Genomic DNA, 63290 nt, shown 5'->3' with positions numbered 1-63290 from the left:
GGGTCTATGAGAATGCAGGGTTGACTCCTCATTCTTTTAGAGAGATTTAATCCTCATTGAAGGTCGACACCCTGCTCACCAAAGTTGACTCTTCTTCAGTTTCTTTCTCAGTGTGACTTTACCTGAATGTTGACACCTGATGAGTTGAGGGTCGACTCTTCTTATTTGGGAAATAGATTTTGGCCTAGTGGTATTTCAACTTATTTAATCTTCTTCTACTACCTTGTGATGCTTGTGTTGAGTAGTTGGATTACTCTGAGACGTGTGTTGTCTCACCCTTCGATTGATGTTATTTTTAAGCGCTCAACGATAGGTGAATATGATAGTGGAGGACATGTGGATAGCTTGTGGACATTCATGAGTATAGAACTGAGACTGCTTATGTAGTTTTTGAGAACTTTTTAAACCCTTATGTTTTGCATAAATATACAAATTGTCCTGTAAATTTGGATCATAGTTTGAAAACTTGTGTTCGAAAATAAATTTTAAAGAAGGATAAGGTCTCAAACTCTGAATCCTACGGAGAGGGATGTCTTGATAAAGGGTTCTGAACTCTGGTGCAAATATCACAGGGACTATTTAAGATTTTATTAATGAAATGAATGAATGAACACCCCTTGAATGATCCAATGATGCCTATAGTGTCGAGGGAGTGGTGTCCTCTTGGTTGTAAACATAAACATAACAAAAATTGTGTATGAGCATGACATGTAATGTAAAAACAACTAAATAAAGAGATGAATAAAGTACTCATACAACATAGGTAAGCATAGTGATTCATATTTGAGGGTCGACTCATGTTTAATTATGTTAGTAGTTTAGTTGGGCCGAGGCTCGATCCCTAAGTTAGGTGGGTCAACTCTTCTATGGTTCAGTTTGGTGTTTTTGTTGGGCGTATGGTCAATTCCTGAGTTGGGAGAGTCGACTCTCCTTCTATGTTGTATTATACTCTTTTCTAAGGGTCTATGAGAATGCAGGGTTGACTCCTCCTTATTCTTTTAGAGAGATTTAATCCTCATTGAAAGTCGACACCCTGTTCACCAAAGTCGACTCTTCTTGAGTTTCTTTCTCAGTGTGACTTTACTTGAATGTCAACACCTGATGAGTTGAAGGTCGACTCTTTTTGTTTGGGAAATAGATTTTGGCCTAGTGGTATTTCAACTTATTTAATCTTCTGCTACTACCTTGTGATGCTTGTGTTGAGTAGTTGGATTACTCTGAGACGTGTGTTGTCTCACCCTTCGATTGATGTTATTTTTAAGCGCTCAACGGTAGGCGAATATGATAGTGGAGGACCTGTGGATAGCTTGTGGACATTTAAATTTGGATCATAGTTTGAAAACTTGTGTTCGAAAATAAATTTTAAAGAACTAACATTCTTATGTTATGTTTTCAAAAAAAAAAATTAAGAAAAAAGAAATAAGTGAAAATTTTACGCTAAATATTTCAATAATGGCTCCCGGTGTTTGCATTATCTGAATTCAATGGATAGTGCCGGATTTCAGGATCCAAACCATAGACATTCAAATACTTTCAAAAGCTGGCTGAACTGTGATATTGTCATGGAGACAGGATCATGTCAGGGCCCAAGTGTGTCAGTTGCCCTTCAAGATGAATTGGTGGGGAGTTCATCCTTGGTAGTTGGTTGACGGGTCGGATCTTCACTGCACTTCGGTGAGTCTATATTCAAATCCAGCTTTAAGGAGCTGGTTTTGGGTCTGAACCAGGGTCTAACATGACTTACCATAGAAAAAATGATATCTGGACCCCATTACATTGCATAAACCGAACCTGATCCTTACCCAATAAAATTGTAATTTTTATATTCTTGCATAGGCTGGGTTTGTATTGGGTGCCTGACCTGACCCAAACTTGAATTTCTGACTATGGGCATAAAAACTGCTGCCCGAATAATATTCAGGTCGACACAACCCCGACCTGAGCAATATGCTGTCCGGGTTAAGGTTTTTGCTAGGTAGCAACCAGACCTGAGTGTTTTATATGCATTTTTAGTAAAAGTAAATTTATGAAATTATATGGATCTGGGTTTGGGATTTCATTAGCAAAACCTGAACCTGAACTTAATAATTTGTTATTTGGGCTAGTTTCGGTACAACCTAATGGATCAGGTATCCGACCGTTGACTGCCCTACTATTACATTGAAAATTTAAAGAGATTAATTTGAAACTAAGGTCGGACCCGGGTCTGCTATGAAATTTCATGAATCATACCTGGCTCCATGTATTAATTGAATTCTACAAGTCTGAACACAATACTTTATCGGATCTCCTTATTTATTGCCAAACTGAAAATTTTTAAGATTTGGTACACCCTAATCCTGTGAGTGTCACCTTTTTTTTTTGTTTTTGTTTTTTATTTTTTTCCCAATATTCCAAGGGAAAAACCCCACCACCAACCTCAGGTTGGTAAAACCCTTAAGGTCCTCATGCCCACCGGAGAGTACAATCAGTTTCGACCTTGCGGCAAGGGATGCAACCCATGGGTTTCAAACTTGTGCCCATATCTGCAGCGTTAGAAATGAACGGATGTCACTCATTAGTCATGACTAAGGGTCAGGGATGTAAACGGTTCAGATTCGGATCCGATATAGCCAATACCATATTTGACTAGGGGTGGCAAAATCTGACACCACCGGCCAACCCGCTTCTTAGGCGGGTTCGGGTTTGGCTTAAATGGGTTAGTGTCATAAATGGGTCGACCCGCCTAACCCGTTTATTAAACGAATCAGGTTCATGTTTGGGGTATGCCAACCCGCCAACCCGGCTGACCCATTTAATAAACGGGTTAGGCGGGCGGGTCAACCCGTTTACCCGAACCCAACCCGCCAACCCGACCCGCTAACCCGCCAACCCGCCAACCCGCCAACCCGTTTACCCGACCTGACCCATTTATTAAACGGGTTAACCGTGTCATGTCGGGTTACCCGTTTAATAAATGGGTCGGGGTTCGTGTTTGCCACAGCCGACCCGTTTAATAAACAGGTCGGGTTCATGTTGAGGTATGCTGACCTGCCAACCCGCCGACATAACCCCCCAACCCGACCTGATTGCCACCCCTATATTTGACTAATCCCATGTTGGTTAAACAGATTCAAATTTAGATTCAGATTCAGATGGTTAAGTTCCCGTACCAGATCTGATTTTTTACATGTAAATTGATTTGGGTATACATCAAATTCGGATATTTGTTGGTTTTAGTTGCAAAAAATCAAAACCATATCAGATTATAGTCAGATATGGTTTTGGCTTATCAATAACCAAATGCAACCAAAACAGAATTGAATTCAGTTTGATGTGGAATAAAATCCAATCAGTCGACATCCCTATTAAGGGTGCGTTTGAATTCATTGGATCTTGGATCTGAAGCCATATAAGATCCATGTATTAGAGTGATCACCTTGACTAATTAATTAAGTCAGAGATCTGTATACCTAAGGGGGTTTGCAAAACCTAATATCTTTAGTGTGCCCCACTAGGGGGTGCAAAGGGGGCATATATGGTCCGGATTATGGTACTTTAAGTCTGGATCCAAATGCTTGTTACCAACTTTGAGTGATCTAAATTTTAAATGATAATGATGATGTGGATACTATGTTGGGGGAGGGCTTAACTTTTAAACCCGTGACAGCCCAAAACCCGCTAGTCATTAAAAGGTCAAACCCCGAAAAATATTTTTGAAAACAAAAAAAAAAAGGAGGGAGGCAGGGAAGAGCGTTGGCTTCCCTCGCAAGCTTTTCCCTCTGGCTTCCCTCGCAATCTTTCCCTAAATTTCCCAAAATACCCTAATCGTGAAATGGCTCAGACTTTTTTATTTAAATTACCTCAAATGATTCACGAAATAACGAAACTACCATCATTTTGATTTAGCACCAAACTGTGGAGGATTACGTTCACGTAAAGTGAAATGAGAGTGGAGGGGTTTTACGTCCATTAAAATTCGAACCGTCTTATGCAAGACTCATTTTTTTTTTAAATTCGAACTTTCCCGCCATCTCTCTCTCTCTATCTCTCTATAAATTTGGTTTCCCTTCTTCGTCTTCCCCAACACTCTCTCTCTCTGTAAACTTGTTGCCCTTCTTCGTCTTCACTCTTTGTTCTAGAAGAAACCCAATTTCTGTAACCTCATCCCTTCTTGTCTTCCTGGCTCTGCAACTCTCTCTCTAATCTCTGTCTCTGAACTACCACCACCGAGCACGAAGAAGAAGAGGAAGGAGGGGAGATGCCGGGGAGGATAGAGGAGCCGCTGCTGCAGCCGAACCCGGAGCGCTTCTGCATGTTTCCGATCAAGTATCCCCAGATATGGGAGATGTACAAGAAGGCCGAGGCCTCCTTCTGGACGGCGGAGGAGGTGGACCTCTCCCAGGACCTCCGCCACTGGGACGAATCTCTCACCCCCGACGAGCGCCACTTCATCACCCACGTCCTCGCCTTCTTCGCCGCCTCCGATGGCATCGTCCTAGAGAACCTAGCCGGCCGCTTCATGAAGGAGGTCCAGGCCGCCGAGGCGCGTGCCTTCTACGGCTTCCAGATCGCCATCGAGAACATCCACTCCGAGATGTACTCGCTCCTCCTCCAGACCTACGTCCGAGACTCCGCCGAGCGCTACCGCCTCTTCCGTGCCATCGACACCGTCCCCTGCGTTGCCAAGAAGGCGAATTGGGCCCTCCGGTGGATCGAGGGCACGGAGTCTTTCGCCGAGCGCATCGTCGCCTTCGCCGCTGTCGAGGGCATCTTCTTCTCCGGCAGCTTCTGCGCCATTTTCTGGCTCAAGAAGCGCGGGCTCATGCCGGGACTCACTTTCTCCAACGAGCTCATCTCCCGGGACGAGGGGCTGCACACCGACTTCGCCTGCCTGCTCTACGGCCTCCTCAGCCACCCTCTCGACGAGGCGAGGGTCCATCAGATCGTGCGCGACGCCGTCGAGATCGAATGCGAGTTTGTTTCCGATGCTCTGCCGGTGGCGCTGGTGGGGATGAACGCGGTGCTCATGTCGCAGTACATCGAGTTCGTGGCGGACCGGCTTCTGCTGGCGCTCGGGTGCTCGAAAGCTTACAACGCTCAGAACCCGTTCGATTGGATGGAGCTCATCTCGCTGCAGGGAAAGACCAACTTCTTCGAGAAGAGGGTGGGCGATTACCAGAAGGCGTCAGTGATGGGCAGCGTTAACGGGGACGGGGGATCCTCTCATGTGTTCAAGTTAGATGAAGATTTCTGAGGTGGAGGGATTTGGGGGATCCTTTCGTCGTCCTGGTCCTCCTCTTCTACTCTCAATCTACCTCTCTCCCTAGCGCCTCTGTTTTTCCTCTGTTTTTTTTTTCGCTTCCTACTGTACTCTCTGTACTCTGTGAATGTGTGTTCTTTTCCTTTTTCATAAAATATATGCAAATTTCTTCTTACTTTCTGTGCCTTCTGATCTTTAGAGAGAGAGAGAGAGAGAGCACGGAGCGATTTTCTGTGTTGTGTGGCCAAGTTCTTTACAAAGTACTCGGGCCGATCACTGGATCTGTTCTGGAGTGGGAGAGTTGATAGAATAACTAATATTGTACTATCCAAGCACATCAAATCGTAAGCACAGACGGAACGGTTTCACATAGGAATGTGGTAACTAAATTTCCTGAATTTCATGCCCTGCAGATAAGGGGTCTCAACGGATCGGGTTTGGTTCGGACTCAGATGGAACTACACCATAGTGACAAAGGTTAAAAACAGAAAACCCCAGAGATTTTTTCACAAATCTTGCATTTTTTTTGCCAAAATCTCAGCAATAAAAAAATTTAAAAATATAACAAAATAAATTTTATGAGAAAATATAAATAAAACACATTTAAAAATAAAAATCTCTGGGGTTTTCTTGATAAAAATATGCTAAAACCGTAAATACTATGATATTTGTTATGGTTTGAAAATTTCGTGAGAAATTGCTGTTTTAAACTTTCAGGCAATTTCTCATGATATTGCAGTGAGATTTTTATAAATCCTTCGATATTTGTTACAAAGAACTAGACATGGATAAGATTTTCGAGTATGGAGTTGAGTCCGGACCCATGTCTAACCAGGTCAACTATAAGAAAAACCATACCTGGACCTGATAAGAACTACATGAACTAAACCCAAACTATACTTGGTAAAACCATATTTTTTATCATTTTTATGTTGAAAAATTGCGGGTCTTAATTAAAACTTGGGTTGGATCCGAGTCTGGTGTAAAATTTCACAAACTATACCTGGGTCCATGTATTAATCTGACCTTTGGGTCCGAACCCAAGTCTTAATCAGGTCATATTTATCTTCATATCCGGACCTAGTTTGGTTAGAGTCAGTAAAGCAGGCCAGTTGACACCCCTAGCTGCAGATGTTGTGGGCAAGACTCGTTGAACCTGATCTTGAGCCGAGCCTAAACGGGTTGAACCTGATCTTGAACAAGGGTTGAGATTAGGTACAAATAAACAAGCAGTCCAGTTTGAATAAGATTGAATCAATAGTTATATAGCAATTAGATTTTATATATGTATTACTTTGTTCATAATATGACCATAAAAAAAAAAGTGAAGTAATATATATATATATAATTTAATTTCTTTATATATATTTGGATTGCTTGTTCAAGCTTGTCTCATTTACGTATACTGCACCTGAACGTGAGGTCTCACCCCCTCTCTCTAACTTTCCTTCTTCTATAAAGAAACATCCAAAACGGATCTCCAAAAACCCATATGCAAAACGAATGGCATATGGGTCCCATGGTGTAACCATATAATTGCAAGCCACATGATCACAATTTCACAAGGCATCACAACACAACCCTTCAAGATGGGGCGACAAATCGAGAGCAGATCAAGTGATCTGCCTCACCGTTAAGGGTGTCAATGGGTCGGATTTGGTTTGGACCCAGGTGAAACCAGACTCAAACCATATTTGAGATGATGGTACAGGGTTTGGACCCGAGTCTAATAGGACCCACCATAAGAGGAACCATACCCGGATCCTATAATGATTACATGAACAAAACCTGATAAAATAATATTTTTTTTTATTATTTTTACATTGAAAAATTGGAGATCTTAATCGAAACTCGAGTTGGGCTTGGGACTGGTATACAATTTCACAAACCATACCGGACTCCATGTATTAATCAGAACCTTTGGGTCTGACATAAATTCTAATCGGGTCTTCTCATTTATCACCAAACCCTAACCCTATAGGGTTTGGTACTGGTGGGGTCTGGGTCAAACACAACCCGTTGACACCACTACTCACCGTCCACAAGGACCACTAGGTCCTAGTGGGATGAAGCAATGGACAGTGAAGATGTTAAATCACTTTGTGATCTGCTCTCCCGCAGATCAGGTGCAATCACATTGTACACTTTGAGTGTGCCGCTGTACCTAAATTCTAATCGGGTCTTCTCATTTATCACCAAACCCTGACCCTATACGGTTTGGTACTGGTCGGGTCTGGGTCAAACACAACCTGTTGACACCACTACTCACCGTCCACAAGGACCACTAGGTCCTAGTGGGATGAAGCAATGGACAGTGAAGATGTTAAATCACTTTCTTAACAGATCCTCGCAGATCAGGTGTAATCACCTTGTGTTGAGACGTTGCAGGTTCAAAACCCGATGGTATACTTGTATAACTGGTAGTACTAGGGGTCAGACTAACCCCAGCTTGGCTGTCCAAAAAAAAAGATTTGAGTTGGAACTTGGTCATGCACTCTCGTGGCTAGAGCATGTAAGTCTGGGTGGTCGTGTCCCCACTCGAGGTTTACCTCAAAAGAAAGCGAGCCCATTAAGTGACCCAGTCCTTGGCGAGGGGAGCCCATTAAGTGACCCAGTCCTTGGCAAGGGTTCCTTGTCATCAGAAAAAAATGGTCATGGACTTGGTTAGTTGGTTTAGTTCACCAAGACTTTAAGACCTGTTCGATACTATATGAGCCCTTCAAACATGGCCGGGTTTTTCAAGTCCTAAGGAATTCTATTCACAGTGTTAGCCATTGTTTGATAGGATGAGACTTCCTAAAAATGGGTGAGTGTTCTAAACTATACAACCCGCGAGGTGCTGGACTCATTTGGTAGAGGCAACTAGTGCATGCTACCAAGCTGAGTGCCCTTTACTGCACCACAGAAGCTGGATGCAGGGGCCCAGTCCTGCCTCCCCCAAACAGTTAATTTTTTTTTTTTTTAAAAGCCCAGTCCTAGCCCTGCCCTGATTCCATATGAAATAGATTTTTATCCATTTTTTAGCCCAGCCCTGACTGCAGCAAATAGTTTGATTTGTCCATATGAAATAGATTTTTATTAATAATTGTAGCCATTTTTATTTTATCTCAAAAAAAAAAAATTCGGGGGCGCTGCCCCCGAACCCCCAACTATCACACAAATAATTTTTTTTTGCTACGCCCCTGTTTGCCCCCCCCCCCCACATGAATCCTAGCTACGCCCCTGGCTGGATGTATTCTTTGGTGGGCAAGGGGGACCTGGGGTTTTATGCCAATCAGGAATGCAAACTGAATGGATTCGGAACCGCTAAGTACGTGGGGGAGTCGGATCTGGATTATGTCGGAACAACCAAAAATCACAAAACCTTCATCTTGGATCCGACCCATTTGCATCCCTAATGCCAATAACTTTGGCATTAGGATCGAGGGGAAACAAGGCCCCACCCCACCTCGTCCAGTTTGGCCCGGGGATTGAGGACATGAAACAAGGATGGAGGTTGAAATCCAAACCTGTGCGGGGATAGAGGTCACGATTTTGAGATAGGGCAGGGGTGGAGACCTTGTACCCCACCCCCACCCCCCACCCTAGTCCACTGCCATCCCTAGTATTTTGCATGTATATATTAAGTAAATGTGTGTATTTTAAAACTTAAATGTTTTCTAAATTATACGTCGGGTTTGGGGATCCCATTTTCTTGACATGATAAAACCTGAACCCCATTGCTTGGTGTTTGGCTGGGTTCTCATGCACAATGCTGTTTGAAATCTCACTGGTGTTTGAAAGCCAGGTTTTGAGAGATCTCATCTAACCTCATTTGTGTTTGAAAGCGAGTTTTTCGCAGTAGCATTGAAGAGAAAATGAGAATGGTGATGAGAGTAGAGAAGAGAGTGAAGATGGTTTTTTGTTTGAATTGATAGGCCTATGATGACAAAACAAACAAACAAAAGAAAATAGAATACATGAAATGGTCATTATACACTCAAACTTCTAACAATGGATGTCAGAGAAGTTGTCTACAGAGCTAATAGTATCCAGTATGAAATTGAGGTGGAGGCTCCAGAGGGCAGATCAAGTGCAATCACATTGCACACTTCATTGTGCCGCTGCATGTTATCCTCCTTTCATTTTCTGTTGGCCCCCACAACTGATAAGTTGTATCCCATAGATGGGTACAACAGCACACTCAAAGTGTTTGCACCGGATCCACCGCTCGAGGCTCAGTGGCACTGCCTTCTGAAACCAAGACATCAGAATTTGGTTACTGAAATTTTTACCATCTTAGTCTCTCTCTCTCTCTCTCTCTCCACTGCTACTGAGCTAATCTAAACTTACTACTACATGGGTGAAATCCCTAGCTTCACCACAAACAAAGAAACAAAAACAGTGAAAAAAAAAGAAAAGAAAGCCCAATACTAAACATTGGCAATGGCTGGTTTTATTATTGTTTCTATGTGCCGGAGGGATGAGTGATGCTGTGGGCTCCTTTATGTGATGTTTGGAAATGTGTATTCAAGAATCTGTATGATTAAAGGCAATGTTGTCAGTATCTGTGAGAATGGGCCTGAATCGGCCGATTGATATCATATCAGCAGAAAAGCGATACAATACGATACTAACCTGAACCTGTTATTTTTTAATAAATATAAAAATACTTAAAATTACTTTTTAATATTATTTTAATAGTTTTAGCAGATGTCACATTCTGATTGGCACAGAATATTTTTTAATCGATTCAGAACGATTCACTTGAGAATCGGTATCGGCTGATTCAGGTTATCTGAATTTTAGAGCTTTTTCCTCTCTCTCTCTCTCTCTCAATACCAAAATGAAGGCAATTAAGATTTAAGCTAGCTTCTTTTGGATTTTTTTGAAAGATAGAAGGCGAGCATTTTTGTCCACATCAGGCAGTTTTTTACCACTTTTAGGATGTGGAAGTTTCAAGATGCAAGGAGATGGCCATTGGGCAGTTTTCTCCCCTTTAGAAAGACTTCCCAAGTCTGTCATGGTCTGATAGGTTCGCTGCTTGGAGGCTTTACTTGGTATTTCTCTAAGTTTGACAGTGGAATGCGAGTTTCTTAGCATCGGACAAGGGTAAGTATGAGATCTACATGTTTGGTTTAGTCAGCCCATGGATCATGTTATTTCGACAGTGACCTAAAACGTCAAAGAAGTGCTCTCAAGGAAGAAACAGAGGTGAAATATTTTAATAGGAAACATCATGAATCCTGTTAGAAGGATAATGTGCCTACAAGCAAATACTGCATTTTCAATTGTTGGGAACACAAAAATTTGATCCTTGATTGGATGGTTAAGTGAAAATGGTAATACACAATTCTAGTTCTTCACACAGATTGAGAATCACTTCCATTCTTGGAAATTCTTAAGAAAACCTACCAGGTTCTAGAAAAAAAAAAGTGAATATGAGCATCACTTATGCATCTTTCATGACCCAGTTGCACAAGAAGCCTTCAAAATTTATAGCCCACGCTAACCCCAACAAAATCTGGATATTGGTTGTTTATTTATGAAAGAAAATGGAGATACAAGAGCAAGCATGCTGATTATGCAATGTAATTCATACCCACAGAGAAGCATGGATGCTCAGACAGACAATTTCATGTTACTGATGTGTGATGTGCGCTTGCGGGCGTGTGCTTGCGTGCACATGTGTGCATGTGTTCACAAAATCAAGTACCCATAATCAAACACAGCCATTAGTTTTAAGTCAGAAATAAATAATATTTAACAACCTTAAAGCAAGGCAGCACCTAGCAATTGAAAGCACCAAAAGAGTCCTAGGAAATGTTCCACTTTTTCTATGGCTAATACAACATGGTGAGAGTACAAACACACATGAACCAACACTCCCCACCTTCAGGCTTTGATAGTCACACTGCACAAACATGAACCAGGTGGCCTGAGGGAAGATGTCCTCCACTCTGAGCCAGGTGCAGCATCTGGATCATACATCAATGTCTGATACCCAGGTCCCTCCTCCATGGGGAAGAGCAGCAACTTGCCCTCGAGTATTCCAAACCGAAATCCAACACAAGAACTTCCTGTCACAGGCACAGGAACCATTTTCCACGAGTTGTCAGCCGGATCAAAGATGGCCAACTTCCTCTGGTTCTTCCACTCCATGCAAAAGAGCCGCTTCCTGAGTACAGCATGTGCGGTCACCATGACACACCCACTCTTCATCTCGCACCACAAGTGGCACTTGGGATTGTAGACATCCACAAACCTCGAATTACCAATTGTAAAACTTGATCGCCCACCCATAACATAGAGTTTACCTTCAAATCCACAAGCGAAACAGCCCCACCTTGGACGACGCATGCTCTCTATCAAAGTCCACTCATTCTTATCTGGATCATACACTTCTGCACTAGAAAGGTTTTCCCCATCGGCACCGTATCCACCAACTACATAAACTACACCATCAACTTCAGCGCATGCAAAATCATAGCGAGCGACATTCATCTTTGCAAGTGTACTCCATCTGCATTCACAAGAATGACAAATGAGAATCTACACAAAGTGCATATTTTAAAATATGCTACAACCATGAAATATTTTAAGTTTGTAACCAACAATATTCTGTCAGCTAAGAATGTATGGAGACATCGAGGTTGCAACTATCTCCAGAAAAAAAATAATTGGAGTAAACATGAATGCTAAAGGACATAATAATTCTATCAACAGAAGTAGATGGTGCCCCAAATCACTTCCTTCCGTGAATAACACAAAGCTTCTAACATGCATAGGTTGTGGCTCAGGAAGGCTAAACCTAGCAACAAGAACCAGATGCGAGCATCCAGAACCCACTAGGTTTAAGTCCAATGATCGTGTTGCAGAGCTGCCTTATGGTATGCAATGATTAAGCAGTTCACTGAGCAACATGGACGTGGGAAACAAAAACAAAACATCTAGAACTTATTATCATGCTTATGTCAAAATAAATTACAGCAGAGAATTAGATATATCATTCATGAAGAATAAAGACTGATTTCAAAAACAGAACTGTTGCTATGGGATTTTGATCTCAATCCTAGCCTTATTTTGTGCAAGTGATATAATTGACCCAAGCAACTAGGGTTGATTAGTTAACATGCATTATCACAATTACTCAATCGAGCCAGTACAAGAATATGAGCATGATATGGAAATTTACAATTGTGTGACAATAAGTTGTAGAATTTTAAGCTTGTGAAAAAGAAGAATTGGAGGACATGTACAGACCTGTTAAGCCGGGAGTCATACTGATAAACATCAGCAGTGACAGTCTCGGGTCCTCCATCCACAACATAACCCGCCATAATCAAGAGCTTTGAATCAAGTGTTACTACTCCAAATGCAGCCTTCATAGGACCAGGCATTGGAGGAAGAGGCTGATGCTCACTCCCTGGATAACTCAAAATCTCCCAATGGCTCCCTTTCCCTTCTTTGTTGCTACAGAGGACATAGATCCATTCCTCTAACTTGTTGGCATGCCTTCTTACAATGGTAAACTCCTTACTCTGAACCAAAGATCTCCATTTCTTGCACACACGGCCAACCACTGGGAGGTAACGACGGGGAACAAGCCCAAGACAGTACTCGGCAACATCGTCGGGTAAACCAGGCAAAACAGGCTCATAGACCGCTGATGCCTGAGTGCGAGATATAGTTATCTCAAATGAACATGGGTCATTCTGCGTTAGTGGTTCCAAGCACATTACAGGCCTCACCAATATTTTCTTCCCACCCATTCCACAAGTGTCTGTTAGAACAGGTGGATGAATGACTTCTATCATCTTGAGAAGCCAGTCAAAAGGGAACCAAATTAAATGGGTCTAAAGAAACTTGCAATTAATATCTGTGAAATGATCCCCCATCCAAGAGATGAAGAAATTCAAGTCGTCAGAATAAAAACAGTGTTCACAAGGTTTCATGGTATCCATCACCCATGTGAATTCTGCAAGACCAAGGCCTCGAAAATTTGGCAAAGTGAATGATATTCCGGGAAGTTAATGATAGAATTCCTGGCTTCTTAGAATCTGGTTCAAATGCCATCCCAGAGATTCTGACCTTATAGCAGTTCCTTCCAATTGATTGGTAAACTGCGTGATCAAGCTTCAAGCAGAGTGAACCGTGTCTTTTCCCAAACATTTCACCGTTGTCTAACACAGAATGCAACCAAAAGAAACAAAAATGATGACCAAATAATAGGATTATGGATTTCTAATCAAACAGCCTCACTAAAAGCATATATTAAAAGAACTTCATGCAAATCTTTTAGAAAAAATGACAAGCAGGAAATACTGATATCTTACCAATCAAGCACCTAAAACAACAAAATTAGCCCCCAGAAACGTCCATGACGCCAATCTATGCACAGTCAACTGTAGTCAAAGAGAATACTCAATAAATTACAAATCATAGAAAGGAAAGTTTTAGAAGAGCCTTGGATATAAAGAACATGTACGAGTATCATGATATAAGAGAAGGATACCAGAGATTAGAGAAAAGAAAAAGATTGTCGTAGTCAGGATTCCATGATTCAATCAGAAAAATAAAGTAGATGTAAATTGCATATAAAAAACATGAAGCTAATGTCTGTTCCTTTTTCCACAGTGAAATTACAATAAGGGACAAAATACAAGTAATATTAAGCAAAGGTGGTGCAGCAAGGTATGTGCTATAAAAGTACCACGCAAGAAACACATATATATTCCACGAATTTATCTATCAAATAGCATTAGACTGCAGACGTAAAGCCAATAAAATAACAGAGGAAGATGACCAGCAGAAGATCCACAGAAAAAAGAAAAAAGCCTGGTTTACCCTTTCCATCCATAAATTCAGATAACAAAAAGAACAAATCCCCAAAGAATACTTATACCAAATATCAAATTGAAAGAAAGGAAACTAGAAAAAGGCTATTCTCTTCATAATCCTCTCAGAAATCGGACCACATGCCATGCACTTCAACAATCAAAATGCATTGTCCTGTAGATCTACAGGCCGACAAATAATCTAACCAAAAGAATTCCCATCTTTAACCATTAGAGAGAAAAGAAACGCAGCATCACCCATCATGGACCCCAAACAAAAAGTTGATTCTCTCTCTCTCTCTCTCTCTCTCTCTCTCTCTCTCTCGGCATGTAAAACAAAAAATTATGAAAAATTAAGAATTTCCATTTCTAGCATCATCTCTCTCTCTCTAACACCTATCACCATACAAAAAAACAACGAAAAAAAAACTACCAATGCCCATTTCTAGCATCATGTCAAACACTGTGCACAAGAATTAACCCATTATTCGAGAGCTCCAAGTTCAACCAACCAGAACATAAAAAGATTTATAAGCTAAACAAACTCTCCAGATCTGTTCAACATTCAGCCATCTTCTGACTGACATCAAAAAGTTCAAAACAAAAACGCTACCAAATAAAAAACCCAATCCCTAAAATCCATAAAAGACAACAGAAAACACTTATCAACCACAGAAAACAAGGGAAAGAAAAGCAAAAAAATCCAGAAATCCTGAACAGGATTACCTCCAAAGAACCCCAAAACAAAAGAGAGATTCCTCCTCTGTTGATGAAAAAATACTGCAACAGAGGTTGTCAAGAGCCAATGAAATGGCTGAAGAGAGAGACAGAGGGAATGCAGAGAGAGAAACTGTAAGGAAGCTTAGAGAAACTGCAAGGAATTTTTTAGAGAGAGAAAGTGAGGAAGGTAGGGAGGGTGGGTGGGGAAGGAGGGTTGGAATTTAAAGGCATTAAATTATAAAGGATAATGACGAGAGCAATCCAACACGTCGGCTGTCCGTTAACGGGTTCTTTAAATTACCAAAAGACCCATCCGTACTTTAAAAAAAAAAAGATAGAAATGGGTTTGCCACTCCAAAAATGACCTGTAAGGGCATTGGAATTTGTAGTTTTTTTATAGATTTGTAAGGGTTTTTATGTCTTTTTAGGAGTCAAAGTCAACGCGGACGTGAAAATCAGGTGGGTCTCGAGTCTCACTCGGCCAGGGATGGATCTACCATTCTGCGTTGGCTTGAGAAATAGTCTTTTCCGTCCTTGTGAATTCAATTAATGGCAGCTATATCCTCTTCTTTTTCATAATGACTTGTGTGCCCCTAAAAGCTAAATTGGGGTTGACCTTGGGCTTGGACATGAGTCCTTGAGCCGGTGCCAAGTCTTCACAAACACATGGTTTGGTCCTTTTGATGATGAATTTAAATCTAGTTTTTCTTTTTTCTTTTTTTTAAATAGTGAACATTCTAATTATTTAGATTGACCAGTCAGAGAGTTATTGAGCTTACATAGCGTCAATAAGGCTCGATGATGACCTTGATGATCGTGGACTTGGAGCAACCTACTATCTAGACTGGAGCCCAGTTGGTCTCGTACGGTCAAGATTTCCACTACAAATATTGAAATAGTTCAACAATGTGGGTTCACTAGGTTTCACTCTTAGTGAGGAATTGGTGCCTTGATAATGTGTAGGGATATGTGTGGTATATCGAGAATTGTCAAGGATGAAAATGATATTTTCTATTTTCTAATATAATTTATGGGGAATAAAAATTCCCAATGCATGGGAAGATGGTGGGTGTTTGCATACTCTGCTCGTCGTTTGGTGGATATTTTTAATTTGTTTATATTTTGGGAAATTTGTGATGAGGATAATTTACTATCTTTAGGCAAATACACGTATACAATCACAGCCATCTTATCTTTTATTAGCTTTTTTGCGTTGTCACGAAAAGAAAAGAATTTTACTATTTTTAGTAAGCTTTTGTTTATCTATGCTTTAATATTTTGTTTGTAAATATTTTTGCCACATAATCTATTGATTTTGCAGTTCTATAAATTATCTTTTTTGCTAAATGCCTCTTCTTGAAAAAAATATCAAATATTCTAAAAAGTTCCAACTTAGCTTTTGTCTAACAGTGACAAAATAAAAAATAAATTTACAAAAGTGGCCTACCTTATCATTTATTTGCAGGAAGCCACCTATAATTTGGGGTGGACAACCGACCTGGCAGCTCGATGGGCCAAGCCGACCTGGCCCTTCATGGGCTGGGTTTGGGACATGATTTTAGGCCCAGGTCTGTTAGATACCAGGCCGAAACCCGGCCCGTTATATACGTGGACTGGGCTCGGGTCAGCCCGATGGGCCTGAGTTATTTATTAATTTTTTAATAATATTTTTTTTTTACAAATTAACTATTACATAGTAACTTGGATGACTATTATTATTTACCTAATTAGTTGCATGAGAACTTGTTATTTGTTAATTATTATTATTTACTTAATTAGTTGTACTAATTAGAAATTAGTTGCATGGGAACTTGTTATTCTCTCCTTAACCCATAATTTTGGTCAAGCATTTATGCATTTTAAGATTGAGGCAGGCCGGACCTGGCCCGTTTCACTGGGTAGGGCCATGGGCTTCTCTTCAAACCTGAGCTAGTTAAAAACAGGGCCAAAATCCGGCCTGATGCCCACCCCTACCTATAATTACTCATGTTTTTTTTTGCTAGGCCAAATGAAAACTCAACCATCACTAACCACACATTAGCAGGCCTTTGGTTCCTGTCCATGGAGGAGTACACTTAGCTTCAGCCCTCTTGCAAGGGAGGTCTACATGGGTTTCGAATTTGTGAAGTCTCATCAACTTGGTGACATTCACATGTCGCAGCTACCAGATAAACCAAGAAAATGTGCATGCCATTTTTGTGCAGAACATGGCTACTTTAAACAATACTCCACTATATTCTATTGTGGAGATGGAAACCTACTCAACAGAAAACCTTCCAAACCTACTCAATAAGAAATATTTATCTAATTTTTATTTTTTTAAAAATTTGACCTTACAGATGTGACTTATGGGTTTGTTTTTATAGAAATCAGTTCTTGAAGCATTTGATTATGATTCATGGATATGTTTTTACAAGGTTTTAAAAATCAACAGCCTGCAATTTCATAAATTTTCGAGGCTCCAAATACCATTTTTTCTTACAAAATGAATGGTTCAAGTGTTGATTTCTAGTAAATCAATCATGCTGAACACATCTGTAAGATCAGAATTTTAAAAAAATGCCAAAAAATTTGATAAATGTTTCTTATTGGGTAGGTTTTCATTTTCCTATTCTATTGTCCATTTATTTATCCAATAAACTTTTTTATTTTATTTTAATTTATTTATTTAAGTTTTGACTAAATGAATGGGAACAAAAGAAAGGCGTGTGGTCTACTCTAGCGCCATAGGCTTTGTTTTCAAGGGGGGAGGCGGTAGTTGGCCATATGCATTGCTTGCTATGCGCATTTGAAATGTTTTCTGTTACGACAATGAAGCCGTACATGATACTTCAAGTACAAGGTTTTGATGATGAGCAAGTGAATCAACTGCATTTCAGCTAAGGCAATGGAGAAATATGACAAGCATTGAAGAACTCGATGCAGGATCTTTGAAGACTTATGTGCAAATGTAAAATTTTGTTTAATATCTTATATTCTTCTAAGAGCCTTACTTAAAGTGCATATTTCGGTTGCATTTCACCTAAAAAGTCTTTAAAAAAACTTTTCTAAAAGAACCCTTCATGAAAATCTTTTTAGAAAACTCTTTTATTAATTTTTCGTGTTTATTAGTCGACCAATAGACTCACCAGTTGACTAATTCTTTCGCGCCAAATTTTCTAAACAAAATATCATTTTTGTCAAATTAGTCGACTAATGACTTTATCAGTCGATCGGACATAACATGTATTTTAAGAAAAGTTTAGCAGCAGTCGACTGAAAGGTTTTTCAGTCTACTCATGATATTATCAGTCGACTAATTTTTTCTCTAGTCGACTAAGTTTCAAAAATTTAGATTTTCAAACGGCTCGCTAAACAGATCAGTCGACTGACGATAACTGTCAGTCTACTAATAGCTAATTATCAGTCGACTAACTATTGTTCCAATCGACTAATTTTATCATTTTTCCTGAAACTTTTAAAAATGCGTGTCTTTTCATTTTTCAAACATTTTGATCATTCAAAATGGACTGTTTTGACACCCTTTCATACCCTCAACGTATGAAATGTTTCAACTATAAATATGAGTGCATTTTACACTAAAAAACACCGCAATTCAATCAATTTGAATCAATTACTTTTTGCTTTTCACTCATATTCATTTTCTCACTCACGTGATATTTTTCACTTTAGTTTTTCACTCAAATTCCTTTAAGAGACAGTGAATTCGTGAGTAGAGTATTTCAACAACCTCAAAAGCCAATTGCATTCATAAGAAGGGCTCATAGGTTGTTTGTAAGTTGTTACTTATTTCATTTTTCTGTAAAAAGAATGACTCCTTGGTTTAAAGGAGTTGTTTGCTTTCAGTAGGTGTGTTACTAAAAGTGAGACCGGATTTGGTCTGTATGATCTTCTAGTTACACAAGGTTGATAGTGAAAATCTCAAGCTGGTTTTGCTTGAGGACTGGATGTAGGTCGGGAAAGACCGAACCAGGATAAATTATTATGTTCTTTGTGTGATTGCTTTGCGAATTGCAAAATCCGTCAAAATTCCATAGACGATATTTAAAAGCACTATTCACCCCCCCTCTAGTGCTCGTTGCCTCGATCCTACTGCACTTTCATTTTCATGATGTGGTGGGTTACAGGGGTATCAACGGGTCAATACTAATCTAAGAATGACAAAAGACTGAACCAGGGTCCACCTGGTGGGTCCAATATGTTTTGTGGGTAAGTCTTAGTAGTACGGGTGGAAGCCGACCCAGACCGCATGCATTGGTTTGGATCAAGATTTTATGCCTGAGCTCGCTCAATTTGTGAAAAAATACTCCTCAAATAAAATTGATATTAAATGATCTCGCATGTCCTGAGGCACTCAAGCAATGAGTGAAAACTGATTGAAAATCGAGCACAACTATTGCCATAATATTTTTGTTTATGTAATATGAAAGTATGAATTTTGGGCATGCTCTTATTTGCAAGATATTTAATCTTTTGCATTGTTCTTATGAGATAATTGATGTTCGGTCTTATACAACTCATAGAGACATAAATGTTTCATATGTGATTTTTATGTTGTATTTTGTGCAATTCATCATTGTTTCATTTGATCTAATTTTTTAATTTTTTTGCTAATTTTATTATAAATTCTTATTAAAAATTTACGATATGGTGTTACATTGGGCCTGACTGATACATGTATCAATACTATACTTACAACCTTGTGTTATATACGTGGGTCGAGATTGGATCGACCCGCAGGATACTGGGATATCCCAACGAGCTTGAGCTATTGATTAATTATTAATAATATAATAATTAAAATAATTAATTAATTGCATAGTAACCTAGTAACTATTATTATTTACCTAATTAGTTGCATTAATTTTATGAAAACTAGAAGGATAATTAGTTGGGTAAGAGAACTTGTTAATTATTTATTATTTACTTAATTAATTGGGTTTGGGTCGGGCTGAGCCTGCCCTAGTCAGCTTCACATTGGCCCATTGGGCTAATGGATTGGGTCATGGGCCGCTCTTCAAACTCGAGCCCATTAAGAACTGGGCTGCACTTAAAGCTCGACTGGCCGGCTCGATGCCCACCCCTAGTTAGCAGGACTTGATCCACAAGGTCTGCTGACATGGCAGCAAGCAAGAGCGGAAGGCGGTGATAATCCCCCATTCCAAGCTTGAACTGCAGTGTTTGTGCTTGTGCGCAAGCCAAAGCTAGGTGTACTTCCTATAATTGGGGAGGACCACGAGGGTTCATGACCTGGTTTTCCTTTTGCTTAGCCTAAAAAAACAAAGAGAAAGTGTTAGCATGATGCAAATCTCAGTTATAGACCTGGACCCATGATGTACCGGATCATCAAATCAGTAAAGATGAGTTGGATTCAAATCCAACTCACCAAACCCGATTCGAGATGCGATAACTTACAGATTCAATGACATGCAGGACTATTCGAGTCCAATTGGATCTTCGAGAAACAAAATCCATTATGATTGTTGTATTTCAATTTCTGAGATTTTTGCTTCTACCTTTTTAGAAATTGCATTTTTATTTTCGATTTCATTTTGTCAAACTAAGGAATTATATTAGATATTTCTTTTTATTTCTTTTTATTTTTTAGGTGTCAGATTCTACAGATTCGAATAGTTCTAGTATCCTGTAAAATCTTTTTGTGGCATTATAAGGTGTACGAGGTAAATGGGTAGTTTTATTTTTATTTTTTTTATAATTTTGATGTTGAATCCAAAGTAATATGTGTGTAAAGATCCAGTTTAAGTATTGAATCTTATAACAAGATCCAATACCACCACCTGGATCCATATTGGTGCCCTAGAGCTGGACCAATATGGACTTGGGTCAATGATATTCAAGCTTCCTATGATCAGTCATATCAGCTCATCCTCATTAGCGTGATTGAGGTGCCGCACAGCTGATCCAATTAATTCAAAAGGGTGTTGTGTTATTGGGCCAACTTGAAGTACAATGAAAGCTGGGGCTTATTTGAAAAGAACTCCCTCATTAGCCTCAAGGGAGGTTGCCTCTCACTTGGTCAATGAGGAGTCTTGCTCTTTTTTTAGCCCCTTAAATCCCAACAAAAAAACTGGTGAGGGGTCTTTTGCTAATCTTGGGAAAAAAATTTGAAGAAAATATGAAAATGGTGTAGAGAGGTGTTTGAGCTGGACTTGGAGGAGCCGAGTGGAATGACCTCCGTCTTCGTGAGATCGTGCTAGGTGTGAATGAAGTACACCATTGCTCTTCAGAGAACATCTTTGTGGTGGATCGTGACCCAAGGGGGTTGCGTGTGACTTGATAGCAGTTTTTAGGCTCTATTGCTTGTCTTGTGACCATTGGAGTTGAAGGGAGTGCGTATAGCTTGAACCAAATCTTTTTTCAACTCTCTCAATTTGGCTAAACCCCAATTGTTTTATGAAACTAGTGTTGTGTGTTGTTGAAGTTTCTTGAATATGTAATCTCACTGTTAGAAGTTGGATTGTGTTTGCACCTTATCTGAAACTTGTTTGTCTTTCAAAGAAAGACGTGCTTCTTTGTTTGCTATGAGTTTCTGTATTTTAGATCCTGGTAATTGGACTTTATCTCCCTAGATATAAGTTCATTTTGTGTGTGCTTAGATTCGTTGTAAAGATAACATCCAATTCTACAACTTTCGTGTTTATTATTTTTCCTGAATCTACATCAAGACATAGTTAAAAAGACTTTGTTGTCTGAATGTGATATGCATGATTGACTGTTTATTTCATTTCCTGACAAAGTGTAGTGTTTAGCTTGTATCTTGGTCAAGGATTCTCTGATTACTAATATTTTTTATGTTCCGAAAAGATCACAACCAAAGGGACAACTTTCATGTTTTAGACATTTCATAATTCGGCTGTATCTCGGTTAGTTTAGAATAGAAAATACATCCACTTATTTTGAGCATAACTCACTGAGTTTTTGTCCAAAAATTCCAGTCTTTGGTTTGTTAGAAAGATATGACAATTTTGCACAACTTTCATGTTTTGAGTTTTTTCAAACTCAGCCGTCTGAGGGTCTGAAAATCCTCTCAAAGGCGACTGCATGTCCTGTCCATGAAGTTTCGGACAAAATTCCTTCAAATACGACAATTGTCCTGTGTGTTCACCTCTGTCCCGGGTCTATTGGGACTCTTCTTCCAGCTCCCGTGACTGAAAGTTTGCTAAGCCCTTAACAGAACCAAACTGTCCTGTACGAACCCCGCAAGTTGGACTCATCCACTGCAATATAGGCTTCCATGCATTGAGATCCATTTGGATCTCAGATTGTGGATTGACTTCGTCGCCCACTTTGCATCAACCTGGGTTTAGTATTTGAAACTGATCTGATTGTGTATAAATTTGGGGCAAGATGGGAGTTCAGGGCTGTCAATGGGTTGGGTCCATATTGTTTCCAAACATAGGCATAAAACTACTGAACCATAAATTATTGGAACGGGTTGGATTCGAACCATGATTTTTATCAGATATCCTACCATGTAATTTTTAACTAAAAAATGCATATTCTAAACTCTCTTTAAATTATACGGGTTTGGGTTTGGGCTCCCATTTTTTCCAACCCAAAATAATCCAAATCTGATTGTATGTTTTATAGGCATTTTCAACGTATTCTAATGGGTGCGATATCTGATCCATTGATAGCCTACATGGAATCTTACCGGAGTCCATTGTCACATCATGATCCATAACTATCAGGTTCGACCCTGACCCAGATCAACCCCTGTGTTACTGTTTTCATCACTATCTAGTGAACAGGATGACCCAATCCATTAGGCTTGTTAGTTTGAACAGGTTAGGATTCAAGATATACGTGGTTCTGGGTATTCCATATAGGATCCAGTTCCGGTATAAAGGAATATTGAGTCCATCAACATGAATAGGAACAGTTATAAGGGGGGGGAAATAAAAAGAAAAATTCCTTATGGATCATCCATAAAGTGAGGAATAGCTAGCTGCTAGCATATGCAGAACAGGTCCCTAATGTGAATAGGAAATTGGAATGTTCTGGATCCAATCCGAGATCAAACCAGGATCCAACACCATTTTACATTTATTTGAATAAAGATTAAAAAACAAAGGAAGATGCAATATCAAACAAAATAAGCTTACACCAGATCCAAATGTCATTCAGGCTGGGAGCAGATTTTATTATTCTCGTTCTTCCTCGCCTATTTACAATTGAATTGGTCAAATGATATAATTAATTAATCAAATTATTGGTTAAGGATCATGAGATCCACAAATAACTTGACCCAACAAGATCTAATTATTTTATCCAAAATCATTAACTAATTTAAGTTTCGCTTGAAACTGATTGATTGGCTTCCATAAACTGTTGCGTTCTCATCATCCTTTGTAAAATCAAGTCCACCACATAGACACTCATAAACTGCTCCTCCATAGTTCTTTGCCGATAACCCTAATTTTGGTTTAATAGTACATCACAATAGGGAACGATTACACTTGTTCAATTTATCACTCTCAACCATAGTGAAAAATATCGCGAGATTTATGGAAAATCTCACGATAATATCACAAGAAATTGCCTGAAAGTTTAAAACGAAAATTTCTCACGAGATTTTCAAAATATCATGAGATTTATGAAAAAACATAAATACCGCTATTTAAACGCGATATTTATGTTTTAAATTGCTATTTATAACAAAAAAAGCATGCATTTTTATTTTTAAATAATTTTTATTAATAATTTTCTTATAAAAATAAATTGTAGATTTTTTAATTTATTTTTTTATTGCCGAGATTTTGTCGAAAAAATGTAAGATTTATGAAATTTTTTCAATTTCTCACGATTTTTTTGAAAAATGAGAAATTGCGGATAAAAAAGTTTGTCACTATGCTCTCAACTTTGATTCCATGAGGTGGGCTCTGAAAAGTTTTAGAATAAGCAGAAGGAATTCTCTTAGAGCTCGTAGGGCTTTGAACCCAAATACATTACCCACAATCAAAGTAAACATGTTAGTAAGGGAACCTTCTTTAAAAAAAGGTTCATCCGTTACATTTGGGTCAATTAGATAGCCGAACCAAGTGGGGTCGCAGAATAAGAAGAAAAGACAACACAGGAAGAGGGGGTTACCTGTGAGGTGACCGGCGAGGGGGAGCCCAGGGACGGATGGGGTGTCGGGCGAGGGAGGTGGAAGCAGGGACCCGGGGAGGTGCTCGTCGGATTGAGCCTACCGGCGAGACGGGGCTCCGGCGAGGGCTCGAGGCAGGGTGGGCTCGAGAGTGAGGGGGTTCAGGCAAACAGGGAGAGAGAAAGGCAGCGGGGATTCAGAGGGTACCTAGGGGTTGCCCACGGGTGTCCCCGGCGGCGGATTTTGGCAGGAAAGGGGTGGTCTACACAGATGCGTACGCTCTAAAGCGAAGCGTGTTTCGACTTGAGGTGTGCGCTTCACATGAGTGAAGCGTGCGTTTCAAGCCTGAAACGCCTCAATGCAACGCCGCAATACCTTGAGTGTGCGCTTCGCCTATGAGGCGTAGGCTTCAGGTATTGAGGCGTACGCCTCTCACAACACTGGCCTCAACCATAATAAAGCAATAGCAGCCCCCCACACCCAAGCGGGATTCGATTCATGGGCCTTCAGCTTGACACAGGACCCAACTGACCGCATGGGTAACCTAACCACCGCCATGGTGTTTGCTGCTAACGTTAATAAATTCTTGAAAATTTTACTGTCAAGCTGTAAGCTGCAGAAATCCCTTTGTGAGTATGAAATCAAGAATCACTGTTTAAGATTTTAGGAGGAATAAACTAAGACTATCTCCATTCAAACGTTCAGGTAAACACCAGGATTTTTGACTTCATGGTTTGTCAAGAACTGTTAGACGACTGGCAGTCTAGGATCAAATCCCACTGGTGCTACCCCCCTATGTAAGCCGAAGCTTGGCAACTCCCTGAGGTCGAGGGTAAGCCCTCTAAGTTTTACGCAGACATGAACAGTGACCGGAGTATGTCAGGCTGAGCCAGCGCAGCTAGGTTTCTGCGCCTGGGGCGGTTTTTCTGAGTAAAACTAAAAAAAAAAAAGAATAGCGAACTTCAGATCATGTTTAGATATGTGGTCCTATTTATTTCACATTTTCTGTGAAAAAACAGTCAAGGAATATCATTCGTCAAATCAATCTTGCACTAAACAATTAGATATGTTCCAACCTGTTGCTTCCTATCCCCCAAATAAAGCATACTGTGAAAATTTTAGTACAAATGCTTTCTAAAATATCTTAATGAGTAATGCACATAAAGAATATTGGTTACTGCGTTCTGCCTAAAGTTTACATATACGAAGCTTTATAAACAAGTTTCTTGTGTCCTAGAAAATCATTAACTATTAATAATTATTCTCTACTTAATGTTATAATGGGTTAAATTTGATATGAATGTATTAGAAACTTATAATATAACTTCAGATATTCACCAAGTTCTTATAACAGTATATCATCATTTGTATTATCTTTATTTGGATGATTTCTGTCATGGTAACAGGCAATGATTTGCAACTTGAAAAGAAATAAAGAGGCATACAAAAAGCATTTTTTATATAATATTTATACAGATAAACCATCTCCAGCATCAGAGATCTAATCGTGACCGTACTTACGATCACTGTTTTGACAACATAAAACTCTGTGAGCTTACCCTTTGTCACCCAAGGAATAGTCATGCTCGGCTTGTGTAAAGAGTGACACCCATGGGATTTGAACTTAGATCTCCTTCTAGAAGCTTAGACCCCATACCACTAGGCTAAGCCCCTTTGGGGGCATTTATACAAAAAGCTTGTTATATGTCAGTTCAAATAATTAAAAGGTAACCATAAATACAAAATTATGTTTAGTTTTTTAGTCAAACAATGTGCACCGTCCTTTTCAAAAGTGAATACTTATCCATCCTGCTGTTACAGTTCTTTTCCTGTTTTAGTAATTATTCTTTCAAAATGTGAAAATCTTTTTTTTTTCTTTTGATAGAGCAATTCAACAACTTTTTCTCTTTTTCAAAATGTGAAAATCTTAATTTGGTTTTTATGTGTAACCAAATTAAGCCACCTGATTGGCTGCACAACTAGGGATGGCAGTGGACCCGGAGAAAGCGGGGCCCCGCCCCGCCTCGCCCCGTTTGGACCGGGGATGAAGGGTACGAAACGGGGATGGAGGCGGGGACGAAGGTTAAAATCCATCCCCGTCTGGGGCTGGAGGCGGGGATGGACGTGCACTTTTCCCCGCCCCGCCCCACCTCATCCCCGTTTGAACCGGGGATGGAGGACATGAAACGGGGATGAAGGCGGGGGTGGAGGATAAAATCCATCCCCGCCAGGGAGGCGGGGCGGGGCGGGGGTGGAGGATAAAATCTTGAGGCGGGGCGGGGGTGGAGACCTTGTCCCCCGCCCCGCCCCGCCCCACTGCCATCCCTATGCACAACAAAACAAAATCTACTTGATTGGTCTAAACCAAATGAGAAACTATCTAAGTGGGCAAATGCGAGTACTTTTTATAAAAAATTATAACTCGAAGAAATGGCACCCAACACGAAAATCTGATCGTGCTAGCTCAGCCTGCTATACTTATGATCGTGCAGGTAGCATAAAACTCTGAGGCTAGGACCCCTGCCCCTGGAACCTATGCCATACATTGGCATGCGCATTGGGGGCAATGCCCATGAGAATCGAACCTTGACTGCCAGTCTAGCAACCAAGGCCCCCAACCCCCATCAGGGCGCAAAGGAGAGTACTTACAAGAGTTTTATTTGAGCGCAGATTACGTGCAATCTCATTGCATACCAAAAGTGTACTGCTGCACCTGACTACCCTTTATCTTTAGGTATAGCCTGTCATCTGTGGGACCCAACTGTGAGATGGAGGGCTATCCTAGCCCAGTCCTGATTCCAGTCCTTATTCTATATGAAATAGATTTTTTTTTTTTAAAGCCCAGTCCTGATTCCATATGAAATAGATTTTTATCCATTTTTGTAGCCCAGCCCAGTCCTAGCCCAGCCCTGACTGCAGCAAATAGTTTGATTCGTCCATATAAAATAGATTTTTATTAATAATTGTAGCCATTTTTTATTTTATCTCAAAAAAAAAATTCTTGAGTCCAAAATTGTCTCAACTATAGTAGAAAAGGACATTCATGAGACAAACATTTTATGGCCAATTACATAAGATAATATGGGTAGAGGTCATCACACCCTTTAAGATGGTATTCACATGACCAGTTTTCGGCCAAAAAATGGTAGAGTATTTAGAGCTGCCTATACACGAGTGCACAAAATCAGCTCAGTTTCATTTTGAAGAAATAAACTAAAAGGCATATCCAAAATATATTAGAGTGATATTCTTTCCAAGAACCACCCATGATTAAATCATATCCAAGCCCAATTAGTGATTAGATCCTATCTTGGGGCAGGGTGGTCTTTACCCATTCTGACCCAGACTACATGTTGGTTATTTCCAAATGGGCCTGACTTGATTTTGGTAGAATAGGGTCACGCTTATTTAAAGATGTGAACTTTTATCTCTCAAATGTTTTTTTTTTTTTTTGATAAAAAAAAACGCTTGCCTAGAACTAGGTCACTTAATGAGCCCGCCACCTTGCTAGGTAAAACTTCGGGTTGAGAAAACGACCAACCAGTGAGGTAAATCATTGTTTATGTGCTAGTGCACTCAGGAAAAACCACCTAATTCACGAGTCCATTGGTATAAAATCTTCATGTCCTTTTTGCTTGTCATAGAGTACACCCAGCTTCAGCCTCACAGCAAGAAATGTGCACACATGGGTTTCGAACTCATGGCGTCCCTTTAGCTTGGTGATGCTCACAGGTCATTTCTACCAAAGTAAGCAGAGCCTTCCAGGCCCCCGTCTTGATAAACTGAGGAGGTTATTTTTTTGGCTTTTGCGTTCTATTCGCCGCAGTGTAATCAAAGCCCACCACCCATTAAAGAAAGTGTTCACATTATATGCAGCATCCGATGCATGGTGGGCATGCAGCAACCTGCCTGACAGCCACCCATCTTGGCACTTCTCGAGATGTCTGTGGTGTGCAGCAGAATGTTGAGATGGGTGGTCATCAATAGATGACCTCTAATACACTAATTAAGTGTGAGAAAAGCAGGGGACATGCCAGCTTGAGTGAGACAGCAATATAAGCTGAATCTCTTCTTTCACTTGTAGAACAAAAAATATATATATATATACATGTCCACCTTGAGTGAGACAGCAATATAAGTTGAATCTCTTCTTTGACTTGTAGAACAATATATATATATATATATATATATATATATATATATATATATATATATATATATATATATATATATATATATATATGATAAGAAATTGTTCATGCTTTCCTTGAGTAACAGAAAGGAAATAAGAATGGCAGTGGACCGGGGCGGAGGCAGAAGACAAGGTCTTTACATCTGCCCCATCTCAAATTCCTGCCCTCCATCATCCCACATGGGTTTTGATTTTAACCTCTATCCCCGTTTCATGTCCATCCTCGGTTCAAACGGGGCAGGCCCTGTTTCCCTCGGTCCATTGTCATCCCTAAAGAAGGATTAGGGACGGGACAGGACGGGGCAAGGAAGGGATAGATACAGGACAGAGCGGGGGAAAGCTTAAGTCCATCTCTGCCTTCATTCCTGCACGGGTTTTGATTTTAACCTCCATCCCCCGTTCAAACAGGGAGGGGCCCGTTCCTCCCCCCCCCCCCCCCCCGGTCCACTGCCATCCCTAAAAGAAAAGGTAGGTGAGATCCATGCCTCTAGCAGCAATTTATATCTGCATAGTGCCCTAAGAATGACTGCCCTACCCAGCCATCCAACCATGGTGTAATGCTTTAAAGGCTTGAGAGAGAGGGAGAGAGATTACAACAAACCCAGCCAACCACACATCATGCAATAGTAGTAGTAGCAGCAAGAACTGACAAATCATTTTATCATTTCAATGCTTCTTTGTAGCAGAAAGAGAAAGATCTCGACTTTTGAGTGGTATCTGTTTGTTTTCTTCTATTTTTTTTCCTTGAGAATTCTAAACTTTTAAGTGGTATCTCTTGGGACCTACTTTGTGCAAACAAGTCCACAACCCAATATTAGATTCCTTTCAACACGTCAACCAGTCTCAAACAAACTTCCCATAACCTACATAATAAATGAAAAATGAGAAGAAAAACATAAAAAAGAAACGTCCACAAAACTAAAACAACTAAACGAAACCAGTATGCCAACATGAAGAAAACGAATGGTTGGAATTTGAAATATGATGCAAGGCACAGAAACTTGCACACTTGTCACACCCAAAATAGACATAAGAAAACAATGAGAGAGAAAGAAAAGTTTAGGATAGGGAAGAATACTTCAGCAGCAGCAGCAGTGGATGGCAGTTGATTGATTCGAAAGTGCAGGTCGATATCAAGAATGAGATGGTGGTGAAGTCACTGAGATGCTTTCTACAATTCTTTTAATTTCCTAGACTAAAATAATAATGCATCTTAATCATCATGATGCACAAGACCACAAAGTAAACCAAGCAAACATCTTCCAAAGGGGATAGAAGAAAAAAGGATCTGAAAGACTACAACTCAACAAAGGCTGGGGGAAGGCAAAATTTGACATCGTTTCTAAGTTGGAAAGGTCACATTCTTGATAAACCAGATAAGCTTGAATGGGCTCAACAAGAATCAAAATGGATAAACATTGAAGATTATATGTGTGATCACTTGGTATATGTGTTCTGGGTGGAAGCAGATGAATGAAGTCCATCCCTTTCTACAGTGACAAGCAAATGAATCAAGTCCATAAATCCTTTCAACCTGTCACCTGAGTACCGGTGTGGAGAGTACAACACGGCAATCAAAAAAATGTGCGCCCTACTTATGATTGCCAACCCGGTAGCGTAAAATTCCATGGGCACACCCCTTGTCCCTAGGGAGTTGCCTTGCTTCAGATGAATGTAAAGGGTGTGACGCCCATGGGAATGGAACCTTGACCGCCCCATCTAGCAGCCTAGCCTCCCTCCACCCTTCCCAACTGCACCAAACCCCTTTGGGACTAGAAAATTTTCCCGTCTTCAATAATACACATAGACAAGATGAAGAAATTTTAACGACTGCTGCTCAACGAACTTGATACCACCCACTAATCATCTCAATCCAGTCAACCAAGCTTGGCTAAATACCAGTATCTATTGAGATTACAAGGAAAAATGGACAATGTTCCCAACTACCTGTAGCTATATTGTCCGATGACATACACCTCATAATCCCAAGCAATGGTACTTTTTCCCCCAAATTGGTTTGGTTACACTCACCACCTATGTCATCCATGTCTTCATACCCCTCCTTTGGATTTCATTGATGCAAGTTGTTTTAATCAAATTGGACTCCAAAGATGACATAATTCATTTAGTAAAGGTCGATATTTCAATTGCTAAAATCTGACTTCTATGCAGGATTTTTTATTGTTTCAAAAATCAATGGTAGACAAAATACTTGAATTTGTGATTAAAAAAAACATATTTTTGGTAGAAAACATACTATTCAAAGTTCGACTCTTATTAAATCTAACATGCTGAATTCATCTATAAGGTCAGATTTGATCAAAACAACCTACATCATAAGATTTAAGAGGGGTATGAAGATGGAGGATGACATAAGGGATGAGTTGAGCATTTTAAACTAAAGAGCAGATCCAAGGAAGCAATGTTCGGTGTCGGCCCTGTATCGTTTGGCTAATGGTTCAGGTGAATTCGGTCCATGCTCAAGTGAATCGTTCTGAATCTGCCAAAAAAATAATTAAAAAATATTATGTGCCAATCAAAACATGACACGTGTTAAATCCATTACAATAATAATAAAATACTACTTAAACATAATTTAAGTATTCTTTTACATTTATTAAAAAATAGCCAATTCAGGGGAAAAGAGTTCATTTTCTGCCTATCAGCACCCATACTGACAACATTGTGCTCAGGGCCCAAAAAATTGGCAAAATACCTTGGCCACCCAACTGCTGCCATGTGTCTTAAAACCTATCTCCTGCAGTACGGTCATGAGTAGGGGTGGCAAAACCTGACACGACCCGCTAACCCGCCTCTTAGGAGGGTTCGGGTTTGGAAAAAACGAACCCGTTTAATAAACAGGTTGACCCGCCTAACCCGTTTATTAAACAGGTCAGGTTCGTGTTAGAGGTATGCCAACCCGCCTGACCCATTTAATAAACGGGTTAGGCGGGTGGGTCAACCCGCCAACTCGTCTGCCAACCCAACTTGCCAACCTGAGAACCCGTTTACCCGACCCAACCCATTTATTAAATGGGTTGGCGGGTCGTGTCGGGTTACTTGTTTATTAAACGGGCCGGGTTCGTGTTTGCAAAAGCCGACCCGTTTAATAAATGGGTCGGGTTCGGGTTGAGGTATGCTGACACGCCAACCCGACCCGATTGCCACCCCCTAGTCGCGAGCTCATCCTTGGGAGCCAGAATAGTGGTCAAGTGACCACTGTCTTGGTGGCTAACTAATTTGCTAATTACTCTGCCCAAGCACTGGATCAGGCCTCCTAAAGACGCCAAATAATACAAAATTCCAGAAACTTGGAGAAAACACTAGCGATTTCAATCAATCACACTCGCAAACACAATTGAGATTCCTCGTCATAAAAAATAATAATAACAATAACTGCATTAATAATAAGGCAGATTTTTTGAACAAATTTGTAGTTTTGTGAAATATCTAAACGTAAATTATGAATAGTAACTTTCTCTTAAAGATAAGGTCATGTCAAGTTCAACACAGATCCAGGCATTATCTAAGGGCCTGTTTACAATCTCGGCATTCATGGTAGCTGGGGAAGGAAGTATGGAATCCACAAATCTTGTGAATTTGGTATTTCTCACCTGCTTGTTTAGGAGCACTATCAAAATTCCGGCAAGCACTTGACAAATCCGTTTTGAAATTGTTTGGAAGGATGTGTAGATTTAATAGTTGTCGCTACATATACCAGTTTCCAAACATACATGAGAGGTTGAGGCTCAGACTTAGTTTTGACTAGGTTCACCTGTCACCCAATGGTCTGGACTTGTTAAAAATGCTTGCACCAAGTCCATGCAAATCAGATGTCATTACATGAAAATATAGTTTTTTTCCTCCATAACGTCTATCCATCATCCTGAACTACCATGTTCATCGCATGAAAATATATTTTTAAGTTCAGCATAGCGTCGTACTCATCATCCTGAACTCTCCATGTTCATCACAAAAAAAAAACTTTGAAGAATGAACAGCATCCAAGAGAACGCCCTTTAACCTTCCACGAGTTTGGGCCTTATCGCACCCCCCACCAGCAGTGCCTTTGAAAGGTGTATGAAAATAGGGGAGCATTTAGTGAGTTAATAGTAGGTGGTGAGGGTGTTGGGAGGCAGCCAACACAGTTGGGAGTGGAGCCGGCATAAGATTTGCCGACTACCACAGTCAAAACGTGAAACTGGCATCAGTAAATGCCATGCCAGTTCCATGAATTCCTTCTTTTCCCTCCATCCCAAACGGAGGGAAAACCTGTGGATTCCGCAGATCCACTTCAGCACCTAGATTCCAAACAGGCCCTAATTTGCTTTTCCTCCTGGTCACACCCCCCCCCCCAAAAAAAAACTACGAGTCACGGCAGTAGAAGAAAAACTCATTAATGCAAAACCAAGTTTTCATCCTACAAAACTTAGCTCATTCAATTATTTATTCATAAGTTATAACCAAATTTCACATAACTTTTAACTTCCCTGATCATGAAGGTAAATCTACTGTAAAGATACACTCTGACACGTGAAATCCCGCAAAAGGAAAAACAAAAAAAATAGGAATGTTAGAAAGGTGGTTGTCAGTAAGAGCTTACATGATTAATTCTTTGGATAATAGGAACGCAGACGAATGAAATTTGCATCAAAAACGGGTTTTCCTTTTGCGACCAGTGTATTTTGTGTCAGGTGGCACAGTGTGTCCCTTTCTTCTCATTTGCTCTTTCTTTCTCAACAGCCACTCGCGTCCTTTTCCCTTCTTTGTTAGTTTCTGCTTCTTCCGTGGCCTGTGCCTGTCTGCAACACATACCTGTAACAAAAAACATTCCATTAGGCTGCGTTTGACTCACTGAACAAATGCCACCTGGACACAATCAGGTGAAGTTGGTGCGACTCAGGTTCCGTCGCCCTCCCTTAATTATCAAGCAATGGGAACCAATGGGTCCCCGCCTGGCCAGTTAGTTCCCCGCATATAAAACGCGGGACTGCACCCAGGCAGGGACCGGTCAGCCTCTGCCCGGGTGCATCCCGCTGTTCAAACACACCTTTAATGAACAATATAGGAGGCATATTATCAAAAGACAAAGAACAAATGATCAATGGATCAACTTCAAAGCCACAGACATCCATGTAGACCAACAATACCAAACCTTTTAACAAATTACTAGCCCCGTTGCTAGAATAGCCAAACTGACCCTGCAAATTTTTTCACAATAGGGTGCGAAATTTGAGATACATAAGGAATAAGGGTAGGAGTAGCATTTAAATCAAAGAACAAATACAACAAAATCGAGCATGAAGATATTGAAGAGCATGAAAATATCATTGAACACAATATCGCAATATTACCAGGCTTTTTCTTCCAAACTAGCAAAATCTTTCGAAATATCTGATACTTGAACTCTAATATTATTCCTTAATGTATAGAGATGAGATCACAATACTATCAAAAGATAGCCAACAGCTATAATGTATGCATTCCCCCATGTATGTATATAGGCATGCATCATTTAAACATGCATAAGTGAAAAACCATTTAAAACAATCAAACACAAGAAGTGTGCATGTTAACTGTACCTACATAAACGACCATAATTAAAGTAATAAGTTGCTGTAGTTATGTAAATAACATGAACATCCATCTTTCATGCATATAATGGATGTTATCTAGGGATATTTAGCAAAAAAATCTACTGAGAACACTGCTAACAGTCACGGAACTTTGCTACTGAAATGTCCAGCATTTCTGGGTGAAAGTGCGTACATACTGTTCATGAACAAAGAGGCTATAGTATGCACAAAAAGTAGGTTCCAACACTTACAGTTCCCTCATCTTCATCACTGTTATCCTCTTCACTGCAACCCTCTCCATCTTGACCTTTAGCCTTTGGAAGACTTGTGCTTATAGATGGTGGACCACAAATGAGGCAGAGAAAGTACTTTTTTGCACGAGCACTGCATGAAACAACAATGTTCATGTAAACAGCTGCTGATACTTTACTGGATCAAAATTATGATACAAGCAAATTGCAAGTGATTAAGATGCAAATGAATGTCTCTAGGGGAGCTACTTCGACCAAGGATATAAGCAATCTTATGACAAGGACCACAAGACAGTATGGCCAATAATTAGGATCAAAGAAGCTATTTAAATGAACTCTTCATGTATAGTAAAGGTGGACAAATAAGTGTGATGCATCCATGGGCATGTCTGCACAGATATTGTACACAAGAATCACTAGAACGCCATTACAGGACACAATTCACTGAAACAGTAGATCACAAAAAAGCATGCACCTGAGTTACAGATGGCAACGACAGAAAACGTAGACATCACTAGATTCCTACCTCTAACTCTATAATTATAAATCACCTCATTAGTTGCATTTCAAGGATGAGTTTGAAAAAAAAAATGAAATGTATGGCCCCTTCATGTCCTTAGTTGCAAGTTTTCTGCTTTGACATAATTTTGGAAAATCTTATGACATCTCAGACACAAATTTTATGGCACAAGTTCCACATGATTTGTATTTACAGGCACAACCCCATATTTCTTGATAGCACACAATCAGCATCCTAAGAAAGACCTAACCGAATAAGCATAGTGCACAATGATGTCAGCCACAAATAGTATTGTCATAAGAAAAAGCTACATAACAAAGTGCACTTGCCGCTACATGAATATGAACTTTGATTATGTTACCACACCATGAAAGAAGCAACATAGAATCAAGGAAAAACCTTTCTTGTTAAAGTGCACAGTAAAAGAAAGGTGTAATGGTTTGTGAAGATAAAAGCACAATTTTCATTGAACCACCAAGTAAAATGTCCAAATGTCAATTACTATGATTCACCAAGAAGACCTATGCATGAGGTGTAGAAAGCAGCTGAACCTCATACACAGGCATATACCTATGTGGATAATCAACAATAAGGCCACCTCCAAAACCTGCACGCATTGCTGAGGTAGTGATCATCTCAAGTTGAGCTTGGTTTTCAGGATAAAGTTGTAATACTGCTCTTGCTCCACGTGCCAGGCATCTATACAGTGAACTAAAAAATGCCCTACAGAAACCCAAGCCACAGTCAGCACACATGATTATTACTATCACTTAAAAAGGAAATTATGAATGCAATAAACAAGCCATCATCATGGAGACGCACTTCAATCTCACCCTTGGTTCATTTGCAGTTTTGTCAGCATTACATAACCACTGTTCAGATCACAACAACATAGGCACAACTTAGATGGCTGACATATGTGACATGAAAAAAAAAACTGTAAAATGCAGGACATAGAAGTAATAAGACATAATAGGCACTCCTTCATCAGGACATTAATACCATCAGAAGTTGCATTGACATCATGATAAGAATGACACGATCACTAAAACAAAAATTTCAGTTCTAAATGAAGTCATGGGAAAAATACCTAAGCGATAGAGATTAGTAAGACGAGCAAAAACAAGTATACCAAAGCAACCATGTGACTACTGCGAATTTACACATCGATAAGCTAAACCACTAAGATAGCATAGATGCAGCTCTGATGTCAAACAAATAGAAGTTGATTGAGACATAAAAACTGCCGAACCCATATAAGAATTCAATGAAAGCATAACATGAAACACTAAATGATTGTGAATTAAACTACACACAAACAAGTTCCTTGCAGTAATGACATAGAATGGTCAAATAGTATGGAGGTAATGTTTTTCAGTATCTGAACAATTTGAACCTAACTAAACAGAAAGGGATCCTGATTTGTGCCCTGAACTGTCACATGGACACTTCACTTAGCATGTGTATCATGTATCGACATGACATGACAAGACAAGACACTTCATGAACATAGTCAAACCCATTTCACACAGTCAACATTGTGTCATTAACTTTATATATTTTCTTTTATAATCTGATTTACTTATTGTAATCACTTGAGCTCTTTTTTTTATTTGTCATCAATTACATTAAATTTCAATTCCAATTTAGCTTCTCTAACACCTTGATCCGGGACCTCTCGAGTCTGGCTTCGTAAGTACTACTTCCCAAAGGGAAGAGACCAAAGTGAGCACAACAAAACCATGGCATAAAAATTTTTTCAAAATAAAAGAACATCATTTCATAATAAAAGCCCTCAAAGGCTACATCATTCCTACATATGAGTTTAATAAAATAAAAACATAAACCAGATAAAAGTCCAGTTTCCATCTAGCCACTTAAGAACACATGTTAAAGTTGCTGCTACGTCAACCTAGCTCTGAAAGACCTCTTGGAACCTGTCACCTAGGTACGGGTACGGGTACGGGTATGGAGGATGCGACATAGCAATTAAACAAAATGTGGGTACGGGAATACGGCTAAATATATACTAAAAATATACATTATATATCTAAAATATATACTGAAAATATATATTATATATCTAAAATATATAATATAATATAGGATACGACAAATGTCGTGTTCAGGTACCAAATACCCGTGTTGACACGTGTTGACACGAGTATGGCGCCTTAAATGGCATGTCCCGGTTACATAACATGGAACTTACAGTTGCAATTATTAAGGAGGGATGAGTCTAAAACTCAGTAAAGAACAATTATAAGCAATATAGAACTCTGATTTACAATTGTAGTGCGCTCTAAGCCCCTAGTCTTAGTTAAGTTACTCATCACATGACACAAAAGTTTGTTTCTTTTAAACCACTTTAATGTGGTCTCTCCACATCCCCACCCCCTTAATACGTGGGAGAGGAAGGAAACCCCTCATGTTCGTGAGGCCTCTCCACTCATTTACAACAAACGTGGGGGAGCTGGAAAGGTGGGTTTTAGAGTTTTATTATTTGATCTTCCTAATTATAGTGATTTAGAATTGTTATTTTATACACGTGTACAGCCGTGTCCCCATGTCCTAATTTTTAAAAATTATTGTATTGTACCAAAGTGTATCCACGTCGTGCCCCGCTCCTGCATCCATATCAATGTGGCATAAGTACTCAATGACTGAATTCAGAACCACACCTAAATCATAGGAATAGGCGCAAAAGAATAAAGTGATGGATTCAAATCCAGCTCATGGCAAGAGAAGTTACAAGCAGGGTTCCTTTTCTGTCATTCGAAACAGCATGATAAAACCAGCTCTCAAATGCCTGTCACCAAATATCCATGAAGGAACTAAAATATGTCTTTAAAAAGTATCGGCAGAATAGCTACTACATCAGCCTGGAAGCTATGATGCAGTGAGGATAAACAAACCCCATAAGGAAGAGATAGCAAGTAAAAAACCTGACATAGTCATGTCATCTAAGCTTCTATGTGAGTGAGAATATGCCCTTCAAGATGAAAATTGCAGGATTTTAGTATGTCGCATATACAAGCTGCTGTGAAATCAAATGTCCTAATAATGGTAAATTTTCCCAAACTTCCAAAGAAGCAGCAATAGTCTTTATTACCAAAGATAGGGACTTAGACGTGTTTTGTCACCTTAGGATATCCTTGGAGAGTAATCTGATTATTTGACACCATCATTATTAATAACCAATATGTGAAGGGAGGCTGTTCTTATTAAATTTAAAGCAAGATAGTTGGCAAACCCGGAGAGTCGACTCGGGAATCGCCCGAGTCTACTCGAATCAGACCCCAAATTGGTCACTGATTCAGGTTACTGATGCTAATGCCTATTATAAGATTTTTATCCTGCATTTTATGATTTTAATGCACAATTCTTATACATAGGCACTTGTTATGAAGAATCTAATACAGTTCAATGAAAAATGTTAATGATCATGTATAGTTATATGTTTCTGTAGCTTAATTGTTGACATATTACAGCTTGAAGTTTAGTTATTTCCACGTCTTATTCATGTGCTTACAATATAAAATATAGAATTCGAACTCGTCCGAGTCACTGACTCAACCCGCTGACTGGTGAGTCAAGGGTTGGGCAATCCGAGCTCAAGTCACAAGTTTGCCAACTATGGAAAGAACTTCAGCAAAAGGACAGAAAAGTATAAGAAGAAGTGCATGCTGTGAACAATTCTTGCCTACACCCAGTGTGACAAATATCGCGAGATTTTCATAAATCTCGCGATAATATAGTGAGAAATTGCCTGAAAGTTTAAAATGGCAATTTCTCGTGAGATTTATAAAAAAAACATAAATACCGCGATTTAAACATGATATTTACGTTTTAAACAGCTATTTATCGCGAAAAACATCATGTATTTTTAATTTTAAATAATTTATATTAATATTTTTTTATAAAAAAATTTATTTTTTATATTTTTAATTAATTTTTTATTGCCGAGATTTTGCCAAAATGCGAGATTTGTGGATTTTCTTTCAATTTCTCGCGAGTTTTTGAAAAATGAGAAATTGCAGATAAAACGTTTGTCACTATGCCTGCACCAAAACAAACAGTTTATGCTAGTTTATCAATGGGCCAAACACCCAGACCACAAAAGCTTGTCCTTTAATAAGTGTGCATTGATATAAAGGCAGAAATGGCATTCATTGAGTTGAGGTAAATCTGATCATCAAATGATAATCTAACACTGTGTTCAACATAATCAATTACTATCTTAACAGGATTCATCAAAGGCAATGTCCAAATTGCAGTAGAACTCTACCAACAGAATAGCTTCCACTGATCTGCTCGGTTCAACCTCACAGTACCTAAAGGGCTGACAGATCATTTCAACACTTTTCGAAAACCAGAAACAGTGAGCCTTGGCGATGAACCCTATTTGTGATCCTTGTGGTCTCTGTACATTGTCTTCTCTTTACTTTTCACAATTCATTGCAAGAATCATGGCACGATCTCATAGAACATAGCGAGTTCCAGGTACTTCGGCTGGGTAAAGCAGGTCATACCATTGCAGGTTCAAAAATTTAACCAGAGCCTGACTAACCCATGGATGGACCTACTTGACGTAAGTAACCGAGCTGGGCATGGGAGAATGTGCAGGCCATTTTTGCCATTTTTAGTAGTGTCAGGCTTATTAACAGTGTGTCCCCATGTCCAAGGTTGACTCTAGCATGTCTCCTTAACCCTGATGGAGTTGCAACAAAAGCTTGGACCATCCCAGCCCCATTTACCACACCATTCTTAAGTATTTCTTTAGTGCCAACAGTTTGGATCAGTGTCACCAATATCATCAATATTTTGAAAATAACGTGATAATATCGACAAAATCAGGTAAGCTGATAATATCGGCAAAATATCGCGATATTTTTAAAATATCACCTGATATAGAAATATCGTGATTTTAGAATATTTACGCAATATTTTTGAAAATTCCTTATTTTATATATTTAAGCTAATTTTTGTAGTTTTTTTGTTTTGTGTGTATGTTAAAAACTAAGTCACAAGGACTCGGCAAAGCAGGTGCCGCACCGGCGTCGACGCGGGTGCTCATGAGGGTGCGGCACCTGGTGTGGTCAACACGACCTTAGGTGCGGTCAATGCACCCAAGGTCATTTTCGTTCAATTTTTGAACGTAAAAAAATAATCTATTGCCCGATCAAAAGGGGCTGCGAAAGAGGATTAGGGCAACTTTTTTTTCCCTAATCCTCTCCCGCGCAGCTCCGCTCTCTCGCTCGCCTCCTCTCCTCCCGACGTCTCACAAGGGAGCACGACGCCACTCTCCCTCGTCGTGGGTACCCTCTCACTCTCTTGTTGGGTTGGCAGGGGAGGGGTCGAGCCCCCTGCTCCCTCTCACTCTCTTGTTGGGTCAGCAGGGGAGGAGCCGAGCCCCCCTCCCAGCTCCCTCTGATTTCAGGGGAGGGGCCAAGCCCCTCCCTGTTTTCGGCAGGGGAGCTGGGAGCTGAAGTCGATATTATAAATCTTGATTGTCTGCATAATTGATTTTAATATATTTTTTTTGTGTTTTCAGGATAAAAATGACGAATAAAGGGAAAGGACATGTGTCATCCTCATCCCCACATATATGTTATGCTGATAGTTGTAGTGATAATGCGGGGTCACTATAGGTACATAAATAAACTTGCAAAAACTGGAGGAGGCAGGGGAAACAAGAGATTTTGATGCAAGCTCCGTGAAAAGGATTTTGTTGGGTCTTATACAAGAGTGAAGGCTCATTTGTTGAAGATACCAAGACATGACATTTCAGGATACATAAAAGTTGATGAGGCAATGCGAAGACAATATAAGAAAAATATGAGAAGAGAAAGACAATGAGTGATTCTTGTGCAATTAGTGCGTCATTTGAAAGCCACAAAAAAGATGCTAAAAAAAGTCAATGTAGGAGGTAGAGGAACGATACATGCAACATTCAATACATATGAAAGGGAGGATATGGATCGAAAAGTAGACAGGTATTTTTATTCTAGTTCACTCCCATTTAATGCGACTAGAAATCCTTATTGGAAGGATTTAGTAAATTCTTTGACAAATTGTAATTTGAGTGGCTATGTGCCTCCAAGCTCAGAAAAACTATGAACCACACTTCTTGCAGAAGAAAAGGCAAATGTGAAGAGGTTGCTGGAGATTAAAAAATATTCATAGGAGCAAAATGGAGTTTCTATTGTTTCTGATGGATGGACAGATATTCAAAGGCGTCCACTTATCAATTTCATTGTTTGTTCACTTAATGACCTAATATTCTTGAAAGCAGTTGATGCAACTGGGAAATATAAAAATGCAGAGTATTTAAAGGGGTTGTTTATAGAAGTCATAAAAGAAGTGGGTGATCAAAAAGTTGTACAAATCATTACAGACAACGCTCCTGTTTGTAAAGGTACACAGTTGAGCTTGGAAAGTGGGTACTCTCATATTTTTTTGACTCACTGTGTAGCACAGAGCTTAAATTTGGCCCTAAATTGCATCTGCAACCCAAAGAAGAAGAAAATTCACAAGCATATGTTTTATGTTCATGGATTGAAGTTTTAGAAAAAAATGTCAAAAGCATTAGGAATTTTGTTGTTAACCACCATTGTGCTGCTATATTTAATAGGCATTCTGACCTGAAATTGTTGAATGTCGTTGAAACACGTTTTGCGTCCATCATTGTGATGGTGAAGAGGATTAAAAAAGTGGAGAATTCTTTGGTTAACATGGTGACTGATGAAAATTGGACATTTTATCGCGTTGATGATGATACCAAAGATCAAGAAATTAAGAAATTCATTGTTGATGATGACTTTTATGACAGAGTTGTATATTTCCTTCAATTTACCCAACCTATTTGGGAAATGTTAAGAGAAGTTGATAAGAATGAGCTCATGTTTCACAGAGTTTATGAAATATGGGATAATATGATTGAAAAAATACAAGTTGTAGTTTTCAAACATGAAGAAAAAAATCATTCGTTGGATGATTCAGAATTTTTTAACCATATTCATTCAATTTTAGTCAGAATATGAGATAAGAGCAACACTCCTTTGCATTGCATGACACATTCTCTTAATCCAAAATATTATGCAAATAAGTGGCGGGCAGGTGTTATTGGTCGTGTCCCTCCAAATTTAGACCCAGAGCTATCAAGCCATAAAAATATGTGTAGGATAAGACTTTTTCCAGAAGCATATCTTCTAAATCAAGACACACAAGAGTTTGGAAATTTTTATCTTCGAGATTATATGGGCCGACATTATTCGTGAGAAAGGGGGATAATATAGATTCTATCACATGGTGGTCAACATTTGGATCAGAAACACCTTTTCTCCAATGTCTTGCATTAAGATTGCTATCGCAACCTGCTAGTTCATCTTGTTGTGAAAGAAATTAGAGCACATATTTTAAAATCCACAACATGAAGAGAAACAAACTCACCAGCAAGCGTGCAGAGGATTTAGTATATGTTCATTCAAATCTTTGACTACTTTCGTGAACCAATGATGAATACAGGTACTAATTTATTCTCTTAGTTATTTGATTATTTCTTAGTTTTTCATTTAAATATACTTGTATTGTATTTAACATTTTAAAATTGGGTTTGTAACGCAGACAAAGAACATCCAAATTTTGGGATGTAAACCTAGAAGAGTGTGACTTTGAGCAAGAGCATGATTTCAACATGACAAACATATATTTAGATGAGCCCAGTATTCCTTCTAATGATGCATTTGATGAAGAAGAAGACAATTATTAAGATCCATTATTTCAACATCATTTATGTAATTATTCATGGTCCTACTACAGCACCTCTTTTGGTATGTAATCTAGTTCATTTCTACTTTACTTATTTGATTGATATTTAGGTTGATATATTTCATGCATGATGAATGATATTATGACAATGTTAATTGTTAAAACTTCAAAATTATATAATATATATATATATATAATTTTTTACATTTTTGCCCTTCTGCACCCAAGGTTTTTTAAAGTGACGCATCCCCGCACCCGCACCCACACCCATGTGACATAGGTTAAAACTTTCTAAACTTGTTTCCTTATATTTTTGCAAGAAAATTGATACAAAACCTATTATTTTCCTATCTTTTTTATTATTTTTATATTTTTAAAACTCCTAAGATTTTTTCAAGAAAACCCAGTTTTTGAAAATCTCTCCAAGAAAAACCCTTGTTGCACACAAGCCAGGTTCAAGTTGAGCTTGGGCCGGCTAGGCTAGGCTCGTTAAGAAAAAAAACTAGTTGTTCAAGCTCGGCTCAAGCTCGAGCCTAGCTTAAACAACCTTTGTCCGTGATCGGCTTGAGTCAAGCTCAAGCTAAGCTCAACTCAAGTTGTACACCTTTAGTTTAAAGTTTTTGAAATTCATGTAAAAAGCCTTTATACTTTATAATCAGTAGAAGAATGGTGTGATTCGAACCAACACCACTTCCAAAAGTGACCAATCCCTTACCCGTTAAGGTAAGACTTCTTTATGTGTATCTGCAAATGGACAAAATATATACATATACGAAATCTAATATCTTTATATGACTATGTGAGTGAGCTTAATCGGGCTTATTATTCTTATCCGAGCTAGATTGCTTGTTCAAGCTCAGCTCATTTATGTGTACTAAGCTTGAGCCCTTACTCAAGCTCAACTCATTTATTTTTTTGAATGAGTTCGAGCCGAGCCCGAGCGAGTTCGGCTCATTGTGCAGCCCTAACCCTCGCCATCGAGAAATTACCTTGAACAATATAGGTGACTATGGTCCGGATGAAGGTCGACCCTTAATTTGACTTGGCCAACATCCTCTCGATGTTTATTTATCTTTAGATCCTAGTTGAGTCATTGTCACTTCAATCAAATCTGAAGCTAAGTTACATGGTAGATATGGCATGGTGTCTCATCCAAGTTGCATGGTAATTGTCTATGAAACCATATAATAAAATTGTATCAGGTGAGAAAGAACCCAACCTAATCCAACCATTGACACCCCTATGTTCATGATTTTCTATTAGGCAGACTTTGGCCATGTAGATATTAATGCACTAAGAGGATGAGAAACCAAAAGAAAAGAAAATGATCGAACAAACCCAAGATAATAAATTATCTATCTCATGATTGTACATGCACAGATATGAAAGCGTTTCTGACATTGGTCAATCAAGCACTAATAATAATTTCTTGCAGGTGCATTTCTAAAAAAATACTACCTAGTTTAAAATATTGGTCTTAATATCCACAAAACAACAGATGAAAAACACAATAAAAGATCATCATTAGAATTTGGTTACTCCAAGTCTCGGACCATAAAGCACAGAAATAAAACCTGAATTGCTGAGATGCTAATTGCACCATCAATCACCCCAGGCCGAAAGCCCAAGCCCTGTAGACATAGAATGGCAGACCAAAAAATATATATAAGTATAGATGTCTTATGACCAGATTTATAATATATCAAAAGCATTATATTCTGAAACCCACAAATTGCAAATAAACCTCCCACACAAAGACCAATGTAAAATCAAAATGATACTACGATCGATACAAAATTATTCTGAAAGAGTCAATAGTACAGCACAGCCATGGTACGGTCATGGAGGATACTCATTTTCTCAAGTTCTTAGCCATCGGGTATAGTACTTCTTCTTTCTTGAAAATGCAGTGTATGCTTCTGTCCACTTGGAATGCCAACATAAAGCATAATATCTGGCAAATGTGGGATGGACTATAATAGAAGCAGAAACCCCCCGGCCAGAACCATGTCAGGTTTGATTAATAAAAAAAAATGATGAACAGCAGGTGAGTGGTTCAATGTCCAGTTGGACCATCCCATCGCCGATCACTACCTAGGGGAAGAATGACCTGGCTCTTACTCAGCTTAAGCTAGGCCCTGATCTTATCTCAAAGCCAGGATAAAAAAATACAGACTGATGTTTTGGGGTTTTCTCAACAAAGAGAAAGTTCATGATGAACTGAAAATCTTTAATTTATAAGAATATCAAGAGAACTTTGGCATGTCTAAAATTTAAAAATAAAAAAATAAACAATAATACAGAAATTGTAAAAAAAATACTTCTATAAATTTGTGCTACAATTTCAGCAAACAAGGAAATATCTAAGACTCATCACAGGTTTATACATATTGAGTAATTCCAAATATTGCTAATATTTGTGACATGGACCTAAAGAGAGCTTGTTTACATGTATTCTCCATTTGGCCAGAAGCTGATCAAACCAGGGCATATAAACAATTTCAGACAATTTGAACTAGTTAGATTAGTTATCAGTCTGAGTTAGGCCCAGGCATAACCCAACCCATCCTAGGTTAGGGACCTGATGACCCATTGGATATCCAGCCCAATGCACCAGTCTGGAAGAAGAGAGAAATTAACAAGTTCTTTTCAGAACAGACACAAGAGTTAGCATCGACGTCTATGCTTATTTTAATTTGTAGCAGGACAGAGAGAGGGCAAGTTTATTAATCTATCAACCAGTCTCCAATTTCTTTCATTTCATGACGCCAAGCTACATATGTGAATAAGTTAGCTTATAAAAAATCTTCATGGGGATAGCAATTTGACACCATGTGGATAGACTGACATAGACAGTTCCTAAGATAGGTATACTAATATATTCATGCATACATGCCAGAACAGCACACTTGAGTTTCTGATCAAAGTGAATGTAAACAAGTGATTTTAGGTGCAATCTAGAGACCACCATCATTCAGTTCCCAACAATCTAACTTCAACAAGTATGTGCTTTAAGTAAATGGCTTATGGCTCCAGGGACAAATCTTCCATTCCCCCAAGGGTACATCAATTATAAACTCCATTCATTTGTACATCATGGAATGAGCATTTGTGATCAACCATATGTAAAATGCAACTAGAAACAGGACGGTGAAAACTAACACCTACCTGACCAACATCTGCAAGCAAGAGATCTCCTTCTACGTCACGCTCCAGTGCAATATCTAGCAGAATAATGAAAAAACAGCCACATGACCAAATTAGACTCTTGTGACAACAAAAAAGAACAGGATAGAAACCAAAAATGTCACATACCAAGCATTGACTGTGATATATCCAAGCCAATCCAGTGGTGGCCATGCTCAGACAGAGTTTCTCCACTAAGTCCCGATCCACACCCTATAGAATAGCACAGGCAGGAAGCCACATACACCATTAGAATTATGTCTCTCTCGCAATTGCTCCAATAAAAGAAATGCTTAAGAAAACACAAAAAAAAGGAATCTGAAATAATTCACCAATATCAAGCAAAAGCTTTGGGACTCCATCATCAGGCAATGCAAGAAGCTCCAGTGCTCTCTCTGAAAGCTTTGCCTTTCAAAGATTTATCAAGGGAAAAAATAAAAAACATAAAAAAATATTTAGTATTCCACTGCTTGCAGCTGAAATTCATCCGAACTCAGTTTAACACAATTGAACCGAAAAAAACAAGAAAGATAATATAGAAACATGTTCAGAAACAAAATAACAGACCCCGAAGACATATAATTTCTTGAAATCCCAAGAAGATTCTATTTTCTTGTTCAAGGATACTATTAGTACTTGAAGGAATATAATTCAATACCACCCTCAAATTAACGCAAACAGCTCTAAAGTAAATGCCAAACCACGAATATCCTACACTGAGCAGAGAAACAACAAAGGGAAACAGTGCGTATTACATCTACTTGCATGTCATGTCCAATTGCCACTAATCCAGAACGGAAAAAACTCACTTCCTGATAGTAAATCTAATGACATAGTTTAACCCAACCTCAGAGGCTTCTGAATTGCAGAAACCAGGTTCTTTCTCTTTGTTAAATATGTGCAACACACGAAATCTATCAAGGCTTCATACGTATTGGCAGAACATCCTTTCCATTGAAAGTAGAAGCTTAAAACATGTTCAGTAGGGTAATTAAAATCACAATCGGCACCAACTTGGCGATAAATAAGTTCCACCAAGGTATACATCAATGACATGAGATTGCTGATGCTCAAATGGTTGAAAACGAAAAAAAAAAACATTTTCCGTTGCAAGCTAGTCGCGCTTTAAAAGAAACATAATTCTCATAACTTCCATCCACCAGATGCCAACTAGCTGAAATAACAAAATAGAGGAAGAGACTGAAAATGATACAGATTTCTTCCCTAGCTAAATATAAAAAATCCAAAATCAATCTCATATAACCCTATAAATCGTACTGCTAATTTCGCACAACATAAAAATACACGCACTAACGATCGTAAATTTAACCTATCCGTTCCAAGATTAACATGTAACCCCAAAAGAAAAGAAAAAAGCATTGGCGTCGCTAAAACCTTACATCAGCGCCGAAGCAAATATAATCTCAAATACGATTGACTTATCGAAAAAAATGAATCACAACCCCCTAGATTTTCATAAATCATGCGACGTTCTCGATACCTAACAAACAATCCAAGGAAAAGGAAACAATAGAAGCAGATTTCTTCCTCTAATCCGATGAGCGGAACGAAAGCCCTAAAGGGCACGAATTTGCATGAAACAAAGCAAAGAAAGCCGAAACGCGAACGGGAGAATACCTGGATCTCTATTATGCGGGAAGACGTCGTGTACTTCCGAGCCTCTGCGTCGTTATAGAAGAACTCCGGCGGAGCCTGAAGCTCCGGACGGGACGACATCCTCTCTCTCTCTCTCTCCCGCAGAAACGATGCCTCAGAAACCCTAACCCTAGCGTCGAAGAGATCTGCAAAACCCTAATCCCTCGAGTCGACGGTGTAACGGCGGTGGGGTATGGAGAGAAGGTCAGGGTTTTAGCGCGAGCGGGAAGACTCTAAACGCATTTTATATCGAAGGAGAGATCCGGTCATTCTCGATATTACGAGATTTGGTGATATTGAATGACGAGAACACACGTCACCACAAAAGGTAATTTTCAAATAACCCCAAACGTAAGGATGGCAGTGGACCGGAGCAAAACGGGGCCCCGCCCCACCTCGCCCCGTTTGGACCGGGGATGGAGGCAGGGATGAAGGTTAAAATCTATCCCCGTGCAGGGATGGACTTAAGCTTTTCCCCGTCCCATCTCTGTCCCAATCCCTGCCCCGCCCCGTCCCCAATCCTTTAAGGGATGACTATAGACTACGGGAAACAAGGGCCCGCCCTGCCTCGCCCCCGTTTGAACCGGGAATGGAGGACATGAAACGAGGATGGAGGCAGGGGTGGAGGTTGAAATCCATCCCCCTGCAGGGATGGAGGTGGGGATGAAGGTTCTGATTTTGAAATGGGGTGGGGGTAGAGACCTTGTCCCCTTCCCCAATTCACTGTCATCCCTATTTGGACCTGGGATGGAGGACAAGAAACTGGGATGAATGCAAATATGAAGATTAAAATAAAAAAACAAATGTAGAGATAGAGGGCGAAATTTTGAGACGGGGCAAGGGTAGAGACCTTGTCCCCCATCCCGGCCTCAGTCCACTCCACTGCCATCCCTACCCAAAGGTTTTGATTAAAACTGACTGTAGTTTTTGTGAAAAGATCAGCTGTAATATGATTGCTGTATTAAGCACAGATCACCCACAATTTTAGAGACAGGCCCTAGATGGAGGTCAATCAAGTGCTTAATGCACAATTTTTGTGCCATGTGATCGCACTCCTAATTTTCATAGGAAAATTTCTGGTTTCCTGAGTTTGAAACCCCCTAGTAAAACTCATAAGAGAAGCAGTTTTGATAGACCAAATATAACCCTGTGGATTTTTTTTTTATTTATAACCCAAAGAATGGATGAGCCTGCTGTACTTATGGGGAAGGAGATCAGGTCATGCTGAACATGAGCTTTTTTTCTCATGCCGACATCGTGGCCATCAGATTTGCATTTTAAAAAGCTCAAAAGTCAACAAAACCACGTGGCATTCATCCAAAATGCAAACAGACGGCCACGATGTCGGCACAAGCAAAAACGCTCATGTTCAGCATGACCTGATCTGCTTCCTACTTACCGTCGTTATGCCCCCGGCATAAAACTCTAGGGTTTGGACCCGTTCTCAAGGTTTATGCTAGGCATCAACTTTCACTAAGAGATGCTCATGTGAATCAAACATTGACCGCCCATCTAGTGGCCAAGGCCCCACCACACAAAGCCGACCCCACTTGGGTTCAGGGGCAGAACCAATGGGATCATATAAGTTATGTGGATCTTGGCCTCCCCAAAAGTAGAAACAAAATAAGAGTATTTTGGATTTTTAAAATTTGCTTTGACACATGGGAACAAGAGAGTATCCTAATTCTTCATTGTTTCCCCAATATCAACTTCCTGCTTGCACACTTAAAACTTCATGGGCTTATCTCACGTCCCAAAAGAATCACCATACTTAGGCTTGCACAAGGATTGACACTCATGAGATTTGAACCTAGACCGGTTGCAGTCTTTTTTTATAGTTTCCATATCTTGAAGATTCTAGTTAAACTTTTACCAAGGAAGCAATAAAGAAACTTAACAAACCTTGTGAGAACTGCAGTTTTCTGCAAGTTCAGCTCTCTCTCTCTCTCTCTCTCTCTCTCTCTCTCTCTCTCTCTATATATATATATATATATATATATATATATATATATATATATATATATATACTCAGCAGGTATGTGGTCTGTGCTAGTAATTATATATTTTTTAGCGACATTTTTTTTTTGTAAATTTCAAAACTTTTTATATTTTTTGAAAACCACTAATATTATTTTCTTTTTTATAACTAAATCAAAGCACAACCAGAAAATATTGCTTGGGTTCGGACCTTGGTAATACACAACTTGTAATGCCTACAAAGAAGTTCATTCTTGTAGCACATCTAGCAATTGTTTACCACCAAGCTGGTATCCCATGTGGTAAGCGGGGTCCTGTGCCAAGCTGAAGGCCCAGGTTGGAATCCCTCTGTCACATGAGGCTTAAGAGTTATCTGATAGGGGCCTGCCTAACCCCAGCTTGCCTTTCAACAACAAAAAAAAAAAATCTAGCAATTGTTGGGAGTCCTTTATAAAATTTCTGGTTCCGCTCCTGCTTGGAGTCCTTGTAGATATGTTTAGAATAGATTCAAGTTTGTAAGAAACGGTACTTAGATCATATTTCTCGGACTAAAATATTATTTTTTGGTTAATGAAAATCCTGTGGCTATGCATAATAAGTAGTTGGTTGCATAGTGACAAACGTTGAAAACAGCAAAATCTTGTTTTTCAAAAACTCACAAGAATTTGAATTTTTTTCATAAATCTCGCATTTTTTTGGCAAAATATTGGAAATAAAAAATAAATTAAAAATATGAATTTTTTTTTTATAAAAAATATTATGAAAATTTATTTAAAAATAAAAATACATGATTCTTTCATGACAAATAGCCATTTAAAACGTAAATATCGCATTTAAATCATAGTATTTATGTTTTTAATAAATCTCATGATATTTTGAAAATCTTGCAAGAATTTACCGTTTTAAACTTCTAGGCAATTTCTCATGATATTATCGTGATATTTTTTTTTATAAAAATATATTATGAAAAATTATTTAAAAATAAAAACACGTGATTTTTTTCACGATAAATAGCCATTTAAAACGTAAGTATTGCATTTAAACCATGGTATTTATGTTTTTAATAAATCTCTCGATATTTTGAAAATCTTGCAAAAATTTACCGTTTTAAACTTTCAGGCAATTTCTCACCATATTATCGCAAGATTTTTTATAAATCTCGTGAAATAAACATTCGAAAAAACCATCCAAGGGCCAACTACTAAATTAAATATGAGTAATGCTACCACCATGATTGTAGGTTGTATATTCTCAATCAAACCTTATGGATGTACGCAACATAGTTTATTTTATAGGAATCATGCTTTGGAACATGTTTTTTTGACCTAAAAATAGGATTTTTTAAGTCATGGCACTTTGATAAATTGTGAGCCGTTGATTTTTAGAGATCTTAAAAAAACATACTTGTATGCCACAATCACATGATCCAAAACTTGTTTTCTACTAAATAATGCCTACAAATCATACCTATACCTATAGGGTCTGATCAACTAAAAAAGTTTAAATTTTTTGAAAATCTAAAGCTTATATTAGGTTGGACACCTTATCATTACCAATTAAATATATAAGGTACATCTACATTGTCATATTTGAACAAAAAAGGAAAAGAGTTCTCATTGAGGAAATTGGAACCCATGATAGTACCTAGCATTTTTTTTGACATAGAAAGCTGGGGTTAGGCAGACCCTTCTCAATTATACAACTAATACCATTGGGATTCGAACTTGCAACCTCCCAACACAAGGAGATGTGCACTAACTGCTCCTGCCACACAAGCGGATGGTACCTAGCAACTTTCCTTAAAATGAAAAAACAGTCTATTCTTGTGGGATCTAAGCGTCCTAGTTGAAACTCATGGAGGGGGGGATCTTTTATAGAATCTAATCACATTTATGTGCTCAGCATGGTCAAAATAGTAGGAATCAACCCTTGAATCATATTTTGACCGCATTTGATCGAATAACAAATATTGTCTATCATTGTAGTTTCAAACCTCCTTAATAGAAATTCATGAGACTATTTTTATCAAATTCAACAACATTGGTCAAATAGTAGGAATCAACCCTTAGATCATACCTTTTTAACCTAAATATATGATTCATTTGAAGGTTAAAAATCCAATACATTACAAGCTATTGTTTTTCCAACACCTGAAAAATCTAATATATATATATATATATATATAAATATTTCAGAAAAGTATAATCCAAGGGCCAAATTTCTACCAAATCAAATATGTGTATTACATCTGAAAGCACAGATGGAAAAAATGAAAACATTAGAAGCTAGAGATTTCATTTGAGGGTTAAAAAGATACCCTATTCTCTTTTATCATCATTAGTTAAGATCGGATTAAATATCTTGAACAATTGATTATGAAGATTATTGTTATAATTTGACATATGCTTTAAATACAATTACAATAGATAATAACAAAGATAGGCCTTTTCTTTGGCAGTATTCAAGAAAACATATGCCAATATAAAAAAGTTCAGAATTGTATGAACATACTTTTGCAAATAGAGGCAAAAGGTTGGCCCTTAAATAAAAGTTCCCTATGTTTTTATGCTCAACGTAGTTTTATCTTCTTTTTTTTGTGCTCTTCATAATTCAGCTACAGTATCAAATTTGGGACACCAAAAAGAAAAACCCACACTAAAGAATCAAAACACGGTAGAAAACAATGGCCCATGCAGGTTTCGAACCTGCGACCTTCGCGTTATTAGCACGACGCTCTAACCAACTGAGCTAATAGGCCCTTCTGTGATCAGTTGTCGTTTTGAATATTGGTGAGATGACAAGAGAGCAGCTAGCATCCATGAGAGAGAAAGAGAGAGAGAGAGAGAGAGAGAGAGAGAGACGATGTTACAGTGCGAAAACAGAACATGGCGGGTTTTCATTCTTCCACTAGAATGGGTATAAAACCAATTTAAGCTCTCTCTCTCTCTCTCTCTCTCTCTCTGTGAGAAATAAAACCCGCCATGGCTGATGCATTCCATCTGTTTCTGTGCTGCGTATAACTCATAATCTCTCCCTCTCTCTGCAATGCGGACCAACTCCATCTACAGCACCATTCTCACCACCATGTTTTCTCTCTCATCCCCAACCACCCACAAATCCCTACCAACCATGCGCACCCCCTTATCCGCTCACTCCAACCGGCTCCGCCTCTTCAGCGGCATCTCCATGCTCCCACCACCGGGCGAGAACGACGAAAATTTCGTGCCCATGGCGGCCAAGAGCGACACCCACCTCCCCAAAAGGATGCAACCGGACAGACACGCACTCAAGGCCAAGGACTACATCAAGGAGAAGCTCGTCTCCTCGCCGGACGCCTCCACGCCGCTGCCCGACACCTGCTCCACCGACCGCTCCGGCCACGCCGTCGGGATGGTCGCCGCCGCGCAGGCGAATTTCATGAGGGTTTTCGTCGAACGCGTCGGGGTCGCAGCGAATCCGTCCAGCGGCGCCGGAAATCTGTCCCCCCTGCTGGATTCCGACGAATTCGGGGGTTTCTTGGACCCGACCGAGTTCTGCTCGGGAATCGACGATGGTGGTCATTCGGAAGGTTCCGGTTCCGGCGAAATTGAGGACGAGAAGACCGGCATTGAGCTTCTTTGCGTGGTGCGAGCGGTGCTCAAGAAGATTAAGAGGAGGGTTTTGGTGGGGGACAAGGTTCTGGTTGGCGGGATTGATTGGGTTGATAGGAGAGGGATGATCGAGAACGTATTCAAGAGGAAATCCGTGATTATCGACCCTCCGGTGTCGAATGTGGATCATTTGCTCGTTCTTTTCTCTACGGAGCAGCCCAAGCTCGAGCCCTTCACTCTTACGAGGTTCTTGGTGGAGGCGGAATCGACCGGGATTCCGGTCACCTTGGCATTGAACAAATCGGAACTCGTCAATGAAGAGGTTAATTTTGTTTTCGTCTTCCTATTAGCATAGAATGAACATGTTTTTGTGTTTCTTTCCCTCGTTTTCAAATTCATGCATTAGTCCTTTTACACTTTCATTGTGATGTTTTGGTTCAATTAGTAAGTATTTGAATAGAATGGTGAATGATCAGCGTAGAGCTTATTGGATATTTATGCATTGGTTTTCTATCTTCCTCCTTTTTGATGCATCTGTTTAATTTGTAAGGTCTTGAATAGAATTGATCGATTTTTCAATCAAGAACCGCTGAATGAATTTCTGAAGATAGCATGCTTCTATGTTTTTAATCATCTATTGCTTACCCTTACATTTATTGTTTTCTTTATATTTGTTTGGAGTGAAACCTGTCGCATGAATCCTGAATCGTTGGTTTGTTCATGCAGTCTCAAGAATTGTTGGTGAGATGACTTCCAATTCAACTTTGTTCTGTGGTAGCTTTAAACTGTATCTTGAACTATGTTTAACCTATATTTTCAATTCAACTGAGTTCCATGATAGCTTTAAACATCTTAAACTATGTTTAACCTATATTGTGATTATTATTTTCTTGTGTTCCATCTGAAGTTTCAGTTATTTTTGGGGTCTAGTAGAGCTGCTTACCAAGAAGCTTGGATGGCATGTGTAAATACTAAGTAACCACACAAGAAAGCAGGATGTGTATATCAGTATATGTGATCATATGAGAAGTATGCATCTTTGATTGAATGAAAGCAATTCTGGGTAACATGATCTCCATCTTTATGGCTGTTTTTTTGCTCATTTTCCAATCCCATCTTTCTATGCAGATGGATATGTATATGAATATGGATTCTGGAACCATATAGGAAGCAAAATTTTTTGAAATTGAATGATATTTAGTTCCAAGCCATCCAATGTCTACCTTTGTTTTTCCTCTTGTTTAATTCTATTTGATTGAATTGCGTACTTGATGGGTTTTAAAATCCAGGTTTATTTCCCTAAATCATATGCTTTATTTTATTTTATTTTATTTTATTTTTTTCCATTCTAGTTTCATTCCGAGGTTTTCAGCTATTAAGTGTTGGATGAAGTTTTTCTGTCTCTTATCACAGTTGCTTGTCTTAGTGCAGGTGTTATCAACATGGAGGGGGAGGCTTCGTGCTTGGGGTTATGAACCACTTTTTTGCAGTGTCAATTCCAGCCATGGATTGGGTACCCTTGCTTTCATATTGAAAGAACAGACAACAGTGATTGTGGGTCCAAGTGGTGTCGGGAAATCGAGTCTGATAAATGCCTTAAGAAGTAGTGAGCACGCTTCTGGTGAACAAAAAATAGATAGTTTGGCTGAGCAGGTGTTATTCATATACCTTCGTGCTACTCTGTAGCACCATTTAGTTGGTACTTGTTTTGTGTTGCTGATTATTTGTTTCTTTCCTTTATTCATACTGAGAACTGGTTCATGTTGGTTAAAATGCTATTATTGTTTAACAATGTCCTATTTGGATAGTCTAACTTAACTTGAACATTCATGTCTAGTAGCGATCATTTTTTCTTTCCCCTTACTGAAAACATGCAGAGATGTTCCCTTTTTCAATATTTTAGGAAAGTAGATGAACTATGGTTGATTGAACTTTTGTCTGAGTTCTAGTCAATCTCTTACTGTGTTTATAAACCAATTCCAGAGTGAGATCAGCAAATGGTTTGAAGATCAGCGGGTTGGAGAAGTATCCACAAGAAGTGGCAGAGGAAAGCATACTACACGTAATGTTTCCTTGCTTCCTCTTTCAGGAGGAGGATATCTTGCTGATACTCCTGGGTTTAACCAGCCTAGTCTGTTGAAAGTCACAAAAAGATCTCTTGCACAAATGTTTCCAGAGGTATGTTTTTGAAATTTCTTGTCATTTCAGTCAGACATTCAAGCACAACTTGTTTGCTTTCCTTTTATATGTCCCTCATGTAAAAATCTGTATCCCCTTTGCTCAGTCTGTATTCAATTCTTACAGGTCCGGCAAATGCTTAAATCCAGTGAGCCTGAAAAATGCTCATTCAGTGATTGCTTACATCTTGGTGAACCAGGATGTGTTGTGAAAGGAGATTGGGAAAGGTATCCCTATTATCTTCAGCTGCTTGATGAGATTAAAGTCCGAGAAGAGTTCCAGCTACGAACACTAGGAACAAAAAGGGAAGGCGATGTGAGGTACACCCTGACTTATACAAGAGAAAAAAAAAACTTGTTATAGTATTTTTTCTGCATTCAGATACCATTGAATCAAAATCCCTAGAAGGTTTCTACTCTCAGAAACAAGCCCACTGGTAATCATTTCCATTCAAGGTATAGGAATGAACATTTGTGGAGTGCTTTATAAAGCAAGAAACAATTTTTTTTCTAATTTAGGAAAAAATGGAAAACTGAAAGAAGTGTTAGTTGTGCTTCTCCATCATCAACATTTCATTTGAGTCGCTGAAAGAAAACTTGGTTCTGGTTGGACCTGGCCCAACTGCTCAAACCAGTTAGTCATCTCAAATATGGCCCTAATCTGTGTGTTTTCTAGTCAGCCATAATTGAGTTTTTCTATTGGTGTCAAGTCATTATGGACTTTGTTTTACCAGCTTATTTGGACTTTTAGCTCATTTTCCATTATTTTTTTTCTCCAACTTCTGGTAAACTCCATGAGATGTGCAGGTATAAGATGGGTGACATGGGAGTCAAACAGGCCGAGCCACGCCTGGAACTGAAGAAGCATAGAAGGCAGTCTCGGAAACGTTTGAATCAGTCAGTGCTGGATGATTTGGATGAACTTGATGATTCAGAGGGCTCGATTGATCTTGGAGGTATTCGATAAGCACAGTTGGCATGCGCAAAGCCTATTTGGAGACAGTTTCGCTACTAAGAACACTTGATGCGTGTTGTTGTATATAGTAACCCTTTACACTACATTTTTCGTGGCTTGTAGTACTTTTAAATAGACTCCTATATGTTTTCAGAGGAGGAAGTGCAGAAAAGAACCTTGAGTTTTAGACTATGTCACATGGGTGCGGGTGCGGGGATTCGGCACTTCCAAAAAACCTGGGTGCGGGGCTGCGGCAGGGGCAATATATATATATATATATATATATATATATATATATATATATATATATATATATATATATATATATATATATATATATATAAGGGGGGTCGGGGGTTCCGTTGGGCGGTCAGCGGGCGGGGGTCCAGGGGGGTCTAAATCCTCAACTTGGCCTCAACTTTCACTAGTCCCCAATGGGTCTAAATCCAAATTCAACTTTAAGGTCATGGTATCAAGGTCTGATCGGGCATACTATAGGATAAACCATACTGGGTCCCTATAGGAAAAATCATCTTAGGATCAAAGTCTAGTCGCGCTGGCTTTGCCTGTCGTACTTAGGGTCACTGTCTTGGCAGTGTAAAACTCTATGGGTTTACATTAAAAATCGTAGATTTCAATTGAAACTCGGATCGGACATTAGTTTGGTATGAAATTTAGTATATCAAAATTGGCTCCATAAATTAATAGGATCTAATATGATCTGATCTAAATTCTGATTTGGACCTATTTATTTATTAACAAACCCGAATCTTATCGGATAGGTACGGGTCGAGATCAGGTCATATCCGACCTGGTTCATCAATAATCACGCGTCAGTTGAGGGAAGGGGTTAAACGAAAATATTTTGTGAGATGGGGAGTGATGGAGGATTTTGCAGTAAAAGGACAAAACAAAAACTTTCCCCTTGGTCATTTTTTCCATTTTGTTCCCCACTTTCTCCTTCGCTCTTCATTCCCTGTGCGCCCTTCGCTTCAGATCTCTCCTATGATTTTCGGCAGAGTTCTCCGAAATCTCTGGGAGAGTCGAAAATTTGATGATCGTAAAGGTAACTTCCCGATCTACAATTTCCTTTGTTTCCTTTCCGTCGATCTGTAGTTGCGGTGGTGGTTAGGAAAACTAGGGTTTTTGTATCAGATCTGCGGCCTTCTCGGTAGGATTTCGACAATTGGGGTTAGGGTTTTGCAGGAAAAGATGGAGAAATTGTGCAGCTTTCTCATCCACTTCGACAAGGGCACTCCCGCCCTCGCGAACGAGATCAAAACTGCCCTCGAGGGAAACGACGTCTCCGCGAAAATCGACGCCCTGAAGAATTCGATCATCTTTTGCTCAACGGCGAGGCCCTGCCCCAGCTCTTCATCACGATTGTCTGGTACGTCCTGCCGTCGGAGGATCACACGGTGCAGAAGCTCCTGCTTTTGTACCTGGAGATCATCGACAAGACTGACACAAGGGGAAGATTTTTTTTTAAAATTCTGCAGCCCATTTCATAGGGCAAATTTTAAAAAAAAAGTCCAAAAAAATGGATCGAAATGACCCTGGGTGCGGTCAACGCACCCAAGGTCAGGTTGACCGTCCCTGCTAACCGAATCCCTGTGACATAGGTTTTAGATGAGTATGAACTCTGTACAGACTTCATCTGTTACTGTTCCAGTTCTACTTAATGAGAAATTTCTGAATCTTACTGATACTTTGAAAAATAATATCACAATTTTAATGAGATGTATTCAATGACCACTATTTTGCCATTAAAGGTGCACTATTCTCATAATATCATAAATATTCACTCATTAAAACAATTTTTGCATTTCTTTTGTATTATCTGTGTCTTTGCTATAGATTTTCCATATGTATATGTTATGTTTTTGCCTGTACCGATACTTTTCTTGTGAAAAATAAGATTTTTGGAAATATTGTGGCATTCTCTCTCACTGAGATTTTCCTGAAAACAAGATTTGTGACTGTCCTGGATATAAGGAAAAAACAGGTGCAAAGTTATTGATGGGGATTTATTTCAGATCTTGATCAAGAAGATTTGACCACAATGATACACTTCAGTTATTACATTTACGATCAGATCAATCAAGTCCCACCAAAATCTAGAACCTCTGGCAATTGTAAAGCCATGAATTGAAACAAGCTGATAATCTGCTAGAACTGCATGCATGACATTATAGCCAATCAATGGTCTGTTCGGATATGGGCCTTTTGAAGACATTGGAGCATTGTTGAAACATTCGGTGATCAACACAGGATTTAGGAAAATCGAGATCCCAAGCCTCTAAATACTTTCTTAAGATCACTATCTTTAGAACTTAATCGCCTTATTTTGAAAATTCCGAAGATGCAAAAAAGGTTTGGTAAGCCTGAGTTCTCAAGATACAACTAACTTCACAAGATCAGGCTCTTACATTTGACAAGCTAAATCGAGAACAAAAGAAAGAAAGTTTGATAGTATGATTCAAAAGACAAAAAAACAAAAAAAATTATAGACTTTAAGAAGGCTAAAATGTGTTGTGATAAATGAGATTAAAAACCATAAATTCAACAGTTTGAAAATTGGATAAAAATGACCTTGAACGGTCACCCACCTTTGACTAACGAATAAGGAACTCTAAAACTGTTTAAAAGTCATAATGTCCTATAAACGTTATATAAATACATTTTTAAGTCTTTCAAACAGTCAGACCTTTCGATAAACTAAAAGTCAAAAAATTGCTTAGTCAAAGTAAACCTGAACACCTCACATGCGTCGCTGAATCACCAAAACTTTACAAATATGCTATATTTTGAAACTTTTTTTTAAGGTATTAGACTGTCAAAAATCAATCTAGATGTCACTAATGTGTAAGCAGTGCCTTTGTGGTGAGTGAAAGCTGAAATTCATTAACATAAGAGTGAGGTCTGTCAGTGTAAGTGTTAGCTAAGGGGGCATTTGAATCCCTGTCCGTGGGAGGCACTGAGCGCAGGCCCCTTGTCCGCTCACCCATTCAAACGTGGGATGCACAGACATTGATTTGGTGCATCCCACGGACACGGAACTGCTGCAAAAGTGGCAGATGGACAGGAATGGACAATAAAAACAGTTTTTTTTTTGTGGTGTGTGGATGCGGCGGGATAGTGTGTCCTGGAATGTCCGCGGATAGTACAGGACAGGACGGGCTGTCTACGATTCAAATGCACCCTAAAAGGGCCAACTTATATGCCAGCCTCTTTTGTGTTTGTCCTGCCATACTCCATGTCTCCAGCAGTTTGTTGGATTTCATGCTCTGTCTTGTGGAACATTTTAGTATTAAGAATATGATGTTTGATGCCGAGTTCTTCGGAAAGTTTTTGCCACTCGAAACTCACAGACGTAAGTTGTGGGACAACTCTCTCTCTCTCTCTCTAAGGAACTCATCAAAATAGCTCCGTACCTTGGAGAGAAGGGGTATTTCTAGCGAAGAACTTAACATCGTGCTTCACCAAAGCCTTGAGGGTGTTTGTGTATAGGGGTTTGGCCAAGGCTGTCAGACAGGTGGCTGATGTTCTAATCTTTCAGGCATCATGTCCTCTTGCATAAGCTGAAGCCCAGCATAGGTCATGGGGGGCGAGGGCATCATGTCCTGGTGTATAAGCTGAAGCTCCCTATAAGTTGTTGGGGGTGAAGATCTTAGGGCATGTTTAGAAGTAAGAAAGATGTAGGAAAAGTAATACAAAATGCAAATTTTGTTTTTTCATTCAAATGCGAGAAAAATTCTCCTGGAGAGAGTTTCTAGAGAAATGTTTACTACCAAGAGACACTTCTCACCACACATCTCACCGCCACCACCACTATCCATCTCACCACCATCACTCACTCCTTGAAATACCATCGTCCCCACGATGATTTTTCACTATCCATCACCACCATCCATCTCATCACCATCAACCACCTTCAGCAAAATGGTACTGAAGATGCTCCACCACCTACCATCACTCACCTCTTGAAAAACGGTCATCCTCATGATGAATTTTCGCTATTCATTACCACCATCAATCTCACCACTACCACTATCACCCACCCCCCAAAAAATTAAGCTCCTCCCCCACCACCACCCACGATGATTTTTCACCACCATCATTCATCTAACCATCATCCACCTTCCGAAAAAACGCCCTCCCCACCATTAATCACCACCCACCATCACCCACATCCTGGAAAACAGTACATGCTGATTTTTCACCACCATCACCACCACCCACCTATTGAAAAACCATGCCCGAGAAGCTCCACCACCAACCCTCATCTCATTTTTTTTCTCATGCTACCCAAAAAAAGTGAAAATTTTTCATTTTAGAAAAATTATCCTATAAAAACATCTCATAGGCAAAATTTTCTTTTCCTATGAAAGTTTTTCTTACTTCCAAACGTGTCCTAGTTTCAGAGTTTTTACGCTGTTGAGACAGCAGCTATGTCTTTGGTTCTAAGCATGGTATCTGAGTTATAAATGAAAAAAAATAAATTTGCTTCACCTTCATCCTTAATGCCATCATTACTGTCACCATCACTGGATCATTATCGCTAGAATTGTATCAATTTTTCTAAGTCCTACTCCATTTGTTTCTATTTAACATTCAAGTCACAAATAGTCCTTTCTGTTCCCTTCGTGTTGGATAGAGGTGAAGAATGTTCCATGCTTATCTAAGTGAAGATTTTTAGGCCAGTTCTCTCTCACCTGATGAAGCAGTCTTTTGTATGGAAAACACATGGATCTGAAACCCAAGAAAGAAGCGGTTTAGAGGCAGATGATCTCGTTAGGAGGATAATTCTCTCTTCTGTTTTCCAGCAAGCAGGATAATTCTCTTTTTTCTCATTCTTGTTGGGAAGTCTCTGTTTCACTATTATGGATGGCCATGTGCAGATCTTCCTTCTAGAGATGTGTCTGCTTTTGCCCTTCACTGGATGTGGATATTTCCTTGGAAAAACATTCACCAGATGTCTCAACATAGATTTTTTTTGTTGCAACCTCTTCAGATCATGGAACTCTAAATAGGAAGTTACCGTCTCAAATCGCAATCATAACTAGGGGTGTCAACGGGTGGGGTTTGGTTGGAATTCAGGTTGAACCAGACTTGGACCAGATTTTTGAGTATGGTATCGGGTCTGAGCCCGGGTTTAATCGAGTCCACTATAAGAAAAACTATACCCGAACCTGATAAGAACTACATGAACCAACCCCAGACCATACCCACTAAAACTATATATTTTTATTATTTTTACATTAAAAAATTGTAGGTCTTAATCGGAACTCGGGCTGGGTCCGGGTTTGGTATAAAATTTTACAAACTAAAATCCGGGTTCATGTATTAATCAGACCTTTGTGTCCAGACTTAGGTCTTAATCGGGTCTTCTTATTTATCACCATACCCAGACCCTATAGGATTGGGCTCCGCTAGGGTGCGGGTAAACCAGGCCCCTTGACACCCCTAATCATAAGCCTTTGTCAGCCAACAATTATTTTGCTGTGGTGAGAGTTTCCAATGTTTTGAGGTAGATCCTTAGTCCATGTGCCTTTCTTGATTGGCTATTTTTTATGCCACATGGGTGCAGGTGCAGTAGGTACAACACAGCTATATAGGTACTAATGTTAGTATTTTAAGTTTAACAAACATAGGTGAACAAGTGGAGTATATTAAAATGCTTGGGAGAACCATGGAAAAGAAACTAACCATGTAATTTTACAAGAAAGGGTGATATATATATATATATATATATATATATATATATATATATATATATATATATATATATATATATATATATATATATATATATATATATATATATAGAGAGAGAGAGAGAGAGAGAGAGAGAGAGCATAGGTGCCTGAACATTCAGTGCTTATGGGTTTTTCAGGTATTTTCATTTTATTTTTAAATTTTGACCGTACAAATGTGATCTATGTACTTGATTTTATGGGGATAAGCTCTTTAAGTATTCAATTCCTACACATGTGTGGGTTTTTATAAGGTTCGAAAAATTAATGATTTAAAATCTTTATAAAATTTTGAACCTTTAAATATCATTTTTTCCATCGAAAACACATGATCCAAGTGTGGATTCCTCATAAATTGACCATGCCTAACACATTTATGGGTCGAAACTGTAAAAAAAGATACTGAAAGAGCAGTAAAACCCATGAAGCACATATCTCAAGCGCCTACGCTCTACTCATATATATATATATATATATATATATATATATATATATATATATATATATATATATATATATATATATATATATTCTCTAGATGAAGGGATGTGAGATGGTATTGGGCAATGATGATTTAGGGCATGCCCTTCACTAAATTCAAGGTTATCCAAACGAGGGGTCTCGAATCATTAAGATGAAACCTTATTCTAAAAGGGATAAAATGAGATCTCTCTTAGATTTGAGATCGAGGCATTCAAATACACCTCAGGGGTGAATAATCAATAGAATTGTGTGCTTTAGAAGTTGAAGTTGGTTAAGAAATTTAAATATTAGTTTAAACTGAGGTTGAGAGAGATATTTGCATTGGTCAGTAAGTTATTGGTTGAGGAAGAATATTATAGAATTTTACCATCTTCATTGTGTCTTGGGTTTGATAACCTTGATTGCTACCAAGGGTCACCTACAAGTGACCCTGTTCTTGAAGAGGGTTCTTGGTCATACAAAAAAGAACAATAACAACGGTGACATAGTTGATTTTTAAGTCATGAAATTTTGGCACATTGTGAGCTGTTGATTTTTATGCATTGGAAAATCCTTTTTACATATTGCAATGATATGATCCAAAATATGTTTTTATTAAACAAACTATGTAGATCACATGTAATGGAAAATCCTTTTTACATGTTTTGACTATCTGATCATTTGATTGGACAAATTAGCATGGAAGAACATCCAACTTCTCTACAAGCGAGTAGCTCATAAATAATTTTATCTCTTAAATGTCCTAAATGCTTAGTTTTTTTCTTACTTTAAACCTCTATATGTATTTATCATTATTTATTCACTAAAAAATTATGTTTTATATTGAATCAATTTAACGAAAAAATTCAACTTTTAATGTGATACAAGTCATTGATTTTAATCACTCCAAAAATGCTTATAAACATGAAAGTACATCATCACGAGCACGTTCATATTAATCAAATTATGTAGAACATGTTCATACTTCTAAATTAAGCAAATACCTAAACATATGCCTCCTTAAACTATTTACAACTTAAGAGAAGATTGTTTAAGACCCCTCTCTCTCTCTCTCTATATATATATATATATATCTATATATATATATGATGGTTGTCAATGTCTTTTCTTGCCTATTTGCTTTTATCAAATCTAACCCAGCAATGTGTTTAGCATAATCAATTTGCTAAAAAATGACATTTGGATCATGGTTTTTTATAGAAAGCTTGATTTTTTTAAGTATTGAATATTTATATTTAAAATTAGACCAATTTTAAATATTATAAAAACCTACCTGAGTATTGGAATTAGATTATCCATGAATCAATTCCTATA

General features: G+C 38.9%; 4 protein-coding genes and 1 non-coding gene across 7 annotated transcripts; 2 read left to right on the top strand and 3 right to left on the bottom strand.

Moving 5' to 3' along the window:
* Positions 1-4240: 4240 nt before the first annotated feature.
* LOC149811496 (ribonucleoside-diphosphate reductase small chain-like) lies at positions 4241-5236 on the top strand. Its single transcript, XM_089993717.1, has one exon. It carries the CDS (start codon positions 4241-4243, stop codon positions 5234-5236), a length of 996 nt encoding a protein of 331 aa, XP_089849843.1.
* A 5724-nt stretch (positions 5237-10960) lies between these two features.
* Positions 10961-14964, bottom strand: LOC149811495 (F-box/kelch-repeat protein At1g67480-like). The gene is made up of 4 exons (XM_089993312.1): positions 14785-14964; positions 13558-13626; positions 12485-13404; positions 10961-11744 (listed from the first exon to the last, which is right to left on the bottom strand). The coding sequence occupies exons 3-4, from the start codon at positions 13036-13038 to the stop codon at positions 11117-11119; spliced, it is 1182 nt and encodes a 393-aa protein (XP_089849438.1). The 5' UTR covers positions 13039-13404; positions 13558-13626; positions 14785-14964; the 3' UTR covers positions 10961-11116.
* A 13898-nt stretch (positions 14965-28862) lies between these two features.
* On the bottom strand, positions 28863-47224 carry LOC149811494 (18S rRNA (guanine-N(7))-methyltransferase RID2-like). 3 transcript variants are annotated; one of them, XM_089992553.1, is made up of 10 exons: positions 47021-47224; positions 45715-45790; positions 45512-45595; positions 45365-45420; positions 43771-43827; positions 35249-35298; positions 34997-35149; positions 33907-34039; positions 32683-32894; positions 28863-28942 (listed from the first exon to the last, which is right to left on the bottom strand). In XM_089992553.1, exons 1-9 carry the CDS (start codon positions 47117-47119, stop codon positions 32730-32732), a joined length of 873 nt encoding a protein of 290 aa, XP_089848679.1. In that variant the 5' UTR covers positions 47120-47224; the 3' UTR covers positions 28863-28942; positions 32683-32729. The 3 variants fall into 3 exon arrangements, with proteins under 3 accessions (XP_089848679.1, XP_089848680.1, XP_089848678.1); XM_089992554.1 differs by lacking the exon at positions 28863-28942 and adding an exon at positions 29178-29274; XM_089992552.1 differs by lacking the exon at positions 28863-28942 and having other exon boundaries at positions 32492-32894.
* Positions 47225-51699: 4475 nt separating this feature from the next.
* TRNAI-AAU (transfer RNA isoleucine (anticodon AAU)) lies at positions 51700-51773 on the bottom strand. Its single transcript has one exon. It is a non-coding gene; the product is annotated as a tRNA-Ile (tRNA).
* A 105-nt stretch (positions 51774-51878) lies between these two features.
* On the top strand, positions 51879-55924 carry LOC149811492 (small ribosomal subunit biogenesis GTPase RsgA 1, mitochondrial-like). Its single transcript, XM_089992551.1, has 5 exons — positions 51879-52927; positions 54037-54258; positions 54589-54783; positions 54910-55103; positions 55590-55924. The coding sequence occupies exons 1-5, from the start codon at positions 52061-52063 to the stop codon at positions 55747-55749; spliced, it is 1638 nt and encodes a 545-aa protein (XP_089848677.1). The 5' UTR covers positions 51879-52060; the 3' UTR covers positions 55750-55924.
* The last annotated feature ends 7366 nt before the right edge of the window (positions 55925-63290 follow it).

Source organism: Nuphar pumila, chromosome 17, assembly GCF_984573655.1.
Source record: "Nuphar pumila chromosome 17, dmNupPumi1.hap1.1, whole genome shotgun sequence".
NCBI lineage: Eukaryota > Viridiplantae > Streptophyta > Magnoliopsida > Nymphaeales > Nymphaeaceae > Nuphar > Nuphar pumila.
Note: the sequence above shows the minus strand (reverse complement) of the source record. Positions and strands in the feature narration are given on the sequence as shown.

Excerpts from the sequence above, each read along its gene's own strand:
- LOC149811492 (XM_089992551.1), top strand. The coding sequence starts at position 52,061 with ATGCGGACCAACTCCATCTACAGCACCATTCTCACCACCATGTTTTCT. Across the intron at positions 52,928-54,036 it reads CGGAACTCGTCAATGAAGAG|GTGTTATCAACATGGAGGGG; the intron begins GTTAATTTTGTT and ends GTCTTAGTGCAG. Across the intron at positions 55,104-55,589 it reads AAAAGGGAAGGCGATGTGAG|GTATAAGATGGGTGACATGG; the intron begins GTACACCCTGAC and ends TGAGATGTGCAG.
- LOC149811495 (XM_089993312.1), bottom strand. The coding sequence starts at position 13,038 with ATGATAGAAGTCATTCATCCACCTGTTCTAACAGACACTTGTGGAATG. Across the intron at positions 11,745-12,484 it reads TATGACTCCCGGCTTAACAG|ATGGAGTACACTTGCAAAGA; the intron begins GTCTGTACATGT and ends TTGTGAATGCAG.
- LOC149811494 (XM_089992553.1), bottom strand. The coding sequence starts at position 47,119 with ATGTCGTCCCGTCCGGAGCTTCAGGCTCCGCCGGAGTTCTTCTATAAC. Across the intron at positions 45,596-45,714 it reads AAAGCTTTTGCTTGATATTG|GGTGTGGATCGGGACTTAGT; the intron begins GTGAATTATTTC and ends GCTATTCTATAG. Across the intron at positions 45,421-45,511 it reads TATATCACAGTCAATGCTTG|ATATTGCACTGGAGCGTGAC; the intron begins GTATGTGACATT and ends TTATTCTGCTAG.
- LOC149811496 (XM_089993717.1), top strand. The coding sequence starts at position 4,241 with ATGCCGGGGAGGATAGAGGAGCCGCTGCTGCAGCCGAACCCGGAGCGC.